Here is a 54,830-nt window from a genome sequence, read left to right as displayed (position 1 = left end):
ATTACTTTGCACTCTTTTAGAGACTGTGACTGTGATTATGAACAATTTTATCACAAATACAAAAATACAGTTGTTGGTAATAACTTATGGACATGTCACAATAACTCACTTTTTCTTACTTACTAACAAAACAGCTATCTTACTGTATCTTAATATTCTAATATTTTATTAATCTTATCTGATGCCTGAACTTTTGTTTAATACTTACTAAATAGTTTATTCACAATGATATTTATGCTCATTTATTTCATACATCTTTAAAATGTCTTCATTTTTAGACGTAATTTTTTTTTGTGTTTGTAAAACGCCATTGAATATGTTTTACGTAAAAATAGGCGTTTAATCAAATAGAACAGTTTCAGTTTCAGTTTCAGTTTTAGTTTGAGTTACTGACCGCTCTATAAGTCGACACGGGGATTACTGTGTTAAAGTAGAAAAATTCGAGAAGTTTTAAATACATTTCTCGTGTCGTGTAATGACACACTTACAGGATGGCTTACCAGTCAGTAGTCCAAACTATCTATTTGCCTGTGGTCCGAAATAATATTTGTATTAATATATTCCTCCTTTCTGCATTGAATGAATAGTATCTTTTGTTTCTCTAACCGCGTAACTTATAAATGCTTCTTTCTGCAGACGCAGATGTCTTTTTGTTAATCCAACCATTATGTACAACAATGCTTGATCCTTGAAAAACAGAGCAGTTCGATTGGTATTTTTTTTTTGGTCCCTATATTTTTAAGACTTTGTCTAGTGTAAATGCAGAAAATGCACGGACTGGTCATACCTGATAAATAATGCTAAAAGCTTAGTAACAATATTGCTATCTTATTATTTTCAGTTGAAAGAGCTTGGGTCTGGGCTAGCCATTCTTTTCGTCTACTTGTCTTTTACTGGTAACATTTCACCATGTCAACCGACTTCACTAGGGATGAGGACTTTAAGTACCTTGCTATAGATCGTAAAGCCCTGCTGAAGGAACAGCTGCCTTACGACGGCAAGAAAGCTTGCTGGGTCCCAGATGAAAAGGAAGGCTTCGCTAGAGCAGAAATTGTTTCCTCCAAGGGTGACGAAATCACCGTGAAAATCCTTAGCAGCAATGAGGTATTTTTAACTTCTTTCTACAGTGAATTTTAAAAAAGTGATTCAAGTAAAATATATGCTAGTGTCCTTGAAAGAAAATTAGATAATTAGATTTTCGAAAAACAAGTATCTTATTAACTAAGCTTTTATCAATACGTTTAAACAATTGTATTTCTCCCTCTAATATCAGATGCAAGAACTGAGAAGGGAAAATGCATTATGAAAAACATTGAGTCGCACGTAGCTTTTATATTCCTAAACTTTATTTGTTCAATGGCAGTACTGTGCCATAATGTTCTTTTGTCCCTGAGTCAATTAAATAAATCTGATTACCAACATTTTAGCGCATGAATTATTGCTTTTACAGAACAGGACTGTGAAGAAAGATGACCTTCAGCAGGTCAACCCACCTAAGTTCGAGTGCTGCGATGACATGGCCAACATGACCTACCTGAATGAAGCCTCTGTATTGAACAACTTGAGACAGAGATACTTCCATGGTTTCATCTACGTAAGTTTGCAACACTTTACTGTTTAAAAGTTACGAGAATGTGATCTGTGAATAGAAATTAGTTCAACGAACACACTGAACTCACATTCATAATTTATGTACTCAAAACTAAGGATTTTTTCCTAAACCTACCGGTATTTTACTTTGTCAATGGAATTTAATTTTAAAACCCACTTTCCAGTGTTTTATTCTGGTAACATTTGGTGCTGTATTTCATGGGAAACGTCTTTTAAATATTTCATTAAGCAGAAATATTTTTGAATTTGTTTTTGCCTAAATAACCGTGTGTATTCCACCTTTAGACTTACTCTGGTCTCTTCTGCGTCGCCGTGAACCCCTACCGTCGTCTGCCAATCTATCTGGACTCCATCATCGGCAAATACCGTGGCAAGAGGAAGATGGAAATGCCACCCCACTTGTTCGCCGTCGCCGAGTCGGCCTTCCAGAACATGTTGCAAGGTACCATTTCACCCAATAAATAATGTTGAACCATATCGCAACGAAAGGACTACTTCCGTATTTTGCAGTTTTTCATATTAATATTGATATGATAATTTTTTTAACAGGGCACGGTCGATTGGTCTAATAATTCAATCTTCGACATTCCTACTGAGCAAAAATAAAGTAAAATAAAGATAAAATGTAATAACTTTACCTTCTGTGCAGACGACAGGGTGTTCATTCGGATGAGCTTTAAAAGTACGAGTCATTTTGTTCAATTTGCTGATATGATATGATATTGCATTGTAAATTTTCTACCAAAAATAATTGTTTTATCCTAATTTACATCAGGTTGGTTCTATTTGACAAATATGTTAAACAGAAACTACGAGCAATGTGATAAAGTAAAGTCGATTCGTATTATCCTGTAAGTGCAGGTTATGATATGGAGAAACATGTCAGAACAAACCACAGATCTTGCTCTATAATTGCCGTAAAATATGAGACTCATTATCGAATCTATATACATGATGAAACAATTATGCTTCGGTAAGCATTTTCTCTATGGGTAATAAGTAATATATTAGCAGGACATCTGCTTGTACTTATATCGCCTACAAAGCCAGGACAATAACCACCTTTGATTACCAATAATTATTGAGAGATAATTGAAGAAACAAGCCACATGCTTATCAGTCTATTTTTATTATGGCCATTATATCAGTGATTGGGGATAAATTTGTATCTGTCTTCGCCACATGGTTAATTATCTCTCCAAGGTATCAACCGTTGATCATCCTTAACTTAAAGTACAAATGAAGACAAGAGCGAAAATTTTGCTCATTTATTGTCACGGAAATAATTGCTCATATACTTCATTTTCAATATTTGACCGCTTCACTGATCTTCACTGATCTGACCCCATGTTCACCAAACAATTTCAATCTTGGATGAGTTTAATAATAGAAATTTATTTGTCGTTTATATCTAAAGTGCTTGTCTAAAATAAAATGTTCAGTTAATGACTGTTTTCAAGTCACTATTTATAACTTCGGGTGATGGTCAGACTCAATTGAACTTTATTCTTGAAGTTCTAGTAAAATTTGCTACGACCATTTCAATCTCAAACTCAACTGAGACCGAAATATGTTTTGTGAATATCGGGCCTGATCTTCCTGAAAAAGACTTACAATCCCTTTGTTTAGATGTGCAGTACAAGAGGCTATGATTATAAGGCCAATGTATCATGCAGTTTGATTACTTTCTACATTTTGGTTTTTGACTACATTGTACATAAAATACTACTGCTGGGGGAAAATGCACATTACTTGGGATACACTGATAATTGACACAAACAAGAGTTATAAACAACGTTTTCAGTGTGTTGTTATCGTTTCTGAAAGTGTTTCATTTTTAATTCCAGATCGTGAGAATCAGTCTTGTTTAATCACGTAAGTTATCTAATACTTCTAGTTGTTTATTATTCTATTTGTTCGATTACAATATCACAACAGGAAAATAGAAACCCTAATTTTTATTTATATGAACTTTGGCAAATATAAGTCACGCTTTTCGATGCAGTACATTCGCATCCTTTCATTTATTCATTTTTTTCAATAGCTCGAGAAACGAAAATAATTACATTTTTCTCTGTATAGTGGTGAGTCTGGAGCCGGTAAGACTGAGAACACGAAGAAAGTAATCATGTACTTCGCCAAGGTTGCCGCTCAACTCCAGAAACAGACAGAGGAAGAGAAGGCAGCCGCCGCAGCCTCCAAGAAGGTAACAGAAACCTTGATATCACATAGACTGGTGTCAATTAGCCGTCAATCGCAAATCTTGAGTAGAAAAATATGACTTTCCCGAATATGAGCTTCATGAGACGTAGCCACGCTTCGCTTAGCAAAGAAAAAAAATTATACCCGTATTTATTAGGCATTTTTCATGAATATATGCTTTACGAAAATATTCTTTTGATCCATTTTTCAAATGCATGGATGGGCCGTTTTTAAAGTCCTTGCGTGTATTATACCATATGCTCCAATATAAACACTGTTCCAGCCCGAATAAACGCACCTCCTATTTGCCAACATAAAATGAAAAGTTTTCTTTTCCTATTATTTTACATAAATATACCGCATTATATATTGTTAGGATATACATGCACTACCGTAAACACCAGTATAGACACTCCCTCTAATAAACGCACCCCTCTCATATTTGTCAAAAAAGTGTTTTTACTATACTATTAATATATACATGTACTATGTACTACAGAGTCGTCTCCTATTAACACTGTTTAGTTCTGCCATCTATAGCTATAGTAACATAATAAAGATCTAAAACAACATTTTAAAAATACCCATTGATAATCTCCCCCACCCCCTTTGTAAAGTGCATATGCAGCTACGGAATGAAATTTTCAAAATTCTTGATTTACTAACAGTATCAATGATAGCTTATTGATTTATCTCCCTTTTTGCTATTTATATACGTATAACCCCTTTTTCGCTTCCTTGTTTATGAGTTAGAGAGCAATTGAATTTTCAAGGTTCTTTTATTATAAATCGGACAGATCGGTACCAGTAAGATGTGGAGATAACTCACACCTATATAACCATTGATTTATCTCCCCTTTTTGCATTTAATTTTACATCTTTGACCCATTGTTTCGCTTCCTTATTTATGGGTTGATGAGGAAGATTTTCTTTGAAATAATAATACACAGCCATTGCGCTGGTTACGTTTCATCCCCAACTCGATCATTTTTTGTGGGGGGGCACATAGATTTGTTTTCATATGGGAACATAGTGAGACAGAATTTCCTACTTTTATTGATAAATGTGCACGAACTATCAAATTTACTTTCGGAAATTAAAAAGAAATCCAGTCCTAGTCTTGATGTTAATGTTACTTATAATGTTGATGGTAGTTTGGAAAATACAGTCAACGTTAGATTAAAAATAACCATTGCTATGTTGAGTTCTCATCATGTGACCAGTATGTCTCCCTCTTTTTCAAGCAAAACGTTCCAGTCCTCTTACTTCAAATGACAATACTTTAACTGAGGAACTTATAACATTGCGATAATCGTAATTACCCGCCCCATATTCTTGCCCCCTCCCCCAATCCTTGACAAAGCATTTGGAAAAACCTCAGAGCTTATCAGCAGTACAAAAAACACTACTGAAGTGATCCTGTCTGCATACATATTAAACACTTCATTGATAAATAATGGTCAAATCACTGTGGCGTATAAAATGCTAAGGAAACTGAGTAAAAATTTTGGTGCATTCAAGTCTGATAAGACCAATGCATTTTTGGCGAAGGTAGAGCATTGTTCTTATCAAAATCTAAACTTAAACAGAAGCACTCTCAAATCTCAGAAAACGTCATTTATTTGATCACATGTAAACTGTGTCAATTTCGGCATGTAGGTAAAACAATAGAAATGTTCAAACAAATTGAATAGTCACAAGTTCGACATCTGGCACATTCTAGATTCTATACAAATGGTTTGGATCATGTCAACCTAAATGATCAGAGCATCAATGCTTTTTTAATCCCCCGCCACAAATGGTGTGGGGGTTATAGGAATGGTCTCCGTCCGTCCTTTCGTCCGTCCTTCTGTCCATCCTTCCGTCCTTCCGTCTGTCCGTAACACTTTCGTGTCCGCTCTGTATCTCCTAAACCCCTTGAAGGATTTTTATGAAACTTGGGTCAAATGACCACCTCATCAAGTCGATGTGCAGAACCTTGACTCAAGGTCAAGGTCACAACTTAGGGTGAAAGGTTTGAGCCTTCCATTTTGTGTCCTCTCTATATCTCCTAAACCCCTTGAAGGAACTTTATAAAACTTGGGTCAAATGATCACCTCATCAAGACGATGTGCAGAACCTATGGGTTAGCCATGCCAGCTCAAGGTCAAGGTCACAACTTAGGGTGAAAGGTTTGAGCCTTCCATTTTGTGTCCGCTCTATATCTCCCACACCCCTTGAAGGATTTTCATCAAACTTGAGTCAAATGATCACCTCATCAAGGCGATATGTAAACTGCTGAATCAGGCATGCTGGTTCAAGGTCAAGGTCACAACTGAGGGTCAAAGGTTTGAGCCTTCCATTTTGTGTTTGCTCTGTATGTCCTAATTCCCTTGACGGATTCATATGAAAATTGAGTCAAAAGATCACCTCATCAAGGCGATGTGCAGAACTCATGAGTCAGCCATGCCGGCTCAAGGTCAAGGTCATAACTCAAGGTCAAAGGTTTTAGCCTTCCATTTCGTGTCCGTACTATATCTCCTAAACCCCTTGAAGGAATTTTATAAAACTTGAGTAATGATCACCTCATCAAAACAATGTGCAGAACTTATGAGTCAGCCATGCCGGCTCAAGGTCAAGGTCACAACTTAGGGTGAAAGGATTGAGCCTTCCATTTTGTGTCCACTCAATCTCCTAAACCCCTTGAATGATTTTCATCAAACTTGAGTCAAATGATCACCTAATCAAGAACTCATGAGTCAGCCATGTCAACTCAAGGTCAAGGTCACAACTCAAGGTCAAAGGTTTGAGCTCTGTATCTCCTAAACCCCTTGAAGGATTTTCATGAAACTTGGGTCAAATGATCACCTCATCAAAACATTGTGCAGAATTCATGAGTCAGCCATGACAGTTCAAGGTCAAGGTCACAGCTTAAGGTCAAAGGTTTACCCTTTCACTATCCATAGCAGTGGCGGGGGATTTAGCTGTCTTTCAGACTGCCTTGTTATTTATTCCAACTGTGCGGGCTAATCATGGTATGACTGGTTTAATGAGGGGCACTGCGAATACGCACACTCAGTACAGTAATACCACATTGCGTGACCTCCACAGTAATGTGTCAATGGCTAATATGCCACATTATACAAATTATAACCATTTTCCATGTCAACATATTAATGTCATTACTTTTTACTTTACACATATGTATTCTGTCTTGATTACAGGGTACCCTTGAGGACCAGATTGTACAGGCTAACCCAGTACTTGAGGCTTACGGTAACGCCAAGACAACCCGTAACAACAACTCCTCCAGATTCGTAAGTATTAAAATAGTTATGTGACTCCGCCTTTGTAAATTTCAAAGTCCTTTCATACAATACTTGTATAATATTTTTATCCAGATCATTTTTCTTTACCATGAAGCCTGATTTTAATACATGTTTTAAGATACTTGAATTTGATCAATGACTGTCATTTGTTTATTTGTAAGATTGTGTCTACATTTCAAAAACATATATCCCTTCGCATTACACATCAATATATAGCTTATGCTTCAATACGAGTCATCCGCCTAAATCTCTAATTAGGGCTCGATTGCATGAAATATATGTGCCATGTACACTCAGTCGTATGTTTACATTACAAAACTACCCGTTTCGGCAAAAAAGAAAAACTATCTTTTCAAGTTTACATGAGACAACGTTTGTATCTGAAATGTTAATTAACGGGAATGAACTCTAACTGCTTAACATGATATTGAATATGTCTAGCATCATAACATGTTTCCTTAAATATCTCTTCATGTGTTGAACAAAAGACAACTTAGTAGTATATTACTCCAATGAGACACGCAAGTACATGCAGTTGTATACTTTATCTAACATACTTTGTTGATGACAAACGATATTATTGTCATTTCAACCTACTCATTGTGCTACCATATTTAATATATTGTTTACATATAAGACATATACGGTAGACAAAAAGGAAACATATGTTTCTTATAGTAGAAAATGAATGTGTATTGCAGAAATATTATTTATCAAACATTACATACCATTGTCAGGGTAAATTCATCCGTATCCACTTTGGTCCCACTGGAAAGATCGCTGGATGTGACATTGAGACATGTAAGTTTGTATATGTTTATTATAAGTTTTATATAAGTGGCAAAATACAAGAAAGTCTTGGAATCGTTTCTGTCGTTACGGTTTTTTCTCCGTTCTTCATTGCAATTTGTTTTCTGATCCATTTCCGAATTATTTTAGTACTACAACGCTTATTCAAATATAAGAGCCGCGCCACGAGAAAACCAACATAGTGCATTTGCGACCAGCATTTGCGACCAGCATGGATCCAGACCAGCCTGCGCATCCGCGCAGTCTGGTCAGGATCCATGCTGTTCGCTTTCAAAGCCTATTGAAATTAGGGAAACCGTTAGCGAACAGCATGGATCCTGACCAGACTGCGCGGATGCGCAGCCTGGTCTGGATCCATGCTGGTCGCAAATTTATGTTGGTTTTCTCATGGTGAGGCTCATATATATATAAATGTAAGCACTTAAACGATAGACGAGAGATCCTAAAGTCTGGGTTAATCTCTCCTTCATTTGTGTAATATTCAGACCTGCTGGAAAAGTCTCGTGTAACATACCAACAGTCTGCTGAGAGAAACTACCACATCTTCTACCAGATGCTAACACCTGTCTACCCCAAGTACCACGGTGAGTTTATCCTAAATTTAAAATGTTCTAAGAAATCATCTGTAAACTTAATAAACTTAAATTACACAACTGACATTTTTAAAATCTTGACTGAGTGGATGGCAATGGTCTCACTTAAAAGTGAAAATGTAGATTTTAAGTCAATAAAACTAGAGCAGCATAACAGTCCGTGGAGTCGGAACGTACTTACCACATCGCCATTTCAATAATTCCTTTTCCGGTGAGTCGAAGATGAAGTAAACTAAATAAAAACGTAAAGTTACAGCTTAAAGTCACATAATGAAATTCAATGCATGTATGCATTAACTTTATGTGTTTCAGAGATGTGTCTGATGAGCCCTGACCCAGGTCTCTATTCATACATCAACCAGGGTGTGCTCACCGTGGACGGTATTGATGACAACGTTGAAATGAAAGCCACAGATGTAAGTTTATATTTGAAATAACTTTTCCTTTCAGACCTTTTGCGCATTATTTGTATAAGGAATATGGCATTACAATCTCTGAAACAAAAGTGACATGCTGAATCCATGCTTTTCTAAATAATAAATCGTACTGATTTTCAAGTTGTTCTGTAAAATGCAAAGTGGCAATTTGAACTGCATTTCCGGCGGCATTTTGTAAATGTTGATTATATGTCTCGTCGTGTATATTTAGCTATATGTCTACTTGTAAGCTATGGCTGTATCTTATTGCTCTTTATGCATACATTATTTCTGACTGTTTTGAAACCGAGTAAAGCATCTTCCTAATATTTTAGGAAGCTTACGATGTTTTGGGCTTCACCACTGATGAGAAGAACAGCTTGTTCAAGATCACTGCCGCCATCGTCCACTTTGGTGAGATGAAATTCAAACAAGCACCCAGAGAGGAACAGGCCGAGTGTGACGGCACAGCTGGTAGGAACTCTCATGATATTTGTCATATATTTTTGGCAAAGTTTTCAAGACAAAACTACAACCCGGGGCTAGAGGGCGTGGACGGTAGCATGCATTTCCACTACCGTCCATGAACAGGCTCAATCAAACCGAGCCTGCAACATTTTCGTTTTTGTCGTGTTGAGCGACCTTTGAAGTTCCCACTTGTTCTATTTTACAATTTATTTTGAAATTCAAATAATAATCTTATTTTTCCTCAATAATATATTTTGTTATGGTCAAGTATTCTATAGTATATATATTTGCTAATATCATAGTAAAATACATAAAGTATACAACGTTATTCTTATTTTTACAGAGGCCGAGAAGGTTGCCTTACTTATGGGTATTAACTGCGGTGACTTCATCAAGGGGTTGTTGAAACCAAAGATCAAGGTCGGTACCGAGTTCGTCACCCAGGGACGTAACAAGGAGCAAGTTGTCAACTCAGTCGGTGCTATCGCTAAGTCCACCTATGCCCGTATGTTCGACTGGCTCGTCAAAAGAGTTAACCAGACCCTTGATACTAAGCAAAAGAGAAATTACTACATTGGTGTGTTGGACATCGCCGGTTTCGAAATTTTTGACGTAAGTAAACAAAGCCTGTTATTTCACTTGCCTATTTTAAACATATCAAATTAAGATTATATATGATTAAATATCACATATAGTATAAGAGTTTCAAATACAAATAATGTACAGCTGTAGTGTTTTGTAATTACAATATCGTTTTAGTTCGTACGTAAAATGTACGTAGTTAAAGAAGTGATAAAGATGTAGAATGGTTCGTTTATAAATATATAATCGTAATATGAAATAAGTTAATATTGTTTATTACAGTTCAACAGTTTTGAGCAATTGTGTATCAACTACACCAATGAGAGACTCCAGCAGTTCTTCAACCACCACATGTTCGTACTGGAACAGGAAGAATACAAGAAGGAAGGTATCCAGTGGGAGTTCATCGACTTTGGTATGGACTTGCAAGCCTGCATTGAACTGATCGAAAAGGTGATAGACCAATTACAAAATGCTACAGTATTTTTTCTTTTTTACTTTCTTATTATTGTAGTATCAACTCAAGTTAAAGAAATGAAGGTGAACTAAGATCTTCAGTTATCTGTTTAAAATCCTCCTCTTTACTTAAAGTGTATCATGCACACTGAACACGATTTGATGTATTTACCTTACCTTTGTAAGTACGCATTAGCCTTTTTTCAGCCCATGGGTATCTTGTCCATCCTGGAAGAAGAATGCATGTTCCCCAAGGCTTCAGATAAGACATTTGAAGACAAACTGATGACTAACCATCTTGGAAAGTCAAAGGCCTTCGGCAAAGTCGTCAAGAGCAGAAAGGGAGGTGGCAACGCTCACTTTGAATTGCACCATTACGCCGGAGCTGTAAGTTTTACTGGTTTGATAGATAAATATCGCGTAAGTGATTGTTTTTTCTTAGAGGATGGTTTGTATTAAACAAATAGCATATTATTCTCTATGGAATGAAAAGGAATTGTTTTACAAATCTGTCTTGTTTTCTCTATTTTCAAGATATGCAACCGACTTTGTTGTAACGTTAGCTTTATATTAATATAAAATCATTTTTCTTGATGTTGTATGATGTTCATTTTAGAACATTGCGGAAATAATGATTAATATGTTCACATTTCAGGTGCCTTACAACATTACATCTTGGTTGGACAAAAATAAGGATCCCTTGAACGAGACTGTGGTCGGCATCCTCTCGCAGTCAAAGGAGCCGCTCGTGGCTGAATTCTTCAAACTACCACCAGGTCAGAATCATAGTTTAAAAGTAACAGCACCTTGTAAAAATACATATGAATATATATTCGAAATCTTCATGTTAAGTACATACGAGAAGCACATGAGTACTATCATATACATTTCATTATTTTGAATATTTTAGAAAATCTGGACATGTCTTTCATTGTAGGTACTCATACTTACATTATTATAAGCGATATGTATCATAAATCAATTGAAAAAACAGAACTGTTACATTACAGCTCCAGAGGGTGGCGGCGGTGGCAAGAAGAAGGGAAAGTCTACTGCTTTCCAGACCATTTCATCTGTCCACAGGGTAAATATTAATTACAAATTTTTCACTCATAAGTTTATTTCAACAGTAACTCAGACAAAATAATTTGACAAGAACAAATTAAGAATCTTGTAAAAGACGCTTATAATTATAATTTAGTGACCAAGAATGCAAAGTTTAAATGACAATATTTGACATATCAAAGCCAAATTTATGATCTGTCTAAGAAATAGTATGAACATATATTTAAAAGAAAACAAAATTTCAGAAACTACACTTTTTTCTGTTATCGAACAAAAGAGCTATCCTTAAAATGCTTTTATGTTGCAATTACAACTTCAGCTATGATAATACCAAATACAAACTGAGCTTCAATGTTTCGTTGAATCCTTCGCTATGTTTGACAATAAGTTTCGACAAATACGCAAACTTATGACGCATAATTAATATAATAGAATTGTGGATCATCTGAAAACAGCTAAAATTTGGCTATTTCACCGGCCACCTAAAATAGCAGGTTAGAAAATGTCAGAGAAGTTTGTTCGTAATTGCACTACATTCTCTTTTACACCTGCAATTAATTTTGAACTAAGCAACAATTCATGTTTATCTTCTATGGAATTTGGATATATTCTGTAGTTTTTATATTTATACAATTTTGAAATTAAAGGCACTGACCTCCAGATTTGGCTAAAAAATAATCTTTCTTTCAAATTGAAGTTTTGTCATCTTATGAACATTAGAATATGAATTTTTGTTTCTAAAATATTTTTAAAAATGCAAATCAAGAAAAACAGATGACCGCGTCGGGAATCGAACCCCGGACCGCCACGGCAATAAAGACATTTTCCCTTCGTCCTAACTAATAGCGCTATAGCTGAAGTAGTGAATAATGACTTCAAAATATAGATATTTATAATCGAGACAGTTTACCTGGAGTAAAAGCGTGACAAACGCTTTTCGATTTTCATCGTAAAAAGTAGTAAAAACAGCAAATTCTCATGTTTCCGTAACATAAAGTTTGTCAGCAATTAAGTTTTAAAGCCTTCTTAAGAAATATAGCATTTGTTTCAAGATATCTAAAAAAATATAGTTTTTGTTGTCGAACGATCTGGAGGCCAGTCGCTTTAAAGATAGTTACATAAAATGATTTATTTCGAAAATCTTTCTAGATGAATAACATATTCAACTATTCTTCTAGATTCTAGTATTCAAGGACCTTAAAAGCGTTTTCAACCATTTTAGATAGCTTCATCTAAATACACCATTAGGCAACAGTTTTCAACCATTTTAGATAGTTTCATCTAAATACACCATTAGGCATGGGGGTGGTAAATACTTTTTCAAAGACTTTCACAACAAATAAACATATATAAAGTTATTGAAAGGCACCTGTATTCAAGGAAATAAATCTTAGAAAATATCTTTTCAGCATTAGGACCGTTGCATAAACAATCTTGTATCTGAACTAAATTCGACATAATTCGTAAAAACTTAGGTATTTAAATCTTTTGAACGTTGTGCCAGTTGAATAATAGAAAGAACAGACAAGGGGATTTAATATATATATAATCTGATAAAATAGATATATCTATCTTCATATTCTATTTATATAATCATTAATTATGTAGAGTTTGAAGTGATGTGTCTAACAATTGTTCCAATTACCTGCCTGCAGGAATCCTTGAACAAGCTGATGAAGAACTTGTACACCACCCATCCTCACTTTGTACGTTGCATCATTCCCAACGAGTTGAAGACTCCAGGCATGATCGATGCCAGCCTCGTCCTCAACCAGCTCCAATGTAACGGTGTACTTGAAGGTATTCGTATCTGTAGAAAGGGCTTCCCCAGCAGAATCATCTACTCTGAATTTAAACAAAGGTAAGAATTGTAAAATAACTTGTTAAATTCACAGTAGACCGTGTCAAAGCACAACAACTCTGGAAATGATTTCAAGATATTAAAATTATATATTTATGTAGTGGCAATTCCAGAATTCTAGGATCTACTCACTAAAGATTTCCGGTAAGAGCTTGATAACGAATACATCAGACAATATATTCTGTAAAACGTTTCAAATATATGTGACAGATAAAAGTTTTGAACACGTATAATTTTGATCAGTCATCGTTAATGGAAGTACACACACCTCTATATGGTAATAAAATCAAACAATAACTATAAATATTTTCATGTGACAGATACTCCATCCTGGCTGCGGATGCTGTTCCGGCAGGTTTCCATGATGGCAAAGAGACAACAGCCAAAATTCTCAGTGCTCTGCAGATGGACCCTAATGAATACAAGATCGGCAGCACTAAGGTCTTCTTCAAGGCAGGTGTATTGGGTAATCTTGAAGACATGCGTGATGAACGTCTCTCGAAGATTGTTGCTCTCTTCCAGGCCCATATCAGAGGTTACATCATGCGCAAGCAGTACAAGAAACTTCATGATCAGAGGTGAGTTCCCATACAAAGTAGTTTATAGAGATGTATTATGCTAAAAAGATACTCTAAAATGCAGAATGATTGATTATTCTATTCATCAAAGTTTTCAATGATTGAGTGTTTTGACAAAAGAAATGTAATTTTTTGTTTTCTTTATTTTTCAGAACTGCATTGTCTAAAATCCAGAACAACATCAGGAAATATATGGTTTTGAAAAACTGGCAGTGGTGGAAACTTTACACCAAAGTCAAGCCTCTGCTCACTGCCGCCGCTGCTGAAGATGAGGTAAACCAGATGAAAGAGGAATTTGCTAAAACAAAGGAGGAGCTTGCCAAGGTTGAAAAGGTTAAGAAGGAGTTGGAAGAAAGATGTGTTATGCTTCAGAGAGAAAAGGATGATTTGAAACTGGAATGCTCTGCAGAGCTTGATACTCTTGCTGACATGGAAGAAAAAGTCGAAAGCCTTATACAGCAAAAGGCTGAGTACGAAAGTCAAATTAAGGAGCTCGAGGAGAAATGTTTAGATGAGGAGGAGGCTGCTGCAGCTCTTGAAGCTGCTAAGGCCGAATTATCCGCACAGGCAGCTAAACTCAGAGAAAACATCGAAGAGCTTGAGGGATCTTTAAAGAAAGCTGAACAAGAGAAACATCAGAAAGATAACCAGATCAGAACTCTCCAGGATGAGATGACTTCACAAGATGAACAAATTGGAAAACTGAACAAGGACAAGAAAAATTTGGAAGAAACTGTTAAGAAAACACAGGCATCACTTGCCGCTGAAGAAGACAAAGTCAATCACTTAAACAAACTCAAGCAAAAGCTGGAATCTACTCTTGATGAGGTAAGATGAGCATAGAAACAAATTAACTGAATAACTATTGTTTGAAAAAAATATTTTGTTTTATAAATTTACATTTACGGTTAAAGGAAGAACTAGATATACATAAGTAAACAGTAGTGGTTTTACCAGGTTTCTATTCAAAAACGTAATATTTTAATTGTTAGCTTGAAGATAATCTTGAGCGTGAGAAGAAGGTCCGCGGTGATGTGGAGAAGGTCAAGAGAAAGGTTGAACAGGACCTTAAGGCCACCCAAGAAATGGTCGAGGAACTTGAAGGCGTCAAAGCAGATCTTGAAGGCAATATCAAGAAGTAAGTTTTTGGTATTTTTTAACTCTTAATAAATGTTTTTATAAATTATTTTATAAACTAGTAGTCATGTTCAGTAATTCAGTGTCTACACCACAAGATTTAATAGTGCAATATTGTATTTGCAGGAAGGAGAATGAAATCAAGAACCTAAGTGCGAAGCTTGAAGAGGAACAAGGAGTTGTTGCCCAGCTTCAGAGAAAGATCAAGGAACTCCAGGCTCGTATTGAAGAACTCGAGGAAGAACTCGAGACCGAAAGGCAGAACAGAGCCAAGGTATGTCTTAATATTGCATATCTTAGACGTAAGAAGCGTAAGTTTGTAGGTTTGATTAAGTGTTCTGTTAAACTGAAAACATGTTTAAATTAAGTTCTGGTATGCCATGTTGTAGCAAAAGAAGATTGCTTCAAAACAGATATAATATTAATAGTTGATATGCAAATTTTGACAAGATAGGCTTTATACACTAATATTTATGCACTTGACCTTATGGCAAAGAGGTAAAAACGTGAATAACACAGTTGATGAAAAACGACAATTATCCTTAAATGTGTTGCTTAGGTTGAGAAACAGAGAAACGAACTCAGCCGTGAGCTTGAGGAACTTGGTGAGCGTCTGGATGAAGCTGGTGGTGCTACTGTTGCTCAAATCGAGGTCAATAAGAAACGTGAACAGGAACTCCTTAAACTTCGCCGTGAGCTCGAGGACTCCGCTCTTGAGCACGAATCCACCATTGCCTCCCTGCGCAAGAAGGCTCAAGATACAAGCAACGAAATGGCTGACCAACTCGACCAGCTTACCAAAGTCAAACAGAGGTCATTTAATATATCACTAATATATGTACTTTAAGATTATCAAGCATGCTATATTTTCACAAAAAGGAGGGCAAACAATCGTAGTTGGATATTTTTATGCTGATAAAATCAAATAAAATGTTTTGTCATTGAATAAATATACATGCGTATAAAAATGATTGTCGTTCACTGTAATTTACGAAGAAAATATTTGTGTTTTTAGCTATCTGAATATTACTTATATTTTGCTGTACATGTATAAATTGCATTTTGTACATATTTACAGAATCGAGAAGGAGAAACAACAGTTGAAGAACGAAGTTGCTGACATGCAGGATCAACTTGCAAATGCTTCTAAAAAAGGAGTACGTTACTCATTTATTATTTATTTATCATTATTGGTCTTTTCGATTTGCTGATTTACATTTTAAGTTTACTTTTTGACGATGTTATAAAACTATCGTATAATCTTAAGTCTACTTTAGTTACTGGTTTTCATACACAGGATTTTGTGAAATTTAAGAAAATGAATAAGTAATCATTTTTATAGGGTATGTCAGAAAAGATGTCCAAGCAAGTTGAGACCAAGATCTCCGAACTTAACTCTCGTCTTGACGAAAGTTCACGAAACATCCAAGATCTTCAGTCTACGAAAGCAAGGCTCCAGACCGAAAGTTCAGAACTCACTCGCCAGCTTGAAGAATCTGAGAGCAAGGTCAACCACCTTCAACGAGAGCGTTCAAATCTTGTCTCCCTTCTTGACGAAGCTAAACGTACTTTGGATGAGGAATCTAGGGTAAGTTTTTAATAACATGTCTTCATAAAATATCTTCAAGCCATACTTTGCTTCTTACATTACTAACCTAATACGATATCAGTTAAGATTTACTCCTAGATATGTATTTTCCCTTACAGGCCCGCCAGAAACTGTCTGCTGAATTACGCAACGCAATGGCTGACATGGATGCTCTCCGCGAACAGCTTGAGGAAGAAAGTGAAGCCAAGTCTGACCTCCAGAGACAACTCTCCAGAGCTAACGCTGAAGCTCAGTCATGGCGCGTCAAGTATGAAACAGAAGGCATGGCACGTGCTGAGGAACTTGAAGAGATCAAACGTAAACTTGCAAGCAAGCTCCAAGAAACTGAAGCCTCACTTGAAGCCGCCACGTCAAGAATTAGTGGTCTTGAAAAGACAAAATCTAGACTCCAGCTGGAACTTGAGGATGCTGTTATAAATAGTGACAGAGCTTCGTCCTTGGTTACACAACTTGAGAAGAGAAACAGATCATTCGACAAGACCATCGTCGACTGGCAGATTAAGGTTCGCAACCTCCAAACTGAACTTGAAAATTCACAAAAGGAAAGCAGAAGTTACTCCACTGAGCTGTACCGATCAAAGACACAATATGAAGAACTTATTTCTACTGTTGATACTCTGAGAAGAGAGAATAACAACTTAACAGGTTAGTTGCACTGATACTATGTTTCGTTTTTCATATTAATTAGCATATGTTTGCACCATGATTATAATATGTTAAACAAAGTAAGATAAACTGTTTGCACAAATGCAACATACTAAATATCTATATTTTCATTCATAGTCGAAATCCGTGACATAACTGAACAGCTTTCTGATGGTGGCAGAAGCGTACAGGAAAACGACAAGATCCGGCGCCGTCTCGAGTTGGAAAAGCAAGAACTCCAGGCTGCTCTTGAAGAAGCTGAGGGAGCTCTTGAACAGGAAGAGGCTAAGGTTACACGTGCTCAACTCGAGATTGCTAGTATCAGATCTGAGATTGACAGACGTATTGCCGAGAAAGAGGAGGAATTCGAAAATACAAGGTATTACCTAACATTCACAAGGATAAGTACTTGGTTGGTTTTTTGGGTTAAACGCAGTTTTTCAGCAGTATTTCAGTTATGTAACGGCGGGTTTTTAACCTAACCAGTGTTCCTGGATTCTGTACTAGTAAAAACCTTTTCTTCGCAAGTAACTTCCAACTTCCCTACATGGACGATTATTTCAGACACAATATCTTTTAACAAATCACCATGGAGAACATACGCCCCGCCTGGGGAATCGTAGATCTCCACTCTATTGAGCTAAGCGGGAATATGTAGAGCCATGAAGAGTTGACAGTTTTTATTTTCTCTGAAACAATTTAAAGCATCATATAGATATTATGCTAGTATCAATTTGTTTAAACTACTATTCTTACTTTCTTACTATTTCTACATCAGTTTTGTCGTTAATCTTTGAACTCAGATGGCAAAGAGAAATAACATTTGATTAAATTCACCAACAGCCAGTCTGTATATTGCTTGGGTACATTCTATATTTTTCACTTTCTACAACCAGACGCAATCAAGTCCGCGCTGTTGAATCTGTGCAAGCGACACTGGAAGCCGAAACAAGAAGCAAAAATGAAGCTCTCCGTGTACGCAAGAAGCTTGAAAAGGACATTAACGAACTTGAGACAGCTGTTGACACTGCTAACCGTGTTAGAGCGGATATGGAGAAAAATGCAAAGAGGTATCAAGAACAATGTAGAGAATTTCAGGTTGCTCTTGACGATGAAAGGCGCAAGACCTCGGAGGCTATCGAGTCTGTATCAATTGTTGAGCGCCGTGTAACATCAGTTCAGATGGAAGCAAATGAAATGCGCAGTGCAGTTGAAGTCGCTGAACGAGCTCGTAAGGCAGCTGAAAACGAACTTGTTGAGACCTCTGATCGTGTCAATGAGCTTTCTTCTCAGCTACAAAGTATTTCCAGCCAAAAGAGGAAACTTGAATCCGATGTCAATGCAATGAGTGCAGATCTTGAGGAAATGAGCGGAGAAATCAGACGTTCTGACGAACAGGCTAGGAAAGCTGTGATTGACATGAACCGTATGGCTGATGAGCTTCGTGCTGAAAAGGATCACTCTTCAGCAGTAGAGAAGATGCGTAGGTCCCTTGAAACTCAGTTGAGAGAATACACCGTACGCCTTAACGAAGTTGAGTCGAAGGCTCTCAAGGGAGGCAAGGGGCTCATTGCCAAGCTCGAATCAAGGGTAAGTTTAACCTAAATGAGATTTTCATGTGTGTCCTCGTGTACACTTTACTCTTATCCTTATGTTTTAAATCTTGTCAAGACTTTGATATTTTATTATAAAAATGTTTTTCAAAACTGTTTTTGAAACTGTCATGCACGTTTAAATAATACTATATATAACACATTTTAAGTCATCAGTGATAAGTAATTAGAGCCTTTGCATATTCATTTATAGTTTAAGCTTTTTTTCAGGTTGTTGAACTTGAAAGTGAGCTTGACAATGAGCAACGCCGCCACGCTGAAACCCAAAAGAACATGCGCAAGGCTGACCGTCGTCTAAAGGAACTCGCCTTCCAGGTTGATGAGGACAGAAAGAACCAAGATCGTCTGCAAGACTTGATTGATAAACTTCAGAACAAGATCAGGGTTTACAAGCGACAGGCTGATGAAGCTGTAAGTTCTTCTAGATTTCATATATTTTGGTAGTTCAGAAACGATATTTATAAAATCAACAGAAACCTTAATTGTTAAATTGTTAAAAGTCACAGTTTGTATGAAGTTAACATTTGATAAAAAATATTGTTAATATAAAAGTGACACGCAATAGTAACATCGCAAAAGCAAAATAAATAGCATTATCAAATTGCTCTTACAGGAGTAATGGTTTCTTTACAGGAAGATTATAAAAAGCTATCTTTTGATTTTTTCCCAAACAGCTATAGATACATTATAAATTATGTATAGATTGTATTAGTATTTCCTGTATATTTAAGTTGGTATCACGTTTCAGACAAAAAAAAACAAAGAACAGTTAGTTCTTTATAAATATCATTACGTTATGATGCAGCCTAATGTTATTCTTTACAATTTTCATATACAGTATGTATTAAGATCAAAGTTTGGTACCCTTGTTACCGACAATAAACTCAAACAATGCCTTCAGTGAGCTCAACATAACAATTTCAAGTACAAATATTGATGTGGAATGTATAGTAATTTACAAACTACAATGTCCTACCAAGATACTTAAAAACAATGCATATGTAGAATGGAGATAAAAAACTATTTCGTCAAATCCTGAAATTAATGACAAAATTTGATAGGTGTATGATGACTCGTGAACTAATTAAAAGTTCGGTCTTTTTTTATTTTCTTAAACAAGTTTTCTATACAATTACGAATTATTAGCAATTCATGAACTTAAACAACAAAAGAACATACTGTTAACTTACTGTTTAAGACAAAACAAATAATTTATTTTCACATAGATATTGAGGATTTATCTAATAAGCACATAATTATATTGGATTCAAAATTTTAATACCAATTGTGTATTACGTAAATGCTAAAATATCTCAGCCGTGACATGTCATTGTGATTTTTCTCATTTAAAATAAGAACGCTAAATGCAAGCATAGATAGATAGATAGATAGATAGATATTCAAGTTTCTCATGAGCTTTATCAATAATCTGTAAAAATGTTAATTTCTCGTCCATGTAATTTAAGAAACTTTCCCGTACTCTACTTTGTCCGACATGATTCTTCATTACCCTACTCATGTCGACCTTCCTGGGCCGGTTTCCAACTTGCACGTAAAAATCAAAATTGTAAATCGATTCTCTAATGAGTTCACTAGTTAACTGTTCAAATAATTTTGATTAACATTCAAATTCGACATTTAACATTTAAATTCGACATTTTCACCTCTCAATGTTCGAAAAACAGAAACCTCTCACCGAAGACAATTTTAACGAAGTCAAAATTAACATTTTACAGGAGGAGGTCGCCGCCATTAATCTTGCTAAATACAGAAAGGTTACGGATGAGCTGGAAAGTGCCGAGGAGCGCGCAGGCTCCGCAGAAAACTCTCTCACGAAGGCTCGTCTCACAAACCGCAGTCTTTCCGCCTCCCGCATCAGCCAGGGCACTGTTGTGAGGCGAACAAAGATCATCACAAGCAACGAAATCTAAACATATGGTAACGTAAAGGTACGTCCCTACAGCTAAATTGGTACCCATTAAATATAGCAATGCAAGTTTTTGATATGAACGATACATATTTAGAAAAATCCATCTGGCTGTTAGTCTATTTTCAAATTATTCTATGAGACACGGATGATAATGATATGAATAAGATATCCATTGAAGCTTTGTTAAACATTCTTTATGTTTACTTTACAAAACCTTTATACATAGTAGTGAAATAGCTGAAAGTCAGTAACGTAACGATTGCAATCTTCATAATAATCTGCGGCTAAATTCCTTACAAAAATTTTTATTTCAAATTACTTTTTCAGACGAATTTTCAGACGATTTGGAAATCTGAATCCTTTCATGTCATTCCGCGTCTTCCCGACAATGAATTTCCAGCTACCGAGAGTGATAAGATCAGCAAAATGAAGAGGACATTTCTAAACAATATACAGCATTTGATATGAAACACATAAAAGACAATTTAAAAGTTGTTAAGATGTTGTTTTTTTCTGTACGACTCATGGTTACATTACCTTTGATAACACGAGACACTACATATAATTAATGCCAAGACTCATATTTCAAAAAGATAGTGCAACCAGGAGAGTATCGGAATAGAACGAAATCTGTACGAAGTATGTGCTTAATTCACCAAATAACTTGTTACGGAACTTTGTCTTTCATACAGACATTGTTCTACGGTCGGTAGTATGATCTCTCGGGTGGCAATTATATATTGCTATATAGACCGTATGACTTTGTTTATGTTTGCCATATGGTTATATAGAATGAGTATTTGTTTTCACATTTATTTATCACTGTCCTTCACTTAATAATAAAGAAAATAATAAACCCATCAGTGTCTTTAAGTTTTATATCAACATGTTTTAGCTCACCAGAGTTATTTTCATATCAATCAAATTGGTGACCCTATTTCAATACTGTTAAAACTATGCTGATTCGTCAAAAATCATGGCCACCAGAGGGGGCAGTCACTTTTCCCTACATTGTATATCATGAAAACTTCAAAAATCATCTTGTAAAAACCTGCTTGCCCGGTTTTAAAATAATCCTCGGGTCACTGTCTAACAAAGGTTGTTCAGATTATTCTGATTTATCAAAAAAATGACCGTTGGAGTGCGTGGTCACTTTCGTTATATCGAATCGTATTGTCAGAATCTGTTGTCCAAATTTTAAAATTACACAAAAATTTCAGATTCATTGAAAAACATTGACATCAGAGTTAAAAGTAAAAATAATATATATATAAATAACAGCAAAATTATCAAAATATGGAAAAAAGCTGGAGAAGTGCAAATTTTAATTACCTTTGACAATATCTGAGTGATGCTCTGTTAAATAATTTAAAAAAAAACGAGAAAAACGAGAAACAATTCAAATAATTATTTTTGTGCAAAAGAAGTTGTTCATCTTTAGGAGTTTAAAATTTTTGTTCCAGACATAAGACTATTTTAAATAGTTTAACTTAAATGGCACGCTAGAATTATGTTTTGGGTATTACACACTGTATGAATGCACTAAACAACATCGAATATTTTATGGCTGAAGTTACGCGGAATGTGATAAGATAGAGTAATTGTATTTAAGAAATAAATTCTATGGGCGGCGGTTACCGCCGAAATTAGTAAATATACAATCCATTCATAAACAAGTCAGTAAGTGCAGTGCATTTCAACGCCATCTAGTCTAAAACTCTATCCCGTCCAATAAATTTGCATTCAACGCATTGTATTTTGAAACCATTTAACACAAAACTTTATCCCATCCATCTAAACATGGAACGATGCATTGAAAAACTTGTTGCGATGCACCGTACTATGAAATCATCCAACAAAACATGATGCCATCCAGCTCAATGTGAAGCCGTTTAACACAACATGAGTACGTGCAGTGTAAAATAAAATGAAATGATTTATTACAACTTGATGTCGTCTAATGCATATTGAAACCGCTTTGTGTAATTAAGAGCGGTGTATAATAACTTGATGCCATGCAGTCCAACGTGAAGACGTTTAACGCAACATGAGTTCGTGCAGTGTAAAATGAAACGATTCATTAAAGCTTGGCGCCGTCTAATGCATACTGAAACCGTGTTGTGTGATTTGGAGCGGCGTATCAAAATTTGATGCCATGCAGCCAAATGTGAAGCCGTTTAACGAAACACGAGTACGTGCATTGTAAAAGGTTAATAAGACTATCAGTTCATAAGTTTGCCCTGTTATAAATATAGATTCTGGATCAGTTTTACATAAGAATATCTTAAAATTTGTCCTAAAACCGACCTTGTGGTAAAATTCTAACATTTGATTTGACACTGTTCCTGCGATGTATCTGACTTATTTTCGTGAAACATCTTTCTTCTTAGTTTAAGCTTTGTCAGAAGTATGCTTCGTATAACAGACTCGCCCATAAAATTCCACATACATGTACTGATATCTTTTAAGCATTTTTGAAGCTTGAAAAGGTGACATTTTTATCATATTTCACCTTTTAAATGGCATAATTATGTCTCCCACAAAAAAGTGGTGTGCACGTGGGAGACATATTGATTTACTCCAGTCTGTCTGTCTGTCTGTCTGTCTGTCTGTCACAAAGCTTGTCCGCACTCTAAGTCGAACATTTCTCATCCGATCTTCACCAAACTTCAACAAAATGTGTCTGCCAATAAGTGCTCGGCCAAGTTTGATAACTAGCCAAATCGGCCTAGGCACTTCGGAATTATGGCCCTTGAATTACCAAAATCACTCAGATTTCTTGCGCAGTTTTGCCCCCAAACCGGCGCCTATACTACTAGTATTTTTGGTGTCAAGAAAGCGCATGCACGTGTGGATTAAGTAAACAGTATATAAAGACTGACTTACTATTTAGATGATTAGGCAGTTGTGGGAGACATGCGCTTTTCTTAAAAGCATCTCTAGTTCTGTTAATGTTTTAACGATTTTGAAAATATACAGTGTCTGTCTTTCACTAAAATATTCTATCTTCTAATATTTACTTCTAATGTAGTAAATCGCCGTCAAATGTATTTCATATCACTAAACAAATAAACTAATTTGTATCTTTAGAGCTACATGCATGATTTCATGTCAAGGAGTTTGAGTCAACAATTGAGTACTATTTAAAGTCAAACACATGTTATATATAACTATGTGTAGAAATTATTCATATTTTCAAATATGAAATTTTGGTCCAGCGTTCCTTTGATATTTATAGGTTATTAGCTTTGTCGAGATATGTGTACGAGTTTTGCAGCGGAAATATTGCGCCACTTTCCGCGCGCAATATTATTCCGCTAAAGAACGAGTGCATTTTTCTCGATGCAAAGCTAATAATCTTTTTATTACATACATTTTTACACATATTTATTTTTTAAATCTATTATGAATTTGAAATCTATTATGAATTTGTTCAAAAGACTGAATAATGATTGGCAATACTGACACAAATAAAAGAAACTAACTCAACGCCACAAATTAAAATGACGTCACGTACCCGATATGAAATTCAGACGTCAATATGGAAAATATTGACCTTTCCGGTTCCACTATTAAATACGAGTATGTGATAATCCCTAAGGTATTGCATTTTGCCTCAATCTGTTGATAATTTGATCAAGATATTAAATAATTCAAAGATAAGCTCCAGTTTCTCTACATTCACTAACAACAAAAATGTGAAATACCAGAGAACATTCATGCTGCCTTTGATATGCTAATAATTTGTGCCTATTAATACAGCACTTTGTCTGAATATCTATAAGTACTGCATCATTGCTTAACAGTTACTATATATACTACATACAAAGATAAATATTTTGCGCAAGAAACATCTGATTAAACTAAGAAAAGCGCCATTTACGAAAAATTGAGTCAGGGAAAGTTAAACACTCATATTTCCTTGGAAACATGTATCGATTATTGAAAAAAAAATGCACTTGTACTGCAGCAGTACGAGTACTGCAGGGAAGATAACTGCAGCTAAGATATTGCGCAGTCTCACTCCGCGAACGTACGACTATTGCAGCAAACATATTGCACACTTTACAACGCATTATATGAGACTCCGTAGGTGAGTGGTTAAGGTCGCAGACTTCGAACCACCTGCCTCACTCGGGGTGCTAAATTCTTCATGTGAGGAACATCAATCATGGTAGGAACATTAATCAATAACGCATCATTCATGTAATCGTTACGTGACACAACTCAGTGTTTGATCCATTTCCGGCATCTGAGAGACTTGTTCGGACTTTATGACGGGGAATTTATCATCATTAACAGAAGAAACAGTTGCCGTCGGCGCGATAACTGGTAATTTCAGTTTATTTTAATATCCGGTTCCAGAGCACTGCTGATATCATTCAAAATCAATCAGATCGAAGCTAACATCAAGGTCTTTCTAGTTTTCATTCATAATTACTGCAGTATGCGCTACAGAACAAACAGAAAATGACCCGGCTCCTAGTGATTACATCAGCTGTTCTACATAATTGTACTCAAGAGTTGAATATCGTTATATTTTTGACTGGTCGATATTCCCCTCCATTACACGTAAGAGGTTTAAAACGTTTTAAAACAGAAATTCTGATAAATATGTCCTGTTCTTACGGTTTTTTTATTTACTATATATGATTTAAAACAACAGGTAAGCAGTTACGGTTAACAAATTTTCGTGACTACTGATAAATCGGAATTTTGATCAATCACATTTTCCACCACAGTTTTGACTGTTTCTGGTTGAGACCTCTAGATAGACGACGTGAAATATCAGAATGTAAAATCGGTCTACCCGAGGTCTCATTATTTAGACTAACTGTATAACTAATGAATAAAGCTACTATCGCCTTGGAAGATGGGTGAGCGGGGCTCGTTTTAATTGGACACATTGACTCTACCAGGTAATCAGGTAGACAGCGCAGTTTGTATGCTGCACAATGTTTATGTGAAGTTACAGTAAGATATAAGCAAAAGTCAAAAAGATGTGACAGAAAAACAAAGGTTGCCGAAAAACTTTAACCAAGAAAGCAAAAGCCGAAGCCGGGGTGAGTAGAACAGCACCCTTGTTCGAATAGTGGAGCTAAAATACAAAGTGAAAACAAGTGCCATGTCAAACTGAGCGGAATAAATATATATTGTTCTCGTATGTTAGCAGAAACACGTATACAGATTCTATTTCTTGACCAAGACAAGGACATCGTTGGTGAAATGACCAATAAGTACTGTTTGAGTGTCGCAAGTAAAATATAATACAAAACTTATATTTATTAATTCATTGAGTACAGTGTATGGAGCTTATAAGCCCAAACACTTGGTCATTTCTTTATTGAATAGGCGTACAGTATTTTGGCGATTAGTGGAACAGTTTTATATCAAGTTTTGCGACTAGGCGGCCAGTTCGTAATTCAGATGCATGTTGGATTAAACATTCTAATATGCTTGTCTCTGTTAAAACACTCTTACGCTAGAATGACGTCACGTTAATATGCGGTGACGTCAAAGTTTTTGTTGCGACAAAGAAAGAGCGCTTCTATACTCTATCTACTGTTTTAGATTAAGGGCATATTAGAATCGAAATAATTTATTGCAAAACCGTGTTTCAACACTATTTGCTGCGCCCTCGTGAAATTATTATGCCCGACGTATAATCGCCCATCGTGTATAAACAGTGTTAAAACACTCTTTTGCTATACATTATTTCTTAAATATTTCAACTATTCAGGATTATAAATGCATATTTGTAGGTATAAACTCATGTGCATGGATTGATAATGAAACGTTTAGAAGCGGTTCTGACACCAGTTTCCTTCGCAATTCCAAAATAATGGGCATTTTTAGCCTGAATGCTTCGTCTTTTGCTTTGACCATCTGTGTTTTTAATGAAAATGCGTTTTAATTTCAAGCGTCAATGTCTATTTAACGATTGTGTGTTGCAGAGACATTATCTTACACTGAAAATATATACAGCAAGAATATTTATTTCAAGTAGCCAGAGAAAAACATAAAAATACTTACTACCATGTGAAAAACCTAAAGTGAACGCCTAGATTTTGGCGACTTCCGTTTGGACGTACAGAGAGTCTATACACCGGCTGTTGACGCGTTTGAAGATGACCAACACGCCAGAACAAAATGGCATAAGTCAGCCACCATACAGTGTAAGAATTGTAAATTATGATGATCTTTTGTTGCATCTGAGTATCTTAGAGTGACAACGCTTTCAGAATTTTAGGGAATGATGCATTTGATAAATATTTTGATTTGAACCTTTTTCAGAAAAAAAATATAAGAGCCTTTGGAAGCACAGACTGCAACCAAGCACCCATCACGCCCTCAAATACCGGCTCAAGCGGGACTCTATTACACATATAGTATTGAATTCGCTCCATGAAATATAACAACACTGTGTCCTACATGTACTACTGGGAGACTTCACGGCACTTAAAGACTGCTGTTGTGATAGTACCACTATTCCAAGAGTGTGTCTGTGTGTGATCCTTTATTTAATCGTTACGTCCTAGTGGTCTACGTGTTATACTTTGTTTGTGTGTTTATGTATACTGTTGTTGTATTGCGGTTTAGGAGACTGCATTCTTTGTAGCTTTTTCCTATTGGATATTAATCATTGTTTCTTTTCTTATTAAAGATTCGATTGAAATTGTAGACCCGTATTGATTTAATATAGCACAATTTTTTTTTTCTTTTTTTTTTTTTTTTACTTTTCGGGAAGAACCCCTACGGATGTTTTTCAACGACTTTTTATATGCTTCAAACTGGAGTCTTAAGTGTTGTGACCCTGGCATTCTTATAATACATTCAAAATCCCATATTGTTTGGCTGCATTCTTATATGTATCTCTAAGAAAATGATAGTTTCGCTAGATTTGTAAGATGAGAAATGCTGTTAAAGATATTATAAATTATGTTTTACAAGGGAAACAGTATCGGAACTATTAAGTACATTCTAACATATGAAGAAAGTTTATAGATATCTATATGTGGTTGTTTTAATTAAATAAATACGTTATGTCAATGTAATGTTTTTATCTTAATGATCATTTGTTTTGTCATATGGATTTTCCATTACTTGAATGTATCAATTTACATAAACATTTACTAGAATTTGAAATTTAGTTAATTGAGTAAGCTCTGTACACAAAATAGTTCCATTTTATTTAACAATTAGGCATGCTTATTTTGGCTACGTCACTCGTGGCGGTTTTAGTTGCTGAAGTTCGGTTCGTCGGATATCATCTACATGAAGCTTAACAGCTTGTCTGAAAACCAGAATTTCACCAGTGAATTTATTTAATTCACAATAACTTCATTTTTTGCTTTATAAACTCCTTCGAAATTTATAGCGTTGGTCAAAATGTGGTCATATGGTGACTCTAGCTCTAGCGATGGTACGTAGATTTTTATAGTATGTGGTCGATAAAACAAAGGAATCAGTGGGTTGCTATACTGACGATCAAGGTTAACATGTAACGTAAATAGTAGAATTCAGACACCCACTCCCTCCCAATGCATCACACTGACCCATGATATATCCTCAGAGGGTTTGTAACATACCCAATAATTCAATTGTTTTGTTTGATATGAATTCCGTATTGAGAAAGTTATTTTTGTTATAGCCCTTAAAACAAAACTTAAAACATACGTGGTTTTTTCTTCTTTATTCGTGAAGGTAAACAAGGTAACATTGTATTTTTCTACATAGCCATACGACAATCCTTCATAGAGCCATGTGGTCTATATAACAATACAAATATGTCATCAACAATTACCAAACGAGAGATCATACTGCTGACCCCAGTTAATTTTCCAGGGAACATATTACACTGGGGCCACTATGGAGCTGTCCTTTTTATAGTTTATGATCACGGCAAGTTCTCATGAAGATGACCGATGAATATAATTGTCTTATAGGTCTTATAGTGCAGATTTTGTCTATCCTGATACTTACTTGGTTACAATATCTTTTTTAAATAAATATGAGTCTTGGCATATATTTTATGTAGTGTCTCGCGTAAATCAAAGTTAATGTAACCAAGAGCCGTAAAGAATACACTCAAACAGCACCGTCCTTTCACATTTTACTGTATTTATCAGTGTTTCAACACTAATCAATTGTGGAGTGTCCCATTTGTGGAGCGTTTCAACGTATATCTCCTCCATAATACTGATGTCATCACTCTCGATGGTTAGAAAGATGTTGAGGTACTAAGAAGTACGATGGAAGCGGAATAACTTCAAGGGAACCAAGTATCAAAATCGTCTGAAAACAAATATATATAAAGTCAGAATCTTGTTTCAAGTTAACGTTCAAAGCAGTAGGTCGGATATCCCAGTCTACATCATCTCCCACTGCATACGAAGGTAAATGGAAATGAAGAGCCTCGTGTTTCTTATTTATCCTAATTATGCAAAAGTATATTAGTACAACCTTGCGTGATAATGTGGTTACACTGCTAGTAAATTATGATTCTATTCATTTCATACTTGGGCCAGTCTTTTAGCTGTAGCGTTTATCAAAGCATTAGAAAAACGTGAATTTAATTTTCTCTAATGCTTCCAATTCAAGGTATGGACGACTTACTTGCAAATATATTCAGCACTTACTGTGACTGTAGGCCTTCAAGAAATACATGTAATTACGTATAAATGTGACAACATTGTGTAGATTAATTTTAATCCAAGGTACCTTTACGTGAGATTTTTGTGTTTAGGCTTCGTGAACAATTTTTGTCCTCTTCACAACAGTGCTTGAACTTTGGGTGGCGGAAAGACTTCGGTTTGTGAGACGAGCCTTCTGCAAGGAGTTTTCAGCGGAGTCTGCGCGCTCCTCGGCACTTTCCAGCTCATCCGTAACCTTTCTGTACTTAGCCAAGTTAATGGCGGCTACCTCCTCCTGCAATGTTAGAATTTTAATTTCTTCTTCTTCTTCTTCTTTTTACAAATATTGACATTTATTTCTTAAACTGCTTATTTTCTTTCATCTAATAAAGGCTATAAAGAATTATAGTAGAATATTAGTTTATAAAATTTTAAGACATTGACACTATTTTTACTTGCATTATTCTTGCATGATTTTATATAGAAAAAAATATGTGGTGTGCCACGTTCAAGTAAATGTGCAAACATGATATAGGGCTTCAAACCCAAAAGAATTATTTAGAGAATATTCTTTTCAATGTACAACTTAAATATCTTTAACTAAGTGGACACTAGATTTTATGTTTTCCTGCATGCCGTTGAATGAATACGAGTGACTAGATATTTTCAACTTACATGTATACAAGTTTCTTTGAGTCTCATATTTTTTCAATTGTTTAACCCGGACTTTCACTAATTTTGTATATCCGTTCCAGCCAAAAATATATTTTAAACAAGGCAGTCTGAAAGACAGCTAAATCCCCCGCCACTGCTATGAATAGTGAAAGGGTAAACCTTTGATTTTAGCTGTGACCTTGACCTTGAACTGACATGGCTGACTCATGAATTCTGCACAACGTCTTGATGAGGTGATCATTTGACCCAAGTTTCATGAAAATCCTTCAAGGGGTTTAGGAGATACAGAGCTGAAACCTTTGACCTTCAGTTGTGACCTTGACCTTGAGTTGACATGGCTGACTCATGAGTTCTTGATGAGGTTATCATTTGACCCAAGTTTGATGAAAATCCTTCAAGGGGTTTAGGAGATACAGAGTGGACACAAAATGGAAGGCTCAAACCTTCGACCATTAGTTGTGACCTTGATCTTGAGCTGGCATGGTTGACTCATAATTTCTGCACATCGTTTTGATGAGGTAATCATTTTACCCAAGTTTTATAAAATTCCTTCAAGGGGTTAAGGAGATATAGAGCGGACACAAAATGGAAGGTTCAAACCTTTGACCTCGAGTTGTGACCTTGACCTTGAGCCAACAAGGCTGACCCATGGGTTCTGCACACCGTCTTGATGAGGTGATCATTTGACCCAAGTTTCATGAAAATCCTTCAAGGAGTTTAGAAGATATAGAGCGGACACAAATGGAAGGCTCAAAACCTTTGACCCTAAGTTGTGACCTTGACCTTGAGCCGGCATGGCTGACTCATGGGTTCTGCACATCGTCTTGATGAGGTGATCATTTGACCCAAGTTTTATAAAATTCCTTCAAGGGGTTTAGGAGATATAGAGCGGACACAAAATGGCAGGCTCAAACCTTTGACCTTGAGTTGTGACCTTCACCTTGAACCGACAAGGCTGACCCATGGGTTCTGCACATCGTCTTGATGAGGTGATCATTTGATCCAAGTTTCATGAAAATCCTTCAAGGGGTTTAGGAGATATGGACCGGACACGATTTTGTTACGGACGGAAGGACGGACGGACGGAAGGACGGAAAGACGGAAGGACGGAAGGACGGACGGACGCAGACCATTCCTATAATCCCTCCGCCACGGCGGGGGATTAATAACCATATATATTTCGCAGTAGTGGTTAAATATTTCACTAAAAAGTCACGTAATAAAAGTATTTTTTTATTCACAAGTACAATGGCCTGATGCATTTTTCTGGTATAATCTACCACCCAAACCACCACATTTATGCTATTGTAGATACTGTTCTTTTACTTATTTCTAATACATTTAATGGTATATCTTATATTAAAAATAATTTCTAAATTTACGTACAGCTTCCTCGGCCTGGCGTTTGTAAACCTTGATCTTGTTCTGAAGTTTATCAATCAAGTCTTGCAGACGATCTTGGTTCTTCCTGTCCTCATCGACCTGGAAGGCGAGTTCCTTCAGACGACGGTCAGCTTTGCGAGTGTTCTTTTGGGTTTCAGCGTGGCGGCGTTGTTCACTGTCAAGCTCATTTTCAAGTTCAACAATCTGAATGAATACATTACCAGTTACTAGTTCTCTTGACAAAATATTTCTGTTAAATTATTTAAATCTTTAACGGCAACTTTTACAATAACATTAACTATTTCACATAAGCAAAGGTTTTGTATTGTATATATTTATTTTTCATTATGATCTACATATAAATTAAAAAAGTACACGTTTTAAATTTACAGATATTAATTTTGATGAGTCTTACCCTTGATTCGAGCTTGGCAATGGCGGCCTTTCCTCCCTTGAGCGCTTTCGACTCAGCTTCGTCGAGACGCAGTGAAACTTCCCTCAACTGAGTTTCAAGGGACCTACGCATCTTCTCAACAGAAGATGAGTGCTCTTTTTCTGCTCGTAACTCATCAGCAAAGCGAGCATTGTCAATCATTGCCTTTTTGGCCTGTTCGTCGGCACGTCTGATTTCTCCGCTCATTTCTTCGAGATCAGCATTCATTGCACTGATATCGGCTTCAAGTTTCCTCTTCTGGCCGGAAATACTTTGCAGCTGAGATGAAAGCTCATTAACACGATCAGAGGTCTCAACAAGTTCGTTTTCAGCTGCCTTACGAGCTCGTTCAGCGACTTCAACTGCGTTGCGCAATTCATTTGATTCCATCTGGACGGCAGTTACACGTCGCTCAACAATTGATATAGACTCAATAGCCTCTGAGGTCTTGCGCCTTTCTTCCTCAAGAGCGGCCTGGAACTCTCTGCATTGTTCTTGATATCTCTTGGCATTCTTTTCCATATCCGCTCTTACACGGTTAGCAGTGTCAACAGCGGATTCAAGTTCGTTGATATCCTTTTCAAGCTTCTTGCGTACACGGAGTGCTTCAGTTTTGGTTCTGACCTCTGCTTCGAGTGTCGCTTGCATAGATTCAAGAGCACGAGCTTGATTGCGTCTACAATATAGACATTAAAAATACTATATACTATATTAAATGCATTTTAAGTTAAAAAAGATATTACCTTATCCAAATAACTGGCAAAAACAAAGTAATATTCTGGATTTTATGTGTAGCTTACTATAATCTTTAGTCTCAAAACAACATTATTTTTTATGTCAATATCTTCTTCGTTAGACTTACACGTGTAGCAACTGTTATATTCATATCCTACAAGTGGTTAAAGATACCTTTTGTTATACTCTAACAGATAGTTACGATATATAATTACCTTGTGTTTTCAAATTCCTCATCCTTCTCGGCAATGCGTCTGTCAATTTCGGAACGGATACTAGCCATCTCAAGTTGAGTACGTGTTACCTTTGCCTCTTCCTGTTCAAGGGCTCCCTCTGCTTCTTCGAGAGCAGCCTGAAGTTCTTGTTTTTCCAACTCGAGACGACGACGGATCTTTTCGTTTTCGTGCACGTTTCTGCTTCCCTCCGATATTTGGTCACTTAAGTCGTGGATCTCAGCTAGAAAAAAAATACAAATGAAAACACTAAGTATAGCACACCTCAAAAGAGATAACCCTTTGATATGCATATGTTTACTTATTGTATGCATTTAAAAATGTAATTGGGACAAAGATCCAATAAGGATTGCTACGTTCTAACAACCTTAACTCAAAGAACATTACAACCGTGTACAATAGACAATATTCATGGTTGGTCATCTAGGTATTTTGGTTTTGTTCAAAAACAAATACATAGACTAAATAAACAGTTCTTTTTTATGGTTAATGTGTTATCTCCAGAAGTTTGACACTATCGATTATTTAGGTCAGCCATGGATTATTTTGGTCAGTTATATGTAGCCGTTGGTAGCAACATGAGGAACAATGTCGGGAATAACAATTTCTTGCTGATCCCGATGTCTGTTGATATCATGTGAAATGCAGTAATAAAGTTTGTCTACGTATATGGAGTCAATGTAAAATTACACAAACTTGATTTAGCAACGAAACCAACTTTAAAATCTTTACCTTGTGCACTCGAAAATGTGTTGCTTTCTCGATGTATTGTAACATTATTTGACTATAAAGGTTGTTCAATTTGTAATATAGCTTATGCCTATTAACATTCTTTTTCGTATATTTTCGTTCCTAAAAATTTATCTAAACCTAAGTAGGTAATTATCGGCAAGACTAACCTGTAAGGTTGCTATTCTCTCTTCTCAATGTGTCAACAGTTGAGACTATTTCTTCATACTGAGTCTTTGTTCGGTACAACTCAGAAGAGTAGCTTCTACTTTCCTTCTGTGCGCTTTCTACTTCGGCCTGCAGGGAGTGTACCTTTGCCTGCCAGTCCGCAATGGTCTTGTCGAATGATCTGTTTCTCTTCTCAAGTTGTGTAACCAAGGATGAAGCTCTGTCACTATTTACAACAGCATCCTCGAGTTCCAGCTGGAGTCTAGATTTCGTCTTCTCAAGAGCACTGACCTTAGAACTTGCGGCTTCTAGGGAAGCTTCAGTCTCTTGAAGCTTGCTTGTGAGTTTTCGTCTAATCTCTTCGAGTTCCTCAGCACGTGCCATACCTTCTGTCTCGTACTTGACGCGCCATGACTGAGCTTCAGCGTTAGCTCTGGAGAGTTGTCTTTGAAGGTCGGCCTTAGCCTCACTTTCTTCCTCAAGTTGTTCACGGAGAGCATCCATGTCAGCCATTAAGTTGCGCAATTCAGCAGACAGTTTCTGACGAGCCTGAAAAGAAACAGCAATGCAACATTATTGTATCTTAATTTTTATACGTTTGTAAGAAGAAATGAAAGAAGAAGAATTCAACATTTCAAAAACAGAGGCATTGTGTCAAAAGAAAGTAAATGAGAAAACATAAGACACAACAAATCCTCACCCTAGTTTCGTCTTCCAAGCTACGTTTGGCTTCATCAAGGATGGTTGCAAGGTTTGAGCGGTCACGTGACAGCTGGTTGACCTTGCTTTCTGCTTCCTCAAGCTGGCGAGTGAGTTCAGAGTTTTCAGATTGCAATCTTGCTTTAGAGGACTGTAATTCTTGGATGTTTCTTCCGCTCTCGTCAAGACGTGCGTTAAGGTCAGAGATTTGAGCCTCAACTTGTTTGGACATCTTCTCAGACATGCCCTGTCGAAGAATTATTTTTAAGTTTTTTTTATTTTGTTCACAGAATTAATGATTGCAAATAACTGAAGTGAACCGTTATGTGTATAATGCATGCGTCGCAGTTCAAAAAGGAATACCTTATGTTCCTGAAATCTGTTGTTTTCATGACATATTTTTATAATATTTATTGAATCATACGGTACTGCGCGCTAGAGTCACATTCAAAATGAAAAGTCAGAAAAATGTTCAAAACTGGAATACTTGGAACATAAAGAAGTTGTTTATGAAAGAGTTTCGACGCCTTTACCCAAAGAGTTACTTACTCCCTTCTTCGAAGCATTTGCAAGCTGATCTTGCAAGTCAGCGATTTCGTGCTTCAGCTGTTGTTTCTCTTTTTCAATCCTGTTGATTAAATTTGTAAGTGCATATTATTCACTAGAATGATCGTTTCAGATAGAACTTGAACTTTTGTAAATATGTGTGCCTAGACGGTAAAAGAATTTTTTAAACTATGTTTCGATTCGTAAGCTAGATCTAAATGCAGTACAATATGATGATGTTTTACATATGTAAGCAAGTCAATAGTTTTAAGATTAATTAGGATTTATATAGAGAAAACTTAGCAAAACATTCGATAGCATGTAGATGTCATGTTCCATAACTGTAAATAATATTTCTCAGCATATTGTTGAGTACTAACCTCTGTTTGACTTTGGTAAGCTGGTCGACTTGGTCAGCCATTTCATTGCTGGTATCTTGTGCCTTCTTGCGCAGGGAGGAGATGGTGGATTCATGTTCAAGAGCGGAGTCCTCAAGCTCACGGCGAAGTTTAAGAAGTTCCTGTTCACGTTTCTTGTTCAACTCAATTTGAGCAGCAGTAGCACCACCAGCTTCATCCAGACGCTCACTAAGTTCTTCGAGTTCACGGTTGAGTTCGTTTCTCTGTTTCTCAACCTAAGGTACAAATTTTAGAAACATTTTTCAGTTCAAATACAAGCTACTAGGTTTTTCGTTTATAGGAAGTAGCATCCAAAACGGGTTTTTTTCAAAAGTTTATGTTTTACTGATTTTACACTGCAATGTGCATATTTTGCATTTCTAAGAAAAGGTCTTGTTTTAAATTTAAAAAATAAGTTTTATACCCTTTTCTGCCAACAGTTTGGTCTGCCACGAAGGGTACAAACTGGATTATGTAATTCATTGACACTGTGAAGAAATATATGTTGTGTCATTTAAACAGGCAACACTCTTAATACCTTAGCTCTGTTCTGTCTCTCGGTCTCAAGTTCTTCTTCGAGTTCTTCAATACGCGCTTGGAGTTCCTTGATCTTTCTCTGGAGCTGGGCAACTAGTCCTTGCTCGTCTTCGAGTTTTGCATTGAGGCTTTTGATTTCAGCTTCCTTCCTGCAAGAAACACATTAAAGTATAAACTGAGCCAAAACTTTAAATCTACTGAAACTTCTTTTGTAAGCAGGAAATGATTATTTCATGTTCTTATCGTTTGTAAGAATACATTACACGTAACTTACTTCTTAACGTTGCCTTCAAGGTCGCCCTTGACACGTTCTAGTTCGTCAACCATTTCCTGGGTGGCCTTGAGGTCCTGCTCAACCTTCCTCTTGACCTTTTCTACATCACCGCGGACTTTCTTCTCGCGCTCAAGGTTATCCTCAAGCTGTCAATGGAAATGTACATAAATAAAGAAATGTCGAAAACAGATTCATAAGATACACTTCTTACATCATTTTAAAAGTTTAATGAGCCACATTTATTTCCAGTGTACAAAATATAAACAGATATCATGACCACTATCAATGATAATTTTTACTAATTTAGAAAACACAGATTAACCTACTTCATCAAGAGTAGATTCAAGCTTTTGTTTGAGTTTGTTGAGGTGATTGACTTTGTCTTCTTCAGCGGCAAGGGCATCTTGCGTTTTCTTAACAGTTTCTTCCAAATTCTTCTTGTCTTTGTTGAGTTTTCCAATTTGCTCATCTTGTTGCGTCATCTCATCTTGAAGAGTTCTGATTTGATTGTCCTTGTGTTGTTTTTCTTGTTCAGCTTTCTTTAAAGATCCCTCAAGCTCTTCGATGTTTCCTTTGAGCCTAGCTGTCTCTTCCTTCATTGCAGCCTTGGCAGCTTCAAGAGCAGCAACAGCCTCTTCGTCATCTAAACATTTGTCTTCGAGTTCCTTAATTTGACTTTCATATTCGGCCTTTTGCTGTATAAGGTTTTCAACTTTTTCTTCCATGTCAGCAAGAGTATCAAGCTCTGCGGAGCATTCCAGTTTAAGATCGTCCTTTTCTCTCTGGAGAACAACACATCTTTCTTCCAGCTCCTTCTTGATCTTTTCAACCTTGGCAAGTTCCTCCTTTGTTTTAGCAAATTCTTCCTTCATCTGGTTCATCTCATCTTCAGCTGCAGCAGCACTGAGCAGAGGCTTGACCTTAGTGTAAAGTTTCCACCACTGCCAGTTTTTCAAAACCATATATTTCCTGATGTTATTCTGGATTTTAGACAATGCAGTTCTGAAATTTTAATAAAAACAATCAAGTACCGTTTACCGCACGGGCATTTAATTCTTAAAATTCATTCTGCGACTTACATTTTAGCTTATATTACATATGATACACAATTATTAAAGTCCCGAAGTAAATTTCGTTTAAGAATGCAATGATGCGTTGTAGACTTTACATAAAATAATTAAATATCCTGTATTTGAAGATTATGCATTTTACTGTATTACAATTCTACAAACCTTTGGTCTCCAAGTCTCTTATACTGTTTGCGCATGAGGTAACCTCTGATATGGGCCTGGAACAGGGAGACAATTTTGGAAAGACGTTCATCACGCATGTCTTCAAGATTACCCAATACACCAGCCTTGAAAAAGACCTTGGTGTTTCCGATCTTGTATTCGTTAGGGTCCATCTGCAGAGCAGCCAGAATTTTGGTCGTGACTTCTTTGCCGTCATGGAAACCTGCAGGGACAGCATCAGCAGCCAGGATGGAATATCTGCCCAAGGAAAAATGTAGTTAGTGCATGTTTTATCGTCATTGCATTAACATTAATGATTTTTTGTCCATTCTTTTAACGATAACTAACACACTGTTCGCGATATTTAAACGTTATACTCTGCCAAACATTAATCAGCTCAAGTATGACATTAGTTATTACATGTTAGTAGAAGAATAATATATAATGCTACCTCTGTTTAAATTCAGAGTAGATGATTCTGCTGGGGAAGCCCTTTCTACAGATACGGATACCTTCAAGTACACCGTTACATTGGAGCTGGTTGAGGACGAGGGCGGCATCAATCAAGCCTGGAGTCTTCAACTCGTTGGGAATGATGCAACGTACAAAGTGAGGATGGGTGGTGTACAAGTTCTTCATCAGCTTGTTCAATGATTCCTGCACGTGAAATGGCATACACATTAGTCAAGTTATGTAAACTGTATCGCGAGAGAAACAATCGAATGCAACAAGTGAAAGTAAGTCTACTGTAAATCATTTCTACCTTTTTTATTTTTATTTCATCGGAATTATCCAGTCTTTTGAACTTTGAAGTGTGGTTATTGCCTGAATCAAAACATTATTGACCATTAACGTCATATTCTACTCGTGAATTCTACTAAATTAAATTGATCGTGGCTAAAATGGAACACAAAAGATCTATCACAGTATTTGTATACGTATAACTTCACATACCCTATGGACAGAGGAGATGGTCTGGAAAGCAGAAGACTTTCCCTTCTTCTTACCACCGCCGCCACCTTCTGGTGCTGTAATGCAAGGTTTCAGTTTGTATAAGCAATAGCAGACTTGGACTTGGAAAAATCTTAAGGATCACTGAAATAACACATTGTTGTAAGTAATGAAACATACTAATGCAATGTATAGTTTTCTTAACTGTGTTGTAATTATTGTACAATCCGTAAGCAAGAGTGTAAATATGTCTTCATACCTGGTGGTAACTTGAAGAATTCAGCCACGAGCGGCTCCTTTGATTCGGAAAGGGTGCCGACCACAGTCTCATTCAATGGATCCTTATTTTTGTCCAACCAAGATGTAATGTTGTAAGGCACCTGTCGTTTTATGATATCGAGCATTACTAGATTGTGAAAGTTTAGCAATTACATGTTTTATATTTCACTGCACCTCGTACTTTAGACATTTGCTTTTAAAGCCGTGAAGAAAAATACTTTCGCACGTACTTTGATTTTAAAATTGTGTATCCAACATGGAAATATAAGGCAAGAAATGACAACCATTATTATGCAGAATTTCTGTTTTGTTTACAATGTCCAAAGCGTCGCGAAAGTTTTTACTCTTTTCGAAACTAAGTGTTTTTTTAATTTTGCATTCACTGAAAAGATCATACAGAAGTTGATATCAATTGTAACTTTCAAATAATTCGCAAACTTTGAGGGACTTGTGAACGAGCAGCTTAACACTGCATAAAACGTAGTGTCTTATGCAAGATGCTAGAATAACGTATGTGAAAGGTTAATGGTATTCTAAGGACTGATAAGCTAGAAAATATCTGTAACAATAAAGCACTTATTCTGAGATCTGCTATAATTGGCGTGGTCTAAACTGCAAACATATAACTTTGTAAACTTACAGCTCCGGCGTAGTGATGCAATTCAAAGTGAGCGTTGCCACCTCCCTTTCTACTCTTGACGACTTTACCAAAGGCCTTTGACTTTCCAAGATGGTTAGTCATCAGTTTGTCTTCAAATGTCTTATCTGAAGCCTTGGGGAACATGCATTCTTCTTCAAGAATAGACAAGATACCCATGGGCTGAAAAATGCGTTAACTGAATATTACAAGCTAATACGGAGTAAACTATGATTATAACATTTGCCTCATAAAAGGTAAATAAAAGGCATAAGATACTGCATTAGTCTATCCCTTGCATTTCTATATATTTGCCGAGCAATTAGCTGAACGTTAACGACTGCAAGGAATATTTTCTATCCATACTTAAATGTTATTCATTTACCTTTTCAATCAGTTCAATGCAGGCTTGCAAGTCCATACCAAAGTCAATGAACTCCCATTGGATACCTTCTTTCTTGTATTCTTCCTGTTCCAGTACGAACATGTGATGGTTGAAGAACTGCTGGAGTCTCTCATTGGTGTAGTTGATACACAATTGCTCAAAACTGTTGAACTGTAATTATATAAATCTAAGTTTGATCTGATTTTTTTCTCAAACATATCATCATTATACTGTTGGTACAGTTAATGATTCATTGACGTTTTGAACAGTTGTATTTGAGCAAAAACGATAGGAAGACACATCGTAACAACATGTGAGTGAAATCATCAAAATCAGTTACCTCTCTCGTACGTGTAAGACATTCATTATGGCTGGGGTCGTATTTTATTTTAAAACAACTACTTCGTTATGAAAATTATCATTGTCAGTATCTATACTTACGTCAAAAATTTCGAAACCGGCAATGTCCAACACACCAATGTAGTAATTTCTCTTTTGTTTTGTATCAAGGGTCTGGTTAACTCTTTTGACGAGCCAGTCGAACATACGGGCATAGGTGGACTTAGCAATAGCACCGACTGAGTTGACAACTTGCTCCTTGTTACGTCCCTGGGTGACGAACTCGGTACCGACCTTGATCTTTGGTTTAAGCAAACCTTTGATCAAATCTCCGCAGTTGATACCCATAAGTAATGCAACCTTCTCCGCCTCTGTAAGACATATCATGTAGTTCTACTAGATATATAACTAATACAGAAACATTAGTTAATTAAATAAAAACTAGATAATAGAATTAAATACCCCTTCTGACTCTTAAAAGAACTCAAAGTACACTGCGATGCTTGTTACAGTTTTTTTATAAACGGAAACAAAATATATTTTACAAATCTAAAAACTGCATTTCAAATTTCAAATACTAAATCAACAAAAGCGTTTTGCGACTGAACATTAACAAACTGTCAGATGTCTAGGGTCTTACCAACTGTGCCGTCACATTCAGCCTGTTCTTCTCTGGGGGCTTGCTTGAATTTCATCTCACCAAAGTGGACGATAGCGGCAGTGATCTTGTACAAGCTGTTCTTCTCATCCTGACTGAAGCCCAACACATCGTAGGCATCCTGAAACATTACAAACGATACATATCGCCATTTCAGCATAAATTCAACCAATAGCAGGCATAATTACATCCTCTTGAATATTTTATATCTAACCACACTACTGAATACTTCAACTAAAATCAGATTTTGTGTAAACACAAGTATTTCAGCGTTCAGTAGAAGGAAAAGTTCTGGCATGAACAATATCGAGATTTTGATTGACTTCGTAACCTTCGAAATTTTGCTTTTATGTTATTCGGAAACGGAAATAAAGGATGCGTATTTGAGAACCAATATTTTATTGTTCTTTTGTATATTTGCAGTATGTTCCCTTTCTATCGGGTATAGTCAGTAAAATCTTACATCTGTGGCTTTCATTTCCTCAACGTCGTCAATACCATCGACGGTCAGCACACCCTGGTTGATGAATGAGAAGAGACCTGGGTCGGGGCTCATCAGGCACATTTCTGAAATATGGAAATGAAACTGAAATATACTTCGTAATTAACCAGAACAAAACAAAACACCATTTTTACAACGCAGAATTCTTACAACATGCATTGGAGTAAATGTGACTTAATCGGTGTTTCAATCACACTCACCGTGGTACTTGGGGAAGGCAGGTGTTAACATCTGGTAGAAGATGTGGTAGTTTCTCTCAGCAGACTGTTGGTATGTTACACGAGACTTTTCTAGCAGGTCTAGAATCAGATATATGTTTGTTAATTAAATGATTTTGAAAATAACATAAATTTTCATAACGGTTTGTCAAAAGCTACGCAGTGAATGTTATATTTCCGTGTATATGCTTATGAATAATATATATTTACTGGTAACAATTTTCCATATAAGTGTTTCAAACAGAAAAGAAACGAGGTACTAATCGCCTAAAATATTAAGGGCTATTGTATTTCTAGCTGTATTTTTTGCAGGTAAAGTACAGGTACAAAAACTTACATGTCTCAATGTCACATCCAGCGATCTTTCCAGTGGGACCAAAGTGGATACGGATGAACTTACCCTGTGAAATGATATATCACATATTCTTACAACTTTAGAAATGCAAGTGCACAACATTGTACTTATGTGCTAATTGTTATTATGGCTGATCTTATCTGACTTACAAAGTGTCTATATTTCTAGGCAGATGCCCACCTGTGCCTAAATTAATGTCTTTGACAACACCTGGATTCTTTCCTGCTACTACAACGAAACAGTTACTATATGCCTTGAATTATTCCGGTATAACAGATCCAAAGAAATAATTTAATTTTGTTTTTAATAAACTACAGGGCGCCAAATAATTCCTGCACCATTTACAAATCCCATATCTGACCTTTTAAAAACTTGTACTTTTGTAAACAGTCATAACACGGTCGGACTTATTCTCTTTCACCTTCATGAGACAGGGAAGAAATATTTAGACGAGCGATTTTACAATTTCATTGCACTTAGTACTGAGTCACATTAAACTACATTAAAAAGTCATAATAAGAAATTACGACACAATATCGCTAGAAGAACTAACTGAAACGAACACCACACACGTCTGTACATCAAAGCACTACAGCTACTTCATTCGTTACTTACGTGTCACTTTGGAGGACTTTTACCTCTAGGACACCGCTTGCATGTCAAGCTCTCCGGCAATATCAAGCTCATCCCAATCGACTGAGCTAAAATAAGGAGGTTAGTTAAACGAGATAGGAAACTCAAAATTAAATATATGTTTAGCGTTAGTTATTGAAACACTGACAAACCAAATGCTTGGATTTTGTTTCCCTCTTTGTTCCGACATTTTTTTAATTTCCTAACGCTAAACATGCAGAGGGTACGGTGGCCTGGATAGTATTAAGGTAAAACAAATAATCCCGGAATGGCATAGGAAGGATTAAATCATGATTGTAGAGAAGATACGATTATGTAGGATGGTACATATATTCTAAGGAAAGTACAGAGGTTTATAAGACAGGATTTTCGACTTTGAATTTGGGGTTATATACATACTGGGAAATCTTTGGGCAGGGTAGAAAATAAATAACACCTGAACAAAATATTTGTTTTAGGACGCTTATAGACAAGAAGAGCAAAAAGCAAAACAAAGTGGATCTGGTTAAAGTTTCTTTGGAATAGAACATATAACAATGGATTAACAAAACGTTTCTCGGTAATACGTTAAATCTGGGATGTTAAATAAGATCAAGATATTATAGAAGATTTATATGAAAGGAATTTGGAAAGAAGGAGACACACGAACACTTTGATACTTACGAATCTAGAGGAGTTGTTGTTACGGGTTGTCTTGGCGTTACCGTAAGCCTCAAGTACAGGGTTAGCCTGTACAATCTGGTCCTCAAGGGTACCCTGTAATCAAGTTATGTAAGTGTTATTTGCTATCATCAACATTTTTTTCATTTCAATGTGGTAAATACGCACCAATATAAGTATTAAGTTGAAATAAAAGTCTAGACTGCATAATTTTCCAAAGTCAAAATGAAATATTGCAACTGATAAATACGAACTCAGATTTCTTTTACCTTCTTGGAGGCTGCGGCGGCTGCCTTCTCTTCCTCTGTCTGTTTCTGGAGTTGAGCGGCCACCTTGGCGAAGTACATGATTACTTTCTTCGTGTTCTCAGTCTTACCAGCTCCAGATTCACCACTGGACAAAAATCATGATTTTATTTTCATATAACTTCTAAGTATGTTTCAGAGGACAATGGCAGAAAACGGAAAAGTTTTTGAGCAGCCACTAAACTTTCAATTTTCTAATTCCATTCTTCATATCTGACTTTACTTGAATATCAAAACATTTATGTTATAATTAGATAGCATTATAAAAAAATATATGATGTCATATCTTTTGAAAAGTGCATCTGGAACAAATTCTGTGATATTCAAAATATAATGGGCTAAATTATGCTTAAATAACTCACGTAATCAAACAGGACTGGTTCTCACGATCTGGAATGAGAAATGGGAAATTGCTTTTAAAATTTAATATTTTGACCACATAAAATCAGTTGAATTTTCAGACGTTTTACAGCGTGTTAATAAGTTAAAAACGTTATCATAATAATGTGCAAATGATCCAAACACCAGGAATTCATTTCATTCTATTAACATACTTATCAAAGGAAAAAATATATCATTATTTTGTTATTCTTGTATTTTCCTCGCTGAATCATTAGCATAACAAATTACAATTCATCTGGTTTATATCAATTGCATTTTTGAAGGGTAAAATAAGAGGGAGGTATGCCTCGTTTTGAAAGAATATTTGTTGCTTTAGGGATAGTAAAAATATCTGATTCCTTTCATTCAGGAATACGCAGGAGAGGTGCTTTAGTACGACGAAGACACTATGCACACCATTCGTTTCAAGTGGGATAATATATCACAGAATGAATATAAGCATTAATCATGAGGGTATTATACATCAATTGTGAGCCCACATTTTTTTCAACAATAACAAAAACATGAATTATCGTACCTGTGCAAAAAATGTAGAGATAATGAAGAACACTTGAAATCATAACAGCATAAATAAATAAAAGCCAGCTGGGTAAACTCTGTTTCAATTAGTATTGACAATTCAATGTACTAATCGTCCTGGTGGGGATTTAAGTATAAACAGATGTCCTCAGGAATTCAGTCTGTCAGATATGATTTATTGCTATGTACCTCGCCGTTCGAAATGTCACAAAAATGTAATTACACATTAAGGCCATACCAAATTGATTCATAGTTCTTCGGAAAAATTTCAAAAAAAATGGGTGCGAGCGAGCGAAATTTTTTTTTTTTTTTTTTTTTCTCAATTTTGATTTTTTCAGAGGCGGGTAGTTTTTACATGGAGCGAGCGGGTATTTTTTTTTTTTTTTTTTTTTTTTTTGCAGTTATGATTATACATGAAGTTAACATTTCTTTAAGAATAACACAGAACTTACACATTTATAGTGTGACTAAGACAGTAGATAGCTTTTCTGTATGTTTTAAAGACTACATGAATGGTTTTGCAAATAAATTCTTGCTAAAACTCACTGAATCACTTTGTTTTTATTTTGTATTTATAATTACTGAGGGATGAGTGTCTTATTTTTAATTTTGATTGTTCTACATTAATCTGAAGGTGTGCCCATTTAACGGCAGAGGATGAGGAATATTTAAGACAAAACAGGCACCCAAGTGGAATAACATATCTTCTGAAACCCAGTTAGATGGCTTCGACACATGAGCAACTTTGTGCCCCTAGTAAAACTCCAAACGGTAGAGGTGAGGGGAAAGTAATAAATCACTTGACGAATGAGACCAAACGGAGTTGGGCACACAAATGCTTCGACACTGCTCGAATCCATTGGAATAATTTCTTAACAGATAAGCTTAGCTTAAGTTTTTGTGGTAGAGGTTCATTTCAGTCAAAAATGATAACAGATGAACAAAAAATGATCCCAATATGGCCACTCTTTAAAAGTGTTATTTGTTGTGCTTTGATTGACCAAGAAATTTTGAGTTGGGAAAGTCTGTTTTTTCAGATTCTTTCTTTCAATCAATTCACAGCCAATTAATATACAAACAGGGAAACTTGAGGTTACAATACGACAGAAATTATTTTTTATATCTACACAACTTATTTGAAAAGCTGAACATTTTTTAAAAATGAATATATGCATTTTGATAGAATATCTGACTGCCGTACTAAAGAAGTTACGTTCAAAACGATTTGGGCCCGAGACAATTAATATGATGGATCCATCAGTCAGGATCTGTGAACAAACTTTTTTTTCAAGAAAGCACTGGCTTTGGCTCTAGATCTAAAATATTTAACTAAACACACTGATAACAAATGGTTTGAAAACTTTATCTGAACAATATTTCTATGTTTAATCCAAATATTTTCAATTTGAATCCCCGTGGCCGTGCACGTCTTACAAGTCGGGCTTTGTTCTTTTCACTGTATAATTTGAACAATCGTAGAACGTGCCTACTTCATAACCAACCGGCACATCTCAGGCCATGTGTGGCACTAGCACAGACACTTCAGATTTAAAACAAATGATGAACAACACCATAATTCCTGACTTTTTGAGTTTGTGTCATCAGCTACATGTATTACGAACGCATGGATTCCGATCAATATCACTTTGACGCATTAAAACAGTGATAAAACCTGTTTACCGTTATCATTCCGGACCGCGTAATCAGAAAAAAAAATATTTTTTTCGGCGATTTTTATGTACGTGCGGGCGGGTGAATTTTTTTTTTCTTTTTCTCGGGAATGAAATCATTGATGCGGTAGTTCCGACGAACGACAAATCAATTTGATATGGCCTAAAAGAACGAAATAAGAATGCTTTACGCAGCATTTTCTATCTTGCAATGTATATACATGTTTTACTTATTAGTATCAGATTTTATGTCAGTCGTATGAGCACGCCTTACCTCATTATCTAGTTTACTTCCACTTTTTGCATTACTAGAATCAGCATTAGTATCGCCAGGATATCAAAGTATAGTTAGAAATAAAATTATTCGGTCGAAAAATCAAAACTTATCCTATGTCAGGATATTAAAAATGATACCGTGTTTCCAGTTCCCAGAGCATGAAAGAAACGTTAGGAGAGCCAAACAATTGGGTACAGACCTTATACTGCTATTACGTAACGGAAAACCTCACGAAAAGTTTATATTTTTTATGTCTGTTTTCAATGAATTTCCGCCAAAATAGTTATAAACAAATTATACGTCTGAATTTCTCTTTAGAGTGGTTGTGTTTTAATTCGTGTTAGAGTGCGTTAGAACCTTTACATTCAATAGCAGGTAAAATTAAAAATACACTGATTTATTTGAAAGTCTCACTATATGATACAAAAACGTTCACTATGTTTTCCTAGTGTAAAAACCCTGTTATAATGAGACAGGAATCGCCTTCGAAATGCTTCGTTTGTTTATAGTAAATGAAATGTCGATGGTTGGCTACCTTTACTTTCTTGGAAAATTTGTTTATAACGATTCATTTTACATAGATTTTTTATTTGGCATTAATAAGTACCTTGCAACATGTTCTGGAAGGCCGCTTCAGCGACGGCGAACAAGTGGGGTGGCATTTCCATCTTCCTCTTGCCGCGGTACTTGCTGATGATGGAGTCCAGATAGATTGGCAGACGACGGTATGGGTTCACGGCGACGCAGAAGAGTCCAGAGTATGTCTGAAAGATTGAATCTTTACTTTCATTTTGTATTTTAATAGAATGAAAGGAAAAGGCTGCTTTTATTATACTGTGAACAACCATGATCGGTGCAATAATATCACGGGTAACCCTTTCTGCGAGTTCTAACGTCATTCACAAAAGCATGAACAAAAAAGTCAAAAGCGGCAACCAGTATGTCAAAAAGAACAGTTAAAATCAAAATTTAATCTACACGACTATGTGAATTTAATTGGATTTTAATGATATTTTCAACTGTATTTTTATTGGAAGGCGAATAACAACTGAATGGGTGCGGGTCTTTCTTCGTTTGTAAATTCGGGATGATTAATATAATACATGTCTTAACTGTAAGGATTAATTCTTTATTGTGTAATATGTAGGGAATCATGTTCAACTGGGAGAACGAATTTTGAAATCAGTAAACTGCGATAGGTTATTTTTGTATCGAAAAGCAACTTTATACAAATAAGATACATAGAGTTCATCATCAATTACTTTTGTTAAAAATATTGTAGAGGAGAATTTTTACTTCCAATCGAAAAAAAAATGAAAAGAATGACGGGATGCTATTTTACATTAAAGTTTTGTCCAACATAAAATGATTAAAACTTACGTAGATGAAGCCATGGTAGTATCTCTGTCTCAAGTTGTTCAATACAGAGGCTTCATTCAGGTAGGTCATGTTGGCCATGTCATCGCAGCACTCGAACTTAGGTGGGTTGACCTGCTGAAGGTCATCCTTCTTCACAGTCCTGTTCTGTAAAAAGAAATGTAAAGCAGGTCACAAAACTGGTTTATTTACGCGGGAAAGCACGACTTTTGCGCTAGACACATTACAGAAGCGTATTAAGTTATCCTAGCAGTTATATACTGACGAACTTTCATTTTTTCTGAACTTTGATATTATGTCTAATAAATAAGAAACAAAGTTACGTTTTGCTCTTCAGTCCTCCTTTACAAACATTTTTATAGATACGTATTTATTTGTCAAATGTTTGACGTCGTCGGAGTGAAATAAAGCCATATATAAGATTCTTTCACCAGTTGTAGGTGCAGATGGGAATATCCGGCTCGAGTATTAAACTGTTTAATCGGTAACAAGGTTCTGCCGAGGTACCGCGTTAACAGTTACCCGAGAATCCGATATCCCCATCCTCACCTACAGCCAGTGATAGAATCTTCTTTTTTTGCATGCCATATTCAACAAACAATTGTAAAGATGAAATCAAACGAATAACATTCTTTGTAGCACTTTTTTCTTACAGTAGCATATTTTAGACAAGACGCGGGAAATCAACGTCCGTACAATGGTTAGAGAACACCAGTTATTTTCCCATAGACTTCCATTATAACATTATGGCGTGTACGGCCTTCCATAAATCGAAACCATGTATATCTAATCACATTTTTTTCAAGAACCATCTTAGTTCTACCAAAATATCGGACGAAAAACATATGGAATGGCGGGAGAAATTTGTCTGATAAAACTTTCTTTCAATACACATAAAATGTAGCAAATTTTGTCAAAATGTATATTAAAATACTGTAAATGCAGTTAAATTCAATTTTGAAAAAAATGTCACTTCTTGGCTTTGTTTACATGACTGATCAATCAGAACGGACAAACATCAGACACTTCTACTTTTTTGAATTGGTGGTCTCTGACCAAACAGGACGTCATGGCGTCTGGTATGCAAGAAACAAGTAATTTTGACGTTTCAGCATAGAAAGCTTACATGTGATGAAAGAATGCTACTGTTGTGTATTTCCACGTTGAATTTATTGAACGAGTTGAATAAAATTGATAAAATGCTCGGCCTCGCACTTTATCACTTTATTCAACTCGTTTAATAAATTCAATATGAAAAGACACTCATTTATTATTCTCTATATATTGTAAATATTTATTTTGCATATACACTAACGTTCTTTCTCTCTGCAAAGTAAATTAAACGAGACATCCGCAGAAAAAACTATACACGTGTTAGATTGTTAATTTTCCGTCTCATTACATGTTGACTTATTTTTTACTGATTTGATATAGAAATGAAATCATTTAGCAACATTTTGAAAACTCGTTTATTTGAATCATTTTTGAGCTTGTGTTACATGAGAAAGTATAAAGGGGTTTGAACTCACGACCTCATGGTTCAGCGACCGACACCTTATTCAGTCGACTACTGCTCGCAGTGTTGTTTGTTTGTTTGTAAGTTTGTTTTAAGTCGCTACCGTTAACCGATATGGGCGAAACCTCCACAAGAGTGTTAGCAATGTCAGTGAGAGGCTAGTGCAAGATACATGAGACGCTCAAATTCCAGAACATTCCCTGGCGTGCCAGGTGTAAAGCACCCATATACGAGACTAAAAATATTCAAATGTTAGTATTTTTAGTTGGAGGAGCCGGTGCTAGAACTAACGACCCCTGGTTTCGTAATCAGACAATTTTACCACTGGACCAATGCGTCCACATTGTGGCTCTAATTTTAGCTTCTATAAATGAGCTATGGAAAAGAAATGAATAATGGTAATGTTACCTCATTATTTCTCAGCACTTTGACAGTGATTTCGTCACCCTTGGAGGAAACAATTTCTGCACGAGTGAAGCCGTCTTGTTCATCGGTGATCCAGCAGGCTTTCTTGCCGTCATAAGGGAGCTGCTCCTTCAGCAGAGCCTTACGATCTATAGCAAGGTACTTAAAGTCCTCATCCTTAGTGAAGTCGGTTGACATGGTGAATCGTTATTAGTAAAGACGATTTGACGAAAAATAATGCCAAGACTCAAGCTCTTTCAACTGAAATGATAAATACAAGTCGAATGACTCTCAAAGTATTTAAAACGATCTAGATTTGACTTACGACAGTATCTGTTTCATCTAAACATACTAGTATTTAACCTTTACACTGCTAAATTTCTAAAATGGACTGGTCCATCATTCAATCTGGGCAATACCATTTATTATTCGAAGGGGTGTTCACTGAAAACTTACTGACTGAATAGCGAACAGTGAAGACCATGATGTGCAGGCTGATCTTGGTCTGCACTGGTAGCAAAGGCAGAATCACTTGCCGCCAACAAGCTAAAGGTTAAAGCATAATGTATTTTTTCTTGAATACTAAATTTGCGCTTAACCGTTTGTTGCAAATTTAGACTGAATTCTAACAAGAAGATTCTATTAAGATATTTCACGATTTCTATGTTTACAAAACTCGTTTAAAGTATGTAACACAGCAAAGGATTCAATGTTAATTTCATTGCATTTAAAAGTTTTAACACAACAAAGAATCCGCACAGTCGCGTTGTGTACACTGACTGACGAAATCCTGATTGTGAAATGATTTAAAAATACTGTTAAAACACAGTAAATCCTTCATGAAATATTAAATCCGTGACACCATTGGTAACAACATGACAATTAACATTATATCAACTAGAAGTAACAAGTAGATCAGTAGAGGTAAGAATTAAATAAAATAAGAATAAAAGAACAATTTACTTATCAAAGATATGACATGTTTAGACAGAGAAAAGAATAAATCAATAACTAGATACTCACCTTCTGAAAGGAAAGAGCCAGTTCTTGCGCCCACCGTGCTTCACGTGCCTTATATTTGCGCGAAAGTCTTGCTTCCCACACATGTGATTTGTATCGCGTCTTCTGATTGGCTAGACGGTGCTTTCAAAACAAACGGCAAAAAGTGATACATGAAAATGTCAGCATTTCTTCTTTAGGATCTGGTGGCTTACAAAAATGATGAGGCAAAAAAGTTGGTGCTTTGCCATGAGATCAATGGTACATTATTTCGATAATACATTGCAGATTATAACTAAGTACGTAGCTGTTGGAGACAATGTCTTTGAGCGCCTTATCATTAGTGACAAAATGCGTGTTTTGTATCCATGGAAACAAGTAGTTTGTAATATTGCAATAAATGTGTTTAGGTATATACTGAAAATTAGCATACTTCGGGTTTTGACAGTACTTTAATGAATAAACATTGTTTTGCAATGGAAGATTTCCCTCAAAAACAGAACATTTTTGTAATGTAAGAATGCGCAGTCTTCTATGGTAGCAAATTTTTGCAGTACGATAGCCTGTTAAAGTTCAAGAAAAGATTCGAGTTAGCAAGGCAAACATCGAGAAAATTAGCTGTCTAAATTTTTCCCGCAAGAAAATATCTTAACAAATAATAGCCCAAAGAGTGCCCAGAACTGCCACCAGTTACATTTTTTCGGTGATACCGGATTGACCCTATGCATCAATTCATGACTTTAAGATTTTTGACAGGTTTTTGAAAAATATGTTTGTACTTATACCCTGAATAAAAACTGGAAAATGATATTATTATTTCATAGAAAATGTATTGAAATCGATTTTCAAAAATAACATGAGCAGTAGTATATTTAAGCAAAATTGTCGCGTTGTATTATGTTATACATTCTGCATTGAAATCAGTAAGCCCAGCAGTCGCGGCTTATACAGTTCTAAAGACCTCATTTTTTAAAAGAAAAAACCCATTCTCGCATACCATGTTTCGTTCTGGACTATATTGGACTCCTGATGAATGAGAATGTAAAACATTCATTACGGAAAAAAATAATATGATGAACACAAATCTTTAATTCAATCAACAGAAAATGAGGTTCTCATCATTATGTTAGTTTTTCCTAATTCTCTCGTTTGGGTTTCAAATGAGACCAGTTAAAAGGAAACTTTTTATTCAAACATCAGCACCAATAATTTTTAATGTATAAATTTGATGGGTACTAAGCAATTCGATACCTTGAATGAACACGACGATTAACGAAAACAGTCAGACAGACGTGAAATCACCGGCGTCAATAGTTGTGTTTGAAGACTTGCAGAGAAAAGTAATGTAGAAATACAGAAGTCTGTTAAACATGCATTAAATCGGAAAAGCGTTTAATTCTATATGAAACAATATATCGAAATGGAACCCTGTATCTTCATCTTAGGTGCCGTGTTACCAGTTATTGGACAATCGGAATACTCATGCCATTCTCATATTAAGTGACTTAATAACCTTAACTATGGAAGCCCTGGAAGGACAATTGATATCCGTACTTCCCACTTCCGACTTCTAACTTTTGCACTTCTCACTTCCAACTTCTTGACTTCCTACTTCTAACTTCCACACTTCTGACTTCTAACTTCCACACTTCTGACTTCCAACTTCCTGACTTTCGACTTCTGATTTCCAACTTCCACACTTCTTGCTTCCGACTTCTTGACTTCTTACTTACTTCTTTTAACTTCCTGACTTCCGACTTTCAACTTCAGCACTTCTGACTTCCAACTTCATGACTTCTTACTTCCGACTTCCAACTACCACACTTCTTACTTCCGACTTCCAAAGAGGGAAAGTTGGAAGTCAGAAGTGCGGAAGTTGGAAGTCAGGAAGTTAGAAGTCAGAAGAGTGGAAGTAGGAAGTCAGAAGTGCGGAAGTTAGAAGAGGGAAGTAAGAAGTCAAGAAGTCGGAAGTAAGAAGTGTGGAAGTTGGAAATCAGAAGTCGAAAGTCAGGAAGAAAGTCAGAAGTGCGGAAGTTAGAAGTCAGAAGTGCGGACGTTAGAAGGGGGAAGTAAGAAGTCAAAAAGTCGGAAGTAAGAAGTGTTGAAGTTGGAAATCAGAAGTCGAAAGTCAGGAAGTTGGAAGTTAGAAATGAGGAAGTTAGAAGTCAGAAGTGCTGAAGTTAGGAGTGTGGAAGTTGGAAATCAGAAGTCGAAAGTCAGGAAGTTGGAAGGCAGAAGTGTGGAAGTTAGAAGTCAGAAGTGCGAAAGTTAGAAGTAGGAAGTCAAGAAGTTGGAAGTGAGAAGTGCAAAAGTTAGAAGTCAGAAGTGGGAAGTACGGAAATCAATTGTCCCTCCAGGGCTTCCATACTTAACTAGACAAGTTAAGAGTTTCGTAATATGTCCACATGAAGATACAATCGGAAGTAATTAAAACTAACAGATTCGCTAATATTTCCTTCTATATACAAAACTATGGCAGATATATAAAGGAAAGTCGTCAGTAACGTTCTAAGCTTTGGCTTGATATCAGGAAGAGAACAAGATTTCTATTAAATGAAAATGTCATAGGTGCATGTCCTGGACGAGGTGTATGTTCTATGTGATATTAATCAAGATCGCCCTGCCGTCAATCGTTATTATCGATGAGGATGTTAGGTAAATGTTGGTGTACTAACAGTATCTGACCGACGTACCGAATTAAACAAAATAAACATCTGCACAGTTGTCCGTTAGCGTAAATAACATGAATAAAAAAAATTAAAATTATGAAAAAGGGAAATTTCTCATTTTAATGCAGATTATTACACGACTTCATTACACGATGTTCATTTGTGACAAAAGATACTTTGTTGAAAAAGACAGATCTCTACATTGTGGACCCAGGCTAAACTAGGCTGAACCTTCCGATTAGCGTTCGATGTAATAGGTAAAAGTCCGGTAATATACCCAAAATATGATATTTTTCTTGGCAGAGTAAGTGTCAAAAGAATTAACTGTCATTCTTGCATAAAAACTACTTTTTTCACTGGATCCGCCCATGTATAAACGGGAGAAAAATCGTGTGCAAACAAGGCAATTCACGTGCAGTTAATACATGGTTTTTATTTTTGAAATGCTTTGCCAGGGACGTATGTATGTACTTCTGCGCAGACTGATATTTGGCATCTGCATCTTGTTTCTTCCATAATAACCTCTTCTTGTAGCATTATAGATACAATGTAATCCATAGTATGTTTAGCTGTATCAGTTTCCAACCCCAAACGTACTGCCCCCATCAATGTACGCACTAGCTTCTCTTAGAGTTTACTCCCTTTACAAAGCGTCTGTTCAGTTATTGTAAATAACTGTGAATAAATAAGTATCGCGTGTAACTTGTGCTATTGCCCGTTTTTAGGTATTATATTAATGGTTTTTGTTAGTATCAGTCGGTTTGTTTTTACCTGATTGTTCGCAGAATTCATATAATAAACCTCGAAAGCTAATCACTAGCTTCGTACTCATCCGTACTCTGTTTGTTCGTACTCAAAATAATTCTAATGTAAAGTTGTTATTCTTAAAATAATTGTGTTCCTGTTTATCAAATTTTTTAGTTATATGCAAAATTATGTGTAATGTAACGTTTGTAATAACTAAAAATAAAAATAAGATACTCAAAAACCTTCAAATCACGCTTTTAGTAGTGTTGTTGTTATGTGTGCCCCGGTTATGGATATTTAAAACATGTTTACCGTTTCCAAGAACAACAAGAATGGTAAATAAAAAATGTACCGGAATCGTCAAGTCATCACATATGAAAACAATGCATTTAGTCGTCGTGTAATGTTTTTTATGCACGAATAGCGACAATACACGTTTGTTTTGTGTATTAACGCCTGCAAAAGCCCTTGGGATATGTTTGTGACCTCGACCTTCGGTCTCGGTCACAAACAATCCCGCGGGCTTCTGCAGACGTTAATACACAAAAAAAAAAACGTGTATTATCCCTACATAGTTAACTCAACGACACTTGATGTCATCCTATATGCTCCTGAGGTCTAGTCAACTTAGTCAAGACTAGCACTAATATCTGTATCTAGGTTAGGGCAGGTTATACAAGAAGTTATTGGTAGGGCTATTTTAAGTGAATTTCAGTATAAAATAAACTGTTAAACTGATTCGATCTTTGTTGCTTCTTCAAAGTGTAG

At 36.0% G+C, this 54,830-nt stretch overlaps 2 protein-coding genes across 3 annotated transcripts; one reads left to right on the top strand and one right to left on the bottom strand.

The window, feature by feature from the left end:
• The first annotated feature begins 710 nt into the window (after positions 1 to 710).
• Positions 711 to 21,699, top strand: LOC123564460 (myosin heavy chain, striated muscle-like). The gene is made up of 29 exons (XM_053537083.1): positions 711 to 1,104; positions 1,451 to 1,594; positions 1,897 to 2,053; positions 3,459 to 3,486; positions 3,694 to 3,817; positions 7,017 to 7,109; positions 7,859 to 7,922; positions 8,417 to 8,515; positions 8,837 to 8,940; positions 9,276 to 9,414; positions 9,752 to 10,020; positions 10,273 to 10,443; positions 10,654 to 10,833; positions 11,102 to 11,222; positions 11,457 to 11,530; positions 13,167 to 13,372; positions 13,693 to 13,950; positions 14,103 to 14,778; positions 14,943 to 15,088; positions 15,214 to 15,361; positions 15,647 to 15,900; positions 16,166 to 16,244; positions 16,430 to 16,675; positions 16,795 to 17,341; positions 17,480 to 17,720; positions 18,238 to 18,931; positions 19,165 to 19,365; positions 20,691 to 20,903; positions 21,212 to 21,699. The coding sequence occupies exons 1-28, from the start codon at positions 910 to 912 to the stop codon at positions 20,883 to 20,885; spliced, it is 5,853 nt and encodes a 1,950-aa protein (XP_053393058.1). The 5' UTR covers positions 711 to 909; the 3' UTR covers positions 20,886 to 20,903; positions 21,212 to 21,699.
• Positions 21,700 to 28,562: 6,863 nt separating this feature from the next.
• Positions 28,563 to 50,799, bottom strand: LOC123564457 (myosin heavy chain, striated muscle-like). Of its 2 annotated transcripts, XM_045358070.2 has the most exons (30): positions 50,671 to 50,799; positions 49,651 to 49,908; positions 47,730 to 47,873; positions 46,957 to 47,113; positions 43,844 to 43,871; positions 43,446 to 43,569; positions 43,180 to 43,272; positions 41,866 to 41,929; positions 41,511 to 41,609; positions 41,272 to 41,375; positions 40,791 to 40,929; positions 40,253 to 40,521; positions 39,812 to 39,982; positions 39,430 to 39,609; positions 38,770 to 38,890; positions 38,514 to 38,587; positions 38,011 to 38,216; positions 37,560 to 37,817; positions 36,654 to 37,329; positions 36,328 to 36,473; positions 36,055 to 36,202; positions 35,499 to 35,752; positions 35,122 to 35,200; positions 34,574 to 34,819; positions 33,876 to 34,422; positions 32,959 to 33,199; positions 31,991 to 32,684; positions 31,579 to 31,779; positions 29,606 to 29,812; positions 28,563 to 29,179 (listed from the first exon to the last, which is right to left on the bottom strand). In XM_045358070.2, the coding sequence occupies exons 2-29, from the start codon at positions 49,843 to 49,845 to the stop codon at positions 29,627 to 29,629; spliced, it is 5,844 nt and encodes a 1,947-aa protein (XP_045214005.2). In that variant the 5' UTR covers positions 49,846 to 49,908; positions 50,671 to 50,799; the 3' UTR covers positions 28,563 to 29,179; positions 29,606 to 29,626. The 2 variants fall into 2 exon arrangements, with proteins under 2 accessions (XP_045214005.2, XP_045214006.2); XM_045358071.2 differs by lacking the exons at positions 43,180 to 43,272; positions 43,446 to 43,569; positions 43,844 to 43,871; ... (2 more) ...; positions 49,651 to 49,908; positions 50,671 to 50,799 and adding an exon at positions 42,499 to 42,549.
• Positions 50,800 to 54,830: the final 4,031 nt, after the last annotated feature.

The sequence above is a fragment of the Mercenaria mercenaria genome, chromosome 2 (genome assembly GCF_021730395.1).
Source record: "Mercenaria mercenaria strain notata chromosome 2, MADL_Memer_1, whole genome shotgun sequence".
NCBI classification, from domain to species: domain Eukaryota; kingdom Metazoa; phylum Mollusca; class Bivalvia; order Venerida; family Veneridae; genus Mercenaria; species Mercenaria mercenaria.
The sequence above is the reverse complement of the archived record's forward strand: the minus strand, read 5'-3'. Positions and strand labels throughout refer to the sequence as shown.

What these genes read in the sequence shown, in the direction of transcription:
- LOC123564460 (XM_053537083.1), top strand. Translation starts at nt 910, where the DNA reads ATGTCAACCGACTTCACTAGGGATGAGGACTTTAAGTACCTTGCTATA. An exon ending in AAAGGCAGAACAGAGCCAAG is followed by an intron (nt 15,362 to 15,646) that starts GTATGTCTTAAT and finishes TGTGTTGCTTAG; the next exon opens with GTTGAGAAACAGAGAAACGA. An exon ending in AGCGACAGGCTGATGAAGCT is followed by an intron (nt 19,366 to 20,690) that starts GTAAGTTCTTCT and finishes AACATTTTACAG; the next exon opens with GAGGAGGTCGCCGCCATTAA.
- LOC123564457 (XM_045358070.2), bottom strand. Translation starts at nt 49,845, where the DNA reads ATGTCAACCGACTTCACTAAGGATGAGGACTTTAAGTACCTTGCTATA. An exon ending in AGGAAATGAAAGCCACAGAT is followed by an intron (nt 40,930 to 41,271) that starts GTAAGATTTTAC and finishes GTAATGTTTCAG; the next exon opens with GATGCCTACGATGTGTTGGG. An exon ending in CTTACCAAAGTCAAACAGAG is followed by an intron (nt 35,201 to 35,498) that starts GTTAGTACTCAA and finishes TTTAATCAACAG; the next exon opens with GATTGAAAAAGAGAAACAAC.